Here is a 72,089-nt window from a genome sequence, read left to right as displayed (position 1 = left end):
ATATACACTTATACGTATACTGTATTTTCCGGACTATAAGGCGCACATAAAAACCTACGATTTCCTCAGAAATCGTAAGTGCGCCTTATAGTCTGGTGCGCCTTATATATGGATGGAAGCGGCGGCAAAGTCTGCGTGCCGCTTCCATACATACATAAAAGGCACCGTAAGGGTGCATTCACACTACGGAACGCCAGCGTGTATCACAGCCGTACACGCCGGCGTTACAGCAGGGCTGCCGGACACTTCCCATTCATTTCTATGGGAGCCGGCATGCGAGCGCTCCCCATAGAAATGAATGGAAAAAAGCAGTCCATTCATTTCTATGGGGAGCGCTCGCATGCCGGCTCCCATAGAAATGAATGGGAAGTGTCCGGCAGCCCTGTTGTAATGCTGGCGTGTACGGCTGTGATACACGCTGGCGTTCCGTAGTGTGAATGCACCCTTAAAAGTTATATTAAACTACCCTCCCGTTTTAAAATAAAACCCTGAAACAGAATGTGAAACTTACCGAACGGTGCAGGGTGGGCGGGCATTCAGGCCTCCTCTTCCTCCGATGTCCTGACCACTTCCTCCGGCGCTCGTGAACTGATAATGGCCTGGGCGCATGCGCAATATCATAATGCTTCTACTACGGCTACTGCGCATGCGCCCAGGCCATTATCAGTTCGCGAGCGCCGGAGGAGGAGGACGGAACATCGGAGGAAGAGGAGGCCTGAATGCCCGCCCACCCTGCACCGTTCGGTAAGTTTCACATTCTGTTTCAGGGTTTTATTTTAAAACGTGTGTGTGGGGGGTAGTTTAATATAACTTTTACGGTTGGGCTCTATCAGCATGATTTTGCTGATAGAGCCCCTTTAACTCCTCGCCTGCCGAGCGCTTCCAATAGAAGCGGCTGGCACGCGGGGGGTTAAGCGGCCGCTGGCAAAGTCTGCGTGCCGCCGCTTTCAATAACATATAAGGCGCACCGGACTGCGCCTTATAGTCCGGTGCACCTTATATATGAACCGAGACGGACTATAAGGCGCTCATGGGCAATGCGCCTTATAGTCCAGTGCGCCTTATAGTCCGTAAAATACAGTACATATTTTATGTACACCTGTAATAATTTGACTGTATGCCTATACAGTATTTAGTTGCATGTATATATGCTATTTATGTATGTTTAAGCATTAGGTTGTTGTACACACACTTGTAACTGTTCTCAGATTTACCTACTTGTATAGGCCAAAACAGGTTTTGACAAAGGGAAAGAAACAAACCTTAAGTTCTGCTGGGATTTCATTTACAACTCTAATAACATCACAATATTAAACAATTGCTACTTACCCAATTCCCTAACGTATTCCTGTAGGTTCACCAAAGGTAAAACAGAATTTCTATTATCCAGGAGATTAATGACAGCCGTGGTAATGAGTGTAAGAGATATGCATTTGGGGAGAAGAGCCATGTTCCTTCTGAGAAATAAACATTACATCATAGAATTATCCTACAATTACAGTAAGGTTATGTTTGGCGTAAATGCTGGCATCACATCACATTGCAAGAGATGTCAGGTCCTAAGACAAATGAATACAAAACACAATGTCCTGTTGGATTTCATTCTGAAAATTATATATTGACTAGCTGGTACCCGCGACTTCGTCTGCGGTGATTGTAGAAGTGGGTATATACAGGCGCGGGTAAGGTTTTCGTAGTGTGTATAAGGTATGGGATATGAAATGTAACTTTGTATCTTGTTTTTGCTGTAACTCAGAGAATACGTGAGACTTTTGTGTTGCAGTTACTTTGTATTTGAGCTGTTATACGGTGTTGTGAGAAACTTTATATAGTGACTTTGGGACAGAGGGATTTGAAGTTAACCCTTTCCCGTCGATGGCATTTTTTGATTTTCGTTTTTGACTCCCCTCCTTCTAAACCCCATAACTTTTTTATTTCTCCGCTCCCAGAGCCATATGAGGTCTTAATTCTTGCGGGACAAATTTTTCTTCATGATGCCACCATTAATTATTCTATATAATGTACTGGGAAGCAGGGAAAAAATTCAAAATGGGGTGGATTTCAAGAAAAAATGCATTTCTGCGACTTTGTTACGGGCTTTGGTTTTACGGCGTTCACTGTGCAACCAAAATGACATGTCCCCTGTATTCTGTGTTTCGTTACGATGCCGGGGATACCAAATTTATATGGTTTTAGTTAAATTTTGACCCCTTAAAAACAAATCCAAAACTGTTAAAAATTTTTTTTTTGAAAAGTCGCCATATTCCGACAGCCGTAACTTTTTTATACGTGCATGTACGAGGATGTATATGGCGTCTTTTTTTGCGGGACTGGGTGTACTTTGTAGTTCTACCATTTTCGGGAAATGTTATTGCTTTGATCACTTTTTATTCAAATTTTTATCAGAATCAAAACAGTGAAAAAACGGTTTGGCACTTTTGACCATTTTTCCTGCTACGGCGTTTACCGAACAGGAAAAATATTTGTATAGCTTTGTAGAGCGGGCAATTTTGGACGCGGGGATACCTAACATGTATGTGTTTCATAGTTTTTAACTACTTTTATATGTGTTCTAGGGAAAGGGGGGTGATTTGCATTTTTAATCCTTTTTTTTTTGGTTTTTAATATTTTTTTTAACTTTTTTTAAACTTTTTTTTTGCATTTATTAGACCGCCTAGGGGTATTGACATGGGTGGGCGGTGTCGCGGATTTTCAGAGCGGTGGGGGTTGGCAAACATGGCTGCTCCGGAGCGTTAAAGAGCGCCTCCTGGAGTATCGTTAAGGTGAGGGGCAAAGTGGTAATGTATATGTATATGTGATTGTGTGGGGTTAGGGGCGAGGCTGGAGAGGGCGATATGAATTTTGTGGCTTGCTATGGTCCAAAGTGTGTGAGATTGCAGAGATGGTGATGTGAGTTTGGGGTTTGTGGGGGTCCTGGAAAAAACGTATGTGCGCTATTGTGACGAAAAGTAGCCTATTGCGCAATGGGGTGTATTAACTATGTTTGTGGAAAATTTCAGCCAAATCGGTCAAGCGGGTTTTGCGTGATTGACTAACAAACATCCGAACACACAAACCCACAAACATCCAAACTCACAAACTTTCACATTTATAATATTAATAGGATACTTAATATAAAACATTTATGACTACACTTTCTAATGCTAGAGGATCAAATATAAAACATATATACTGTTGTCCGACAGATAAGTTGATATAGTTCTTCATTGTAAGTCTGGAGCATGGTTGTAACTCGTAGAGTAGCAGACATTAGAGCTTCTGTGGGTCCCAGTAACTAAGGGGTCTTCTAATGAGACCTGATCATTATGGCTGATGGATTAGGGGAAACTGAATGTGCCACCATTAACTTACTGGAACATTATAATATCTGTATATGATATCCTTATAATTCCGTTCTTCATATACTGTGCATAGACAGCGATTCTGTTATGTATGCATTATCTTTGAACTATGTTGCCATAGTGGGCATTATCACTACACTGTGACTTCACTGTGTTCATTATTCCTATACGGTGACATCACTGTATGCATTATCCATGTACTGTGACATCACTGCGTGCATTATCCATGTACTGTGACATCACTGTGTGCATTATCCATATACTGTGACATCATTGTGTGCATTATCCCTGTGCTGTGACATCACTGTGTGCATTATCCATATACTGTGACATCACTGTGTGCATTATCCCTGTACTGTGACATCACTGTATGCATTATCCATATACTGTGACATCACTGTATGCATTATCCATGTACTGTGACATCACTGCATGCATTATCACTACACTGTGACTTCACTGTGTTCATTATTCCTATACGGTGACATCACTGTATGCATTATCTATGTACTGTGACATCACTGCGTGCATTATCCCTGTACTGTGACATCACTGTGTGCATTATCCATATACTGTGACATCACTGTATGCATTATCCATGTACTGTGACATCACTGCATGCATTATCACTACACTGTGACTTCACTGTGTTCATTATTCCTATACGGTGACATCACTGTATGCATTATCCATGTACTGTGACATCACTGCGTGCATTATCCCTGTACTGTGACATCACTGTGTGCATTATCCCTGTGCTGTGACATCACTGTGTGCATTATCCATATACTGTGACATCACTGTGTGCATTATCCATGTACTGTGACATCACTGTGTGCATTATCCATGTACTGTGACATCACTGTGTGCATTATTCCTGTACAGTGACATCACTGTGTTCATTATCCCTGTACTGTGACATCACTGTGTGCATTATCGCTGCATTGTGACATCACTGTGTTTCTGTTTTGTCATATCATTGTGTACAAGATCCCCGTACTATGACATCACTGTGTGAATTATTTGTGATGTACAATCATTATGGGGCAGATTTACTATTAGTGTGTAAGTCTTAGACAAATTAGACTGCTTACATTGCACTAGATTTATGAAAGTGTCTGATGGTGTTTGATAACTCTGGAGTATTGTCAGATTATCTAGCCTAACACTACATCACTTATAAGTTGGCTTTAAAAAAAATTGGCACATTTTTGGAGCACGTTGTAGCAATGTAAGCCACGCCCTTTCCCATGAGGCCACTTTCCTTTAGCGATAGGCCATGTTTAATTTTTTCATACAAACTATAAAAGTATCTACATAACTGTATAAAACACTTGATAAATGCGATGCACAGCATCTTTTTGTGACAGTTTTTTGGCACAAATTATTCCAGAATACTGGCGAATTTTGACTGTGTTTTCTCCTAATGTATATTATACCTATGTGTAAAGTGGGACAAAATAATTATATACTTTTCATGTTCTGAACTTATTTCTTAAGGTGTTATCATAAAGGGGGGGTCTTATTACAAGTTTTGCTAAAGGACTCTATGGACATTTGTTATGCACTTGGTCAAGAACGTACATTATAAAGGGAGTCTATCACCAGGGTGATACATATTAATCCAGCAACATAGTTAGATCAGACTAATCTGAATTTAACACCTTTTTCGTCATGAAAATGTATGCCATTGAAGGGATATTAAGTTATATGACAATATGAGCATTAGCTGTGCAGAGCGTGCATGGCTGTCAGAAACGGCAAGAGGCCAGTAGAAAGAATGAGCTCTTTCTATTGGTCTCTTGCCGCTTCTGACAGCGCTGCACAGCTACTCACCCACTATCAACCATAATTGGCATCTTTATGCAGGCCCACGTATGGGACATCCACAGAGGGTCTGAGGAAGGTCTTGACTATAGACCAAAAAAATATTACAACTAGAGATAATCGAACAATAAAATGTTCGAGGTTCAATATTCGTTTCAAGTAGCTCCTCAATATTCGACTACTCGAATCGAATATCGAACCCTATTATAGTCTATGCGGGGAAAATGCTCGTTTCAGGGGTAGGCAACGTTCGATCAAATTGTACTTACCAAGTCCACGAGTGAGGGTCGTTCTGGATCCTCCGAGCAGTCTTCTCCTTGCAGCATCCCTGCGGCGTCTTCCGGTTCTTCATTCACTCTGTCCAGGCCCGATGCCTGGCAGAGTGAATGAAGAGCCGGAAGACGCCGTGGGGAAGCTGCACGGAGAAGACTTCTAAAGGTAGGAGAAGAACCAGCATTGCTTGGCTGACTGTATAGCATTCGGCCAATCAACGCTGGTTCTGCATTGAACTTTTACATTCGAATAGCGAGTGGTACTCGATCGAGTATGAGTATTTTGAATACCATAGTATTCGATCGAATACCTACTCAATCGAGTACTACTCGCTCATTTCTAATTACAACGATTGTAATGAATAAAGAATAAAACTATTTACACATCCTGGTGTGACATCCATCTTTGTGATATTGATCACGGGTTGGGACCCTATATCTACATGTCCCTGAATCTACAACTGCATCCCTCAAGCACTAGGCTCCCTTTAAAGGCACTTGTCTAGCTTGCATGTCCAGCACCTACTTTAAATAGAATGTAAGGGGTACAAATACTGATATAGGGATATAGCTGAAAAAGTGTCAAATCTCTGTGTATATTATAAAAAGCACAACATACACTATGAGAAAACCCTTGGTATTTTGAATATAAAATTGCATAAGTAGTCGTAGACAGTTTTCACTTTTGCACATTTACCCAAATTTGAAATGCCTGGATATAATGCCATGATCCTAGACTTATTCCCACAATGCAATGGATTGAAATATTCAGTGAGTTCGTGATATGCTTGATCCAACCACATGATTGCACAAAAAAAGAAGAAAACAAAACAAAAAGCTTCTTTCTGTCCAATAGCAATTTAAATATAGGACCCATGTAGTGAAAAACAAATAGACCTACCTCTTTAATTCAACATCTGCGCCAATAACAACTAATCTAATTTTTACCTTACATTTTTATGAGCTGTAATTGCAAAAACAACATTTCTTGCCATGTGGTGAAACTAGCTTATTGAACTCAAGCTGTAGGAGGGATAATTATACCGGTCCATTTTGGTAAGATTTCCATAATGAACTCCTTTGTATTTACTCTTAGATAGGCCTAAGAATATTTCTACAATATTGTAAACATTGCATGTGACAAGTAAATTGAATCATCTGCAAAGGCTTTAGATTACTGGAATGTGCCGGCTTCTGTTTGATTTTGTCATTGCTGGTTATTTTTATCCATTGATATTAGGAAAATGACAATATCATCTAAAAAAATAGACGTTTCCCATAATTTATCTTGGATGCAGAATTATACTTAGCTATAAGAATCTATAGGATGAAGGGGAATTACATGTATAGAATTCTATATCATACTGTGTATTATTAATATTTTATAGCTTTTTGATAGAGATCTTCTCTGGCGCTGTACAATGTGGAATGATACAGAGGTGAGAACACAAATACTATTGCAATTGACAAAATCAAAACAGTGTCCAACATGCATGCCATAACCATTGGAGCTTACAATATGCAATATTTAGTTTATAGATATCATTTAGATTCTGGTACAAGAAATAGCAATGTTAATATAATAAATTCTGTCTTTGAGAATCTCTCAAACTGGCTAGGGCTACATGGTGACTTTCACCGTGACTGCTTTCGCATGACCAAAGACCACCGGGTTGCTTTGGAAATCTTTTTCCAATCTTAGTAAATGGAGTTGTGTTGTAAAAAACATTGCCCAGTTTTCACAGCGACCGTTGATCTTTGGTGAGGCAATGGGAGTTGTGGGAGAGTCGACATGTAACCCTAGTCTTAGACAGAAAAATAAATCAGTTTGCAAAAAGTGACTTTTGCTCTGGTGGCCTTGGCCAAGAGCTACTTACTACATGTTCAGCCATTCTAAAGGATTTAACAAGGTAAGGTCAGATGCAATCTCTTTTGGCAATAGATTGATGGGATGTGATGGGCAGCACGGTAGATCAGTGGTTAGCACTGATGTCTTGAGTTCAAGTCCAGCCAAGGACGACATCTGCCAGGAGTTTGCATATTCTGCATTCATGTTTATGTGGGTTTCCTCTTGGTACTATGGAGGAGTATACACTCCAAAGACATACTGATAGAGAATTTAGATGGTGAGCTGTACTTGGAACAGTTTTTTCAATATATCTGTAAAAGCATTGTGGACTATGATGGTGATATATAAGTAAATAAAATAAATCTGATGCCATTTGTTCATTTACAAAACTTGGACATGGGGGTTCATCAAATTCCCTAAATTCCCCATAAAATTGTTGCAGGGGACATCAAGAAAAATAGTAGTCCATGTACCTTTACCAGTGGAAACACTATAGCACATTGTATATGGTGACGTCTTTGTGGTTATTTATGACCTTTATGGTCTTCCATCAACTTGGAAGACACCATCATAAACAGACAGCGAAATATAGTTATGTCTCCAATGTGTTTAATTTTATTACTGATAGTTCATTTTTGATCATTTATAGGAACCACAAAACATGGGAATTACCAGAATGGCCCTACTGTACTTTTTAAAAGCAAAAATATATTTTTCAGAAAAAGGAAAGGAACAGATATGGTGTCAGTTCTCCCCAATTAGCACCTCGTCTCCCTTTGTTAGTGCATTGTAAGGGCCTTTATTTATTTATTTATTTTTTGCTGTATCCTAATTGATTATATTTAGAAAGTAAAATAAACTAAACACTATTTCAATGAATTTCTCTATTAGAATGAGCTCACAGATACGCAAAACAAATTTCTCATTTCAGTAAATGCAATGCTGTAAAATGTACTAATTTTGTTGATGACTATGTAGAACAATAAAAATAATCTGTTGGAGTATATTTGATGGCAGTTTCAAACTAAATGACATCCATGTCTAATCGTCTCCAAGCAGTTGTTCTTAATGTGTGTCATTGAGTAAATGCAGCTATTTTACGTTCTCCATTCAAATGTGCTGTTGTGACTTTTAAACGACCTTCAGAGAAGGTATCTACATTTTAATATAAAAGAAAACTAAGGCATTGGCTTTGGTTCAAATACAGGTTTAGTTTTTGTTCATTTAAGCATAATACATTACAAATACTTACAAGGAAATAGACATATTCGTAGGAAAAATTGAACAATAAATTCATAATGCATAGATAAAATGTCTGGTTAAATTTTTTATGTTTCAAGGTTTTTATGTTCCCTCTGATTCCCCTCCTAAAATGGTTGTCAGATACACAGAGTATTTATTCGATAGACAATGGGGGGAGTGTATTAAGATTGGCATTGCTTATTGGCATTGCTTAGTCACTAGACCCTCTCAAATTAATAAGAAGCTCTGGCCTCTTAATAATTCTTATGTACACTCACCGGCCACTTTATTAGGTACACCTGTCCAACTGCTCGTTAACACTTAATTTCTAATCAGCAAATCACATGGTGGCAACTCAGTGCATTTAGGCATGTAGACATGGTCAAGACAATCTCCTGCAGTTCAAACCGAGCATCAGTATGGGGAAGAAAGGTGATTTGAGTGCCTTTGAACGTGGCATGGTTGTTGGTGCCAGAAGGGCTGGTCTGAGTATTTCAGAAACTGCTGATCTACTGGGATTTTCACGCACAACCATCTCTAGGGTTTACAGAGAATGGTCCGAAAAAGAAAAAAACATCCAGTGAGCGGCAGTTCTGTGGGCGGAAATGCGTTGTTGATGCCAGAGGTCAGAGGAGAATGGCCAGACTGGTTCGAGCTGATAGAAAGGCAACAGTGACTCAAATAGCCACCCGCTACAACCAAGGTAGCCAGAAGAGCATCTCTGAATGCACAGTATGTCGAACTTTGAGGCAGATGGGCTACAGCAGCAGAAGACCACACCGGGTGCCACTCCTTTCAGCTAAGAACAGGAAACTGAGGCTACAATTTGCACAAGCTCATCGAAATTGGACAATTGAAGATTGGAAAAACGTTGCCTGGTCTGATGAGTCTCGAATTCTGCTGCGACATTCGGATGGTAGGGTCAGAATTTGGCGTCAACAACATGAAAGCATGGATCCATCCTGCCTTGTATCAACGGTTCAGGCTGGTGGTGGTGGTGTCATGGTGTGGGGAATATTTTCTTGGCATTCTTTGGGCCCCTTGGTACCAATTGAGCATCGTTGCAACGCCAAAGCCTACCTGAGTATTGTTGCTGACCATGTCCAACCCTTTATGACCACAATGTACCCAACATCTGATGGCTACTTTCAGCAGGATAATGCGCCATGTCATAAAGCTGGAATCATCTCAGACTGGTTTCTTGAACATGACAATGAGTTCACTGTACTCCAATGGCCTCCACAGTCACCAGATCTCAATCCAATAGAGCGTCTTTGGGATGTGGTGGAACGGGAGATTCGCATCATGGATGTGCAGCCGACAAATCTGCGGCAACTGTGTGATGCCATCATGTCAATATGGACCAAAATCTCTGAGGAATGCTTCCAGCACCTTGTTGAATCTATGCCACGAAGAATTGAGGCAGTTCTGAAGGCAAAAGGGGGTCCAACCCGTTACTAGCATGGTGTACCTAATAAAGTGGCCGGTGAGTGTATGTAGGTGTATTAGAACTCATATCTTTGCCAGATAGGAACTGATGTAGTTTTTTGATATAAATTATACCTCCTCGGCCTGGCTAGCCCAAATATTCAAAAAAGTGGTGAGGGGGTCCAGGAGTTGAGATTGATCATTGTGCACCAAACATGCACCAAGTTGGTGCACATTTATTGCTACTTTCTACGTGTAGTCCAGTTGGTTAGTCTGGGCCATTGTGCCTTGGTGCTCTCATACAGTCATTCCTCTTTGCTATTGGCTTATCGTTCCAAGTGCAAGCAAATATATAACAGACTACCCAGCATGTAGAAGGTAGATCGAGACCCTCCCACTCTCTGATAGTCTAAGACACTCCCCATGGTATCGTCTAACCTACCAGAGTAGTCTGAGACACTGGTGGTCATTTAACAGAGATTAAAAGGGATCTGTGAACTGTAGGTCCAAAACTGGAAAGCTTAATAAAAAGGTCACCAGATATTTTACCTATTTTTTGTGCAGTTTTTATAGCGTATAGTGTCATTTTGAATACGTCAGAACCAAAATGCTTTAGCCATACTACAAAGCTGAAGTAGTATACATATGAAACAAACTATATTATTTAGTCTAAGTAATACCTTTAAAGTACTTTAGTCGAAAGCAGTAAAAGATCAGACAGTATATTCTTGAAGACATACTGACAGACCAGCAATAAATAAAAAATGGCTCCTTCAACTACTACAGTCTTATATGTTAACAGATTGGGTGATATACGCAAAACATCTTAATATTACACAGGAGGACATAGACATGAAATAGTACTTAGATGACTAGAAAATGATCAAAAGCTGGTCTTTCCATTCACATGCACATTCTAATAATCTTAGCGTGCTAGTTTATGTCTACTGAGACGGTAGAGGGGAAGCATATGGACGGCTCCAGTGCCAACTTATTTCATGTCAACCAACATCAGCTAGAAACATCTGACTTGGTCATACAATATTGCTCCCATAGAGACGATTGTCCAATCCTGATAAATGACTAGTTATGGTGGCAACCAGGTAATGTATATGACTTCTCCCAGGTCATTTCATGGAAGAATCCACAACTAGTCATAATCATTCTTCTATAAGAAGGGGCTGTAGACTCCATAGACGTAAAATGTAACAGAAGTAAAATCTGTGTTCATTTAATTCTTGATAAAAGGAATATTAAATACATTCATATGTATAAAGAGTAGTATATTTGTTGGTGTTTTTATCAATAGATTTACTGATGTAATGGCATTTAGCATTTACTAGTAGACAACTGCCCATAATCTAGTTCCAGATCATACCAGAATTTCCCTTATTTTGCCACTCTCCTCTAAAGAAGTCTTCATAGTCTGTTCAATTCCCTGCCTTGGTTTTTTCAAGTTATTATTACTTAAATAATTCTTCTACTGTCTTGCAGGCTGTAAACTCATCTAATCTTCTTCATATCTCAGCATTAATTTCTTGCTATAATCCTTCAGGAGATGAGAGAATCGATTCAAGCATATTTCAATGAATTGCTCAGTTTAGCACGCTGCTTTTTATTTCGTAAAACTAATTCAACTAGACTAAATCATGGAGAGTGGGGCAGTAAGAGAATCCATTCAAAAGTAAGAGTATTAAAAGACACAATTAAAACTATCCAAAACCCCCTGGACATACGAATTACAACCGAGGAAATAAAAGAAAATTATACAAATATATTCAAGAAGGCCAATGAGATAGATGATAGTTCTCCAAAAAATGCTGAGACGCAGATTTACTATCAACTAAACAGCATAGCTCGGAATGTTCAACCTTGAATTCACCGTCGGCTATGTTGCTAAACAATGGCGCCATGGACTTCTAACCCCCAACCACAACAGTGGAGACCTTTTAGATCCATCTAATTAAAGAAGGATCTCTGTCAGTAGTACCCTTGAGGAAATTGCTTGAAAGCATCTTAAACAGCAGAATTCTCACCTCCATAGCAGAACAGAATGCGCAGAGCAAAAAAACAGACAGGCTTCTTGCCAAACCACTGCACTGCTGATCGCTTCCATACCCTGCACAGCTTGGTCAACCAGCATGTCTACAAAACAAAGAAAAAAACATGGTTTATGGGTTTCAAAAGACTTTTGATTTAATCTGACATTTAAAAAAAAAAAGTCTAAAATTGTGCAGAATTAAGCCAGAGTTGTTTTTTTTTTTTTTTTTATTTTATTTTGCAAACAAATATTATTTAATATGAATGTTTTTGTAGGAATATTAACGGCAATATGGCAATAAAATCACTAAATACTTACTATGATATTGAACATTGAAATTTGCAATAAGTCAAGTTCAGTATATCCTAGACTGAATGGCTACCTTGGAAATTAAGCAAGGGTACCTTGGTAATGAAACATTGTGGTAGGAAAGATGTGCTTGTGTACACTAGAAATTGCAGGAACATGACTCACCTATCACTGGTTCTAGGGAATTCTGGCCAGAAACAAGTATCTAACATCTGCTGGGTGGGTAATCATGGAGACATCAGCACAGGCTAGCACATCACTTATAATACAGTTTTTCATTCAAAACCAGTTTTGATCAACGATAAGCAGGACACTGTCATCACTGGTCCTCCATTAACCCTAATATACTTAACATGGAGCTCTATTACAAATACCATAAAGAGAAATTGCTCTCTACGCCATCACACAAGACTCCCCTCTTTCACCTAGGAAAGAAAGGCTACTTCAAAGTTTTGCATTCCTTTTAGCTTGATGTTCACCTTATCCTAAATATACTTAGGGTCTCTCCAGATGGATTTTTTTTTCTCAATTTTTGTAATAGTATTTAAGGAGATGAAAATACATAGACTAAAATCAAGACATTTAATAGAACACAGAGAGATGAGCTAGACTAGCAAAATTCAGTTTGCGAATGTTCTTGAGATTTGGGCAGAAAATTAGTTTTGGTCAAAACCAAATGTGATGGTATTACAGTCACTTCAGGCCCAAAGTATAATAACCAGAGGGCAGAAAAGATGGCCTCCAGTTTCTATACAGCGTTTTCTGGTGTTCTCTTCTGGAGCTGTCCATGTGGGAGGAAGTGACCTTATTTCATGACATAAGGGGCTAAATGATGTGATTGGGCACCAGAGAAAGACCAGAACGCCAGATGATTCCACAGAGGGATAAGGCACTGATATGCAATGTTATATTTTTTAATTTTAAGTAACTTTTCTGCCTGGAAAACAACTATAAAAATGGGCAGCCAGTCATATGAACCAAATCTACAAAATGTTGGATTCATTAGAATCGGACATTTTTTTGGGAAACTCGTACTAAGCCCCATGCATTACGAACAAGCTTGCTCATCGCTAGACACAAATACATGTGGAACTCATAATAAACCCAATAACATTTTAAAGTAGCATTAGAAATAAATAATTGGAACAGTCATTTTTTTCTTTATTTCACACAAATGATGTGTATCAGTGTAAAGTATAGACAGAAGAAATGGCCTGCCATAGAGTATGTACTGCAGGGGAAAAGGAGGGGAAGTCACACACTGCTTGATGGGCCTGATGGGCTGTGGAAGGATAAATCAGTGTAGGAATGAAGGGCCAATACATGAGAGCTAGTGAAGACATCTTCATCCTGAACACACATTCAGCACATATTACTGGGCAAGAGAAGTCTGAAATTAGTGCAACTTTTTAATTCAAGGCAGCCACTACAGTATTTAAAAACAATGTTTCCATATAAAAGGTGCCCATTAAAAATGCTGTGTCCCTGAACAGTTTTGCATTTTTTTATGGCAGCCCATTTTAAAGATATTGTCCCTGTTAGGTTATATAAAAACTAACTCTTGTTCACCAAGTTGGAAAAAATGAAAGATTACAACTCACTTAGTAAAAAAGAGCTATTTCACATATAACCTTCCAGGGGCAACATTAAATGGGCTACTGGATTTAAAAAAAAAAACAAACAAAAAAAACCTGGAGACTTTAAGTCATCTTTAAGTCATGGAAATGAAAGTTCAATTTTCTGTATCGAATGAAGTAGATACAAACTGATCAGCATGGAAACTCAAGGCTATGTAGGTTATTCATGGTAGGAGTAGAGTGGTGGAGATAGTTGGCTGACGTCCACTGTTCAAAGTCAACTTTACCTATACTACAGTCCTGAAAATGTACTGGAATATAGAGGTGACTGGTAATTTATTATGTCTCATATACACTCACCGGCCACTTTATTAGGTACACCATGCTAGTAACGGGTTGGACCCCCTTTTGCCTTCAGAACTGCCTCAATTCTTCGTGGCATAGATTCAACAAGGTGCTGGAAGCATTCCTCAGAGATTTTGGTCCATATTGACATGATGGCATCACACAGCTGCCGCAGATTTGTCGGCTGCACATCCATGATGCGAATCTCCCGTTCCACCACATCCCAAATATGCTCTATTGGATTGAGATCTGGTGACTGTGGAGGCCATTGGAGTACAGTGAACTCATTGTCATGTTCAAGAAACCAGTCTGAGATGATTCCAGCTTTATGACATGGCGCATTATCCTGCTGAAAGTAGCCATCAGATGTTGGGTACATTGTGGTCATAAAGGGATGGACATGGTCAGCAACAATACTCAGGTAGGCTTTGGCGTTGCAACGATGCTCAATTGGTACCAAGGGGCCCAAAGAGTGCCAAGAAAATATTTCCCACACCATGACACCACCACCACCAGCCTGAACCGTTGATACAAGGCAGGATGGATCCATGCTTTCATGTTGTTGACGCCAAATTCTGACCCTACCATCCGAATGTCGCAGCAGAAATCGAGACTCATCAGACCAGGCAACGTTTTTCCAATCTTCAATTGTCCAATTTCGATGAGCTTGTGCAAATTGTAGCCTCAGTTTCCTGTTCTTAGCTGAAAGGAGTGGCACCCGGTGTGGTCTTCTGCTGCTGTAGCCCATCTGCCTCAAAGTTCGACGTACTGTGCGTTCAGAGATGCTCTTCTGGCTACCTTGGTTGTAACGGGTGGCTATTTGAGTCACTGTTGCCTTTCTATCAGCTCGAACCAGTCTGGCCATTCTCCTCTGACCTCTGGCATCAACAACGCATTTCCGCCCACAGAACTGCCGCTCACTGGATGTTTTTTCTTTTTCGGACCATTCTCTGTAAACCCTAGAGATGGTTGTGCGTGAAAATCCCAGTAGATCAGCAGTTTCTGAAATACTCAGACCAGCCCTTCTGGCACCAACAACCATGCCACGTTCAAAGGCACTCAAATCACCTTTCTTCCCCATACTGATGCTCGGTTTGAACTGCAGGAGATTGTCTTGACCATGTCTACATGCCTAAATGCACTGAGTTGCCGCCATGTGATTGGCTGATTAGAAATTAAGTGTTAACGAGCAGTTGGACAGGTGTACCTAATAAAGTGGCCGGTGAGTGTATACCTGTTTTATTATCATATTTGTTTTAGAACACTTTTATTTATTGATTTAGAACAAGAAAAACCCTGTTTTATGATCAATCAACTATAAAACACATTGATCATATTCTTTACTTATTGGCCTAGGCAAGCACCTCTTTCCTCTTATACCAGGTTTTCTAAGCTTATAAAAGGTAGACATCACTTTTTAAAAACTTTGGATGTGCTATAGGGCATGTCAGATGTTATGATCAGTTGGGATCTGGGTACTGAGGGCCAGTGGCATAACTAAAGTCTTGTGCAATCCTTTGTCTGGGGCCTCCTACCTCATCCCTACAGTGAACTCTTAATAGTGCTTGTTATGGGTGCTAAGGATTTTAATCAACCTTAGTGTGGATAGGATATCTCTGGTCTCCTTGGCTTATGGAACAGATGGAAGCTGAAATCTTAATACTAATCCCAGTGCTTATGGGCCCCATAAGGCTCTGGGCCCCGATGCGACTGCACCCTCTGCACCCCCTCAAGTTACACCCCTACTGAGGGACTCACCAATTGCTTAAACAAAGCACTGAAAATTCAGCTGAGCATTGAGCCCCTTCATTCCTGTTTGATTTTGCTCAGATCTCCTCTGAGATACAGATTCATAGAAAGATCCTTTTAGTGCCCCTTTGTTTAGTGATCACCACCTGGACACCTAATGACCACTATGAAATGTCAGAATTTTGGAAAAATTATATGAACCCCTTAAAATAATAAGTAACCATGAAGGAATAGAGATAAACAACAGTTAGAGTTAAGTAAATCAATTAAGTTAAAATTTGTTCAATGCTGGCATCAGATTTGACTCAAATTGAATTTGGTCCAAATACAAAATATTCCAATTATCCTGAAAAGTCACTTATTTACTTTCGATCACCGAAAGTAACCTAAACCATGATATAAAGTTTATATCATGTGGTTTAGGTTATTCTAGTGCATTGAATGTAAAGATAGGACTACCATGGACAGCTGTAACTTACACCTGTCATTGACTGGCTTCTTGCAGTCATTGGCCTATTTTTGAAAGTAGATCAATAACTGTGAATAATAAAATTACCTTAAACCAGCCAATGACTGTTTTAGATCACTATGGAAAGCATTACTTCGGGTCATTGACCTACTTTCAAAAATTAAGGTTAACCATACCCAAACTACAGTATATTTTGGCACATAGATTAACCCAAATTCTGCCACAAAAAAATATTAATACTAGTAGTGCATTTCACATTATCTGTTTGGCAAAAAATGACCATAAGTAACCTGGACCACACATGACCTAAAACAGTCAATCAAAGCTTAAAGCTGACGTATGCTGGTTAAATGTGGTCTGGATTAATGACTGAGAAAAATCCAGATTTTCCACTGTCCAAACCAGCCAATGATATCATACAGTTGGCACTGGTTACTCTCAGTCACCGAAAATAGGTCAGTGACTGAGAGATAAATGGCAGCTGATGATGACTAATAACTTACTAGTTAAATAGCTGGCAGGAATTTGAAGAATTTCATTTCGGATTGGGAAATTTGGCACAAGTCAAAATTGATTCACTCATCTCGAACAGCAATCTTTAACTTAATTTTAAATATTCCTTCTGCATGTACAATAACACATATTTTAAAGTGAACATACCTATAATAAAGATCGTTGTTGTCGAATACATCAATGTTTTTTTACAAATATGGTCATATTCAACATGTAAATGTGAACTAACTTGGGTCAGCTTTATCACAACTGGTATAAGAGGGTTTCTTTTCTAAGATTTATTGGAGATATTTAATATCAAAGTAATAGCTGAGGGGAGATGTTAAGAAAGCAGATAGAAATGGGTAATGTGCAGCAGAAGCACATACAGTACTTTGGTAAGGGCACTTAAAAGGGTATTCCGAACTCGAATGTTCACCACCATACAGGCTGTGTGCTCTGTTCACTTCCTGTTTTTCTCGGTAAATTGGTGGGCGAGGTTTCACTTGCTATCTCACAGACAAAGCCAGCTCTGCTATCTCTCTTCATAGCAGTACATGTTTGCAGTCAGTAATGAGGGATGATTGTAAATAAATTAGCACAGTATCACTGGAAGATGCACAATATGAAGCTGATGTAGTAGAGCTGGGGTTGTTAGGTGATGGGAATTCCAAATATACATGTTACAGGACTGAGTCTACTTGCAATATACTCACTTTTAGGTCTGTGTTTACATACTGTACAGAGGTAACAAACTCCCTGTCTCAGCCCTTATCAGCAAAATTCAATTAGCCGACTGATGACTGGAAGAGGGAGATAAACAGCTCAGAAATACAAGCCCGCTGGAGCACATAGTTCCTCCTCCCTCCTGAAAGCAGGGAGCTACATCAGTTGTCCTGGGCTGAGAGATAAAGAGCTCAGAAATACAAGCACCGAGCACTCAGCTCCCCCTCCCTCCTGAGAGCAGGGAGCTACGTCACTTCCTTGCTCATCCTGGGCAGAGAGATAAGAAAATCCACAGGTCCATGGTTATGGAAATGCAGTATAAACAATGAAGTGAATAATCTCAGATAGCGGCCAAACAAAGCAGTTTTGCTTAAGCAATGTATTTAGGAAAAGTCTTAAATCCACATAAACTAGCAGTATAGATAGGAATCTTGAGATGGGACAACCCCCTTAAAGCTGTTGTACAATAGCTATTGTAAAATTGGCTCTGCGCAGGGGCATAGCTATGGGGGATGAAGAGGTAGCAGCCACTACTGGGCCCTCAGGAGCTGAGAAGGTGCTGCAGCCTACATTGATTGTGGGCATTAATCCTCCCAAAGCCTTGGTCAAACATGACCTACTCATCATTTTCTAGGGAGAGTGCAGACCCCGTTATGTTTGGTTAATCACCAAGCCTCAAAATGAGACCCAAAATTGGCAATCAATTGCCATGACAGCTAGAAACCTATTGATGGCTCCCAGGCTTGTCATTGTACGAGTTCTATTACAGACTTCTCTAAGTAACCTGTAATAAAACCACAGTGATTTTAAATCTATGGTAATGCATTAGCATTGAAGTGCATTGTATTAGTGATCAGACACCCTGGGGTTTAAGACCCATAGGGTGTCTAAAATTAAAATTAAGAAAAAAAAAGTGTAAAAAAATGAAAGAGAACTAAAAATTCAAATAAAGCAAAACACATACTCATTAGGTATTCCTGTGTCTGAAAACACCCAGTATACAAATATAAACAATATTTTTCCAATATGGGGAAAAAAAAGACTGCGCATGCTCAGTATGGTCCGTACAGCCCTCCGACGTGCGAGTAAACTCATCCAGGCGTCGGAGGGCTGTACGAACCTTACTGAGCATGCGCAGTCGGCTCTAACAGGGTCTCAGAGCCGACTGCGCAGGTGTCAGAAATGACGAAGAAAGAAGACGACAGACAAGGGGAGGAGGCAGATGAAGAAGGACGCCCCCATTGCTGCCGAGACCTCATTAGCATACAGATAAGTACTGGTATTTATAAGGAACGGCGTGACGGAGACCACATCTAAAGGTAGGAGACGAATAGCCTTTCTTAAGGCTATTCCGACGTGGTAGTTAGAAAAAAAGTTGCTTTAATGGTAGAATCCCTTTAAATTAAAATGTGAATGACGGCAGAACCCTTTAGACTTCGCTGGTAACTGCAGTTGAGGTCCACAGGCCCCAGAGGGCAGCCGTTTGTCTGAACAAGGCCTTAGTCATGACTGCCAGTTAGCTGCACTGGACTGTCGAGATTTGTACGATTCAGTGTGCCCAGACTGCAACAAAAGTCTCCACCAGTTCAACTGCACTGGGGAATAGTGTCTGTGATACAGTGTGAACAGACTGCAACAAGGTTTCACCAGTTTAATTGCACTGGATAATAGCATCTGTGATGCAGTGTGAACAGACTGCAACAAGGTTTCACCAGTTTAATTGCACTGGATAATAGCATCTGTGATACAGTGTGAACAGACTGCAACAAGGTTTCACCAGTTTAACTGCACTGGATAAACACACCTTTGAGTAGATGCTACAGGTGCTGGCTGCCAGGGGTTAAATGTCACCCCTGGTCAGCAACACAAAGAGGTCAAGGGCTTACAGACCCCTAGTATTTAGAACGGACAGGAATAGAGTGCCACAGGCTAACACAGAGACCAAACCTGCTGACGGCACCATGGGCTGGAACAGTGACCACTGCTCCAAAGCCCTAGTGTAGAGCTGACAGTTCAGGAGGATTACAAGTCTTACTAGCAATACCCAGAACTTCTGTCATTAACAATTTCCAGTCAAAGTGTGAGTGCCGGGCAGCAGCACACTCAAACTATATAAAGGGAAGTCCCCGCCCAGCAGGGCGGTGGCCATGACCTCACTGATCGTGCTCAGTATGGGCAAAATGGGACTTAGCCTCTGAGCGGCTCCAAAAGGTCCGAGCATGCTCAGTAGAGGAAAAAAGGGACTTAGTCTCTAGATGCCTCACTGCACGAGGCCGAGGGCGAGAGTCGGATGGACATGCAGGTGGCGCCGTGCATTGGGACGGAAGCCTGCGGGACCCCATCCTAACAGTAAGATAGAGTAAAAGGAACAGGATCTCCTATTACATCTTCTGACCAAGTTTCATGGAACTCAAAGGACTAATAAAACCCCAGTTTGGAATCATTGGGCTAATAAGACCATTCTAACACATTCAGTAATCTTTATTCTAATTTAGTTATGTATTCAGCTCTTCAAAACCTGACAGAATCCAGCACTTTACCTACAATGCATATGAAAGGCTTATTTTAAACCACATGCAATTTTCTGGAAAATATCAGCATACAATACTGAATGTGCTGCAAATTTTAAGATCCAACTGCATGTTTAATATTACCACTTGCCAACCCATGGCAAAATGTAAGTTTCAGCTGGAGATGGCAAATATGTAAGAATTGACTTGGCTAAAATATTTGTTAAACTAATAAGCATTAATTATTTTTTGGCAGTAAATTGGTAGGATGAATTAGGAAGCAATAGAACAGTTAGTTATTCAAGCTGATATGTAGAAAGCAGGAAGGTGGCCAAATTGTGAGTGTATTGTGACTGGATCATAGCTTCAAAATGGTGAACCTTGTGACATGGTCCCCCTGTACAATGGTCGTGCCTACTAAAATAAGCAAAGAGGAGATACTATCAGTGAACTGATGACTGGCACTAGAGATGAGTGAATATACTCATTCGAATACCTCCGCCGCATAGCTCCCGATGCATAAACACTTCCGTGGCATCAAATTTTTACTGCCCCTCCCACCTTCCCTGGCGCTGGGAGCTATGCGTCGGAGGTATTCGATTGAGTATATTCACTCATCTTTACCAAGCACCAAAGAATCATTAAAATGCATGGTAAACTAAGGCTACTCTTTCACATCTCTTCCCAAGTCACTACTATTTCACAAATAGCTAAAAAAAAAAAAAAAATGTAATCCTCCTTTTTTCTTTTTCCATAGAATCATTTTTTAAAAGAAAGGAAGGAAAGGAAAAAGGAAAGAGAGAAAAAAAAAGGGAAAAAAGAAAAAAAGACTCTCACACAATGAATTATGCCGGCGTGTATTTGTTCTATGTACTTTTAATATCATGGTCTCACAATTTTAACTTTGACAATTTGTGGTTCATATATACCAATATCCATATCAGTTATATATTTTCTTTCAAACATTTTCCAACCGATTGCTTTGAGTCCATTCGATTGTGCCTATATAGGTCATGATGCGTCCTTGGGTTGGTTGCTCAAGCCTTTTTGTTCTTATTATTTTTATTGTTATATATGATTCTGTTTTTCTTTTCTATTGCTGCAGTGATTTGTGCACTTGAAAAAGGGTGTTCTACAACCCGAAATGCGTTGTGCTGTACTGTATTTTATCCCATTAAAGTTGGTCCTATCAACGCAATTGTTTCCTGTTTTTTGCTCTTCCTGCACGACCATTGAGCGCGGATCCTTGCCTCCATCTCTTGTCCTACGGTATGAAAGAAAGGTCAGAATGTTCATACTGTCCCTAGCAATTACAATGGACACCTGACCAAACTGGACTATGGAACATAGAAGGCAATGGCCTGGTCGTATGAATCAGCTTTTCTTGAACGTAAGTTGTATGATCATTTTTGATGTGTTTGTCTTACCTGGAGAAGAGATGATACCTGAACGGAAAGAAGAAAAGTCAACTTGGGCAGTGTGATGGTATATGCACTGTAGTGTCAGGAAGCTTTAGATTATGGTATTTATTAGATGCCATTTTGACATGTACTACTTACCTAATGGCAGTGGCCTTTTCCACTAGAATAAAGAACACTGCCTCATTGCAAAAACTGTTTTCAAGAACATAAGTCCTGATCAGTTTTAGAGTTCAAGATCCTTCAAATTAAAAAATATATCATTTATTGAATATTTTGCAAAACAAACTCCATCTCACGACTTAAAGGATAGCAGTCAGATGCTAAAATCTTGATGCTAGTTAGCACAAGACACTCATTGGTTCCTTGGGGTACATATCTTGATAGCTCAGTGCTATTTAGGTGGATAAAGTAGGAGTCTACACAATAATAAGCAAATAATAAATAATATTAAAACTGGGGTTTGTGAACACTACAAGACCTACTCAATATATACAAAGGTTGGATATTTGTAAACGTATGCATACACAAACCAACCAACCAATGTATAGCAAATTGTACAAGACCATAGAATGTAATTTACAAAATCGTAACCGTGCCAGATCTTTGCAGTAAGTTGGGCTGATTGTATTGATTTGAAAAATACCAGTATACCAGATGAGTATATCTTACGCTAGATATATTCCATACTATAGATTGTGACTTTCCTGTAGTCCTGCTGTGTGTTTATGCATGGCTAGCGCTTGTGCTCCATAATACTATTTGTTAAAAAAAAAAGGAAGGAGCCCTACAAATGTATATCAGAAGCACATTTTCATTACAATATGCATATTACAGACAAGCACATAAATAACCCCTGCACAGGGAATAAAAACATTCAAACTATTAACTAGAAAATATAACGTAAAATGTCTGACTGAAGATTTCTACTATCAGGAGAGGAAGTTGGCAGGAATGAAAGTCTGCGGAGAGCCATTAAAACGTGGATGTAATATTTCTTTAGATTGTGATCCAGACAGGAGCAAAACTCATCTCAGGTTTCTAAATAATGATTCCGGGTAGTCATTTTTTTGTTTTTAATTGTTTGTATATATTGCATGGTATTTTTCCATTCTATTAAGAAACTAAGTTTAGATTTGCATAAACAATATTCTGTGTAGGTTTGTATGCCATGTATGGTATCTATTTGTAAGATGCGCCTGCTATATTTTACGCGTGCGATTTCCAATAGTTTTTTCAGATTTTTTATTTTCTTATTAGACTTTTTGCTTGCCATTTTTTATCATCCCAACTCACTATTGTATTGTAAGTAATGCTTGAGAGTATTTTTGTGTGTTTGTGCTAATGCCCGCAATAGGATTAAGTTGACCGGTGTAAGACAATAATTCGTCCTTTGTCATTTTACTTCGGAAACCGTATGAACGTGTTAATGATCTTCCGTCATCTGGCTATCTGTTTAAATCATTGAATTTTGACAGCTCATCTACCTTCATCCTCCATCAGAGCCAAATAAGAAACCATATGTGAAAGCATCTGTGGAAGCCTTCCCCTTATTTATGACAGCATTAAAGAAAGTGTCCAATGTCAGTTTCTTACAATAATAGACCTTCTCCTGTACCTCGAGTGCACGGTTTCTTGGGTATATCCCTTCAGTGGTATCTTTATACCTACTGCTGCTAGCTTCATTATATACAGATGCACAGCAGTGCAGGCAGTAATAGTCTTCCTTAATTAAATAAAGTTAAATGTTAATTAGTCAGAAAATTTGATTTATTTCCAGAACACGAAACTTTTTTTTTTTTTTCTCGTAGGCTAGATTGCATTTAAAGAACAGGTTGTATAATCATTCAGGAACTTTCCATATTTGAAGTCTTTCGCAGAGACTTGTGGTAGTATCTAATCGCCATAGAGAAATGATAGGTCTACAGATGTTTTCAAGATGTTACTCTGTCAGTAGCAGATTATCCCCTGTAGCAAAATCTCATTAAAGTGCAATTTACAGAGCTCGGCTGATGTTACCATCAACCAAAATTAAACGCATTAATTTTTCAAAGTTCACACAAGTCCTTACATAAATGATGTAGCAGTTTGCTAGAACAATTTACAGAAGTGTTATTTGCAGAATTAACCTACATTAACAGAACAAATGTTTTAAGGGTATAGCAAAGGGTTGGGCAGTGGAAATGCAGCTGTTAGTACTTGCCGTTAGGTGCCGGGCACAAAGAGGTGTCAAAAATATACTACGCCTGCCTGCTGGGAGACGACTCGGGAAGGGAATATTGGAATTTGAGCGTTCGCTTGAAAGAGTTAAGCCTGTAATAAAGCAATCACCAGTTGGGGGCACCTAGTGAGCCCTTAAATCCTGTTTTGGAACATCTGCAGTAAATGCCTTTTAAAGTATTCTCATTTAGGCAATGTGTTTATGTAGCTCATGGTGCGAATATTCTTCTTCAATAAATTGCTAACATTTTTAGTTCTTTATTGTCGTAGAAAGTCAGCACTTGATCCCTTAAATAAAGTACACTGAATGGCACTCACATTTTCATCTGACCCACGGCAATGAACACCCAATAAAACAATTACACTTCATACTGGTGATATATTGGTGTCTGCTTTTTGCAGTACTCTGCCAGTGATTAAGGCAGTCCTATGTTTGTATTTTTATTATTACTATATCGGCACGAGCTGCGCACAGTACAAAGGGGTTATTGTGTAGACTTAGCATAAAGATAATGCTCGCTGTGCTCTGGAAATGTAATTGAGGGATACATTTGTGCACTGTTACCGGTCGTGGGGATTTAAGCCTCCGCTAATAAGTTTTGGTGATGTTAGCACGTTTTCTTAACAATTAATAATTGTTATTCCCTTTCCCATTGGGAGTTATGACATGTAATATGTTGGGCTGTATTTTGACATGCAAATTTCAATTTTAATTTGTGATTCAAATTCTTGCTTACAGACTAAGCGGAATTCCGAAAATTGTAACATGTGTGATTCTAACAAAAGTGCGCAGCTATTATTTTCACTTTACTGAATAGAGCCTATGCTAATAGTGTGGCGATGCTGAATGCCACATATACTAAATGATATATAATGCCGTATATAATAAACTACAGCCGTGTTCACTGAGGTGAAAGGCAAGCCTATGCAGAATGCATTGTCTAGTGAGATTACTGGATGCAGAATCATACCATTTAATTCTGAGATTAGATTTCCGTCTGCTGAGCTAATTATCATTGGCATAGTACCAGCCTGGAGGAATATTCCACATTTGTGTCGTTGAGATTTACTTCATGCTCAGTTGAAATATAAGTTGCTAAATGAGTTTGAAAAGATTACAGATATTAGTTATTCCGTCCACACACTTTAGGTAGCTGAAAGCTTGTTTGGCCGACTCGTATTCTTCAGAATCTGTGCATACACATCCACATCTCAGCTGAGTGTACTTGGATTCTCATTGGAAAGGTAAGTCATTACCTTCTTTGGCAGGTCTTAGAAAAAATGGATTGGACATGTTGGAATTCCTTCACTTTTTGGAGGATCAGAATCCCAGAATCCACATTTCATGGTCAACTGGTCCTGCTGATGTTAATGTTTTCAGCTGACATTCATCTAATGTGTAAAGACTTGACATCTTGTACCTGAAAGTCTCATGGATAATAAGTCTCGGCTTCATACAGGTGACCAAAGTGCAAAATGTCCATTTTTCACAGCCACCTTGTACTCAATGGGGCACTCGTTTTCAAAGGACTCCTGAATGTGAATGTAGCTTCATAATGACGTACCTGTTGGAAGGGGGATTATCTTTCATCTGGATATTTGGGGAACCAATTACAAAAGTGGATAAGAGGAGCATAACATCTAAATAGGTGTATACCTTCTATTTTTAGCTAGTGTCCATTGTGTAATTAACTATAGAAAAATAGTATTAACAGAGATGTATTGTACACCTTTGTGCTCCAGTAATAGTCCCAATCTTTGTGCACCCTTCATGTCGCATATTGTGATGCTACCGATACACATAAATATTACACACCCACAAAATAATTGTGCCCCCCTACATGTATTCTGGTCCCTGTAGTGCCCTTTTACAATAATAATGCTATGTAGAAAGTAGGGATGTCCCATTATCCCTCCTTATACAGTAATAGCAGCTGTTAAGAAAAATGAAATTAATACTGACCAAAGCCAACAAAAGGATCACCAAATAATGCAGCTCTAGATTTTACTGTTTATTGCATTGACCCCTTGACCCCTGCTTTGTGCGAATTTTTGAAATCAGGCATAATAAAGTCTATGTATTATACCAGCATAAGCTGGCATCCTATTCAAACATCTTCTTAGCTACAACTTGACCTACAGATTACAATACTCTGGGGTGGGACCTATGGGCAGGTCAATGACAAACTACCTTTGCTAGGCCACCAATCGAAGGGGTGACAGACTAAATAGTGAATCAGGGAGCCATCAGCCTAGTATACAGCCATATCTATTCTTTAGGATGCTAATACTCTTAAAAGTGGTGTGTCAAGGGATCTGGGCCACTGAGCCAAAATCCAGGGCTTGTGCCATGGATGTGTAATGCTAATAACACAACTGATTTGACACCATTTTATGGTTTGGTTCTAAGTTACTATTTGGTTGAACACTCAAGAGTTGTTGTTTTTTCTTATCCAGAATAATGCTAATGTTATAACTATAAAATATCTATATAATATATGCAATTTGTTCTTCTCTAGTGGAAATAGCATATCAGCAATGCCTTCACTGTAGTGAGTGATCTCTGGCAGACTGGACAAATGATAAGAGACTGATCAGTAGACTCCATTGATAAAACTAGACATACAATTTAGATCAAAGTTAGGTGAACTTGATTATTTCAGATGAATTGGACAATGATCTAATATTGATGTAAGCAATATATTCTCCTGATGGCCAATGCTGCAACAACAAGGATTGGCCATGTTGGAGATTTTAACAAACCCAATCCTTTGCATTACTGGGAGAGAAACCACTGCCTTGTAGCTTGCGTCCCTTTTTTTATTGAACAAACAACAAAAAGCGAATGTGGGTTTTTATGGCTAGGTCTCAGGAGATCGCTGTGTAAGAGGATGACAAAGTCTTGCCAATACAGTCTGCCAATGTTGCTTGTAAGCAGAGTATTACTAAACTGTATCAAGTGTTCTGCTGCTTCTTCTTCTTCTAATCTTCATGTTTCCTTTCAAACTTAATTATGACAAATATTCATAGTAAACAATGGACAATGCAACATATTTTATTATCTTAATTTTCCATCAAATTGACTTTAATAAGAAGTCAATTATTGCCATGTATACAGCAGCATTTTTCTGTTTATGTGCTGTATGCAAAAAACTTTAGAAAGTATATTATATGTTCCTAGGTTTTCCAATTATGCTAATGAGAAATAATAATTAATTTTTACTGTAGCATGTTTTATTATGCTGTAATGTCAGTCTTATCTGCTACAACTACTTCTATTGCTTCCAAGTCAATTTAAGCTACATTGTATACAACATTTAATCTAACTTTTATAGCTAGACCCATGGGGTTAAGAGAAAGCACTTTATTAGACAGAAATTAAGAGTAGTAGATGCAAGTAATGTAACATTATTGAAACCATTGTTAATGTGGTTTGTAAAGTCAGTGTCACTTTATCTAGACCCATATTTCATTATTTGAATCTGAACGTTCTTGGACATGTTTTGTGTAAAAGGTTTTTTTTGCCATTGCTATATAATTGGTTGGAACTTGACCTATAGGACGCATGACAGTAGAATGCAGCACTGGTATAACACTGCATAGCACTGTATTGCACTGCATAGTGGTCCCAGCCACCCTGTAATGGGCTCATTCTCTTTGCTGCAATTCCCTGTACAGTTTTATGGTTTGGGCCACTGTGAATGGAAAATCTAAGCAGTTTCCCTTGTTTTCAAGCAACCTATGTACTACATGCTAATTTCAGAAGAATCAACCAACTATTTTAAGAATATGGAAGGGTTTCAACCCTCCTCTTTTGGCAACTAATGGGAAAGAGGAATTTGTCATATTGGATTTCAAAATGCCCATTATTTGGTTCCCATTAGAGATGAGTGAGCAGTATTCGATACTACGGTATTCGATCAAATACTACGGTATTCGAAATACTTGTACTTAGTCGAATACCACGCGATAAACGCAGTAAAAATTCACACTATAAATATAGACTGTATACGTTTTTGTTTTTCAATGCCTACATTGTCCTAGTTCCTGTCCCACCTCCCCTGTATAGTTATTGGTGTAAAAAAGCACCAGGAAGGTGGGAGGGGAATCAAATTTTTACGCATGGTATTCAACCGAGTACGAGTATTTCGAATACCGTAGTATTCGATCGAATATCTACTCAATCGAATACTACTCGCTCATCTCTAGTTCCTATGTTTAGTCCCATCTCCCTATTGAAAGAAAATATATGTGTGAATTGAATGTGTGTGAATATGATGGATTGGGATGAATAGCTGATAATGGTATATGGACACCATAGTGTATTCTTAACAAGAATATTACAGTTTGTAGAGTTTTTCTCAACTTAAAAAATACCACAACACAGCGGAGCAGAATCTTCTAAAACCAGTAGGATCATTGGGATTTGCCTGTCTTGGATGCTATGATGATCATGCGATAGATCTTTAAAGTTCTTTGGTCTAGAGTTCTCTGGTCACAGCGTAGAGTATAGAGGAAAGCTTGCTAGAGGAAAGCTCAGTGAGGGTCCAAGACTATGAGAAGGGGGGGTGCTTTGCACCTTAGTTTTGAATGGAGTGGCCGGTCGTAGAATGTATAAATCTCCTTTCTTTTCAATGGGGAGGCTATTGCTAGCCAAGTGCAGTGTTCTGGCTATCTCCAGGCTTTCCATTGAAATGAATAGAGCAGGGCACACTGTCCAACCAGCCACTCAATTCCAAACTGGAGTGTCCAGCGATTAGCTGTGAACAGACAACCCCAATAATCTGACCGCCATTGAAATGTCTCTGTTAAAATTTTACTATGTGGTATACTACATTGAACTTAATGTAATATATGGCTTCAGTCTGCTCTAAAATATAATTTATGCAATATTTTTCTCAAAATAATAGAAAATGAAGTATTTCTGTAAAACCCTCTTTGTAGCTAATCACACATTAATTAAATGAATCTTTCCGTGTTGATTTAAACATATCAATGTGCTCCTATCACTTAGTGAATTATTAGCCAAATCACATTCGTAGTCCTACTACTTTGCATATCCACTTGTCTTATTCCCACCTGCTGTCTTATGTTATATTTTTAAAGTGCTATCTATTTATGAAAAAAAAGAGAAAGAAAATGGTATCATCTAGCGTTGTTTCATCCTTAAAGTGAAACCATTTGCGAGAAAATTATAGGTCCCAAGTGTTAAACTTCTTTGCATATTAATTTTGTTAGCCTTACCTCCCGCGGTCCATAGCTGTACAAGGCCTGTTGGATAATGCACAAGCCAAATTCCCTCCCTGCACATTAATGTTAACTGGCACATATCTGTAGTGTGTATATTATTTAAAAATGAAAGCCGCTTTGATCTTCAAGACTTAATGTCATTGTCATACAAAGCATTCACCAGTCTTTTCATTTTGTATGAGCACATCATTTTTAGATTCTAATTCATTTCATCAACATATATTTTGCAAATACACTTGAGAACACTCAAGATTTTCCAGTGTAGAAGACCAAGTCTTTTCTATGTAACTGCAGAAGGATATCTGTATATTTTGAAGTTGATGTGATATAGATAGAAATACACATGATAGATAGATAGATAGATAGATAGATAGATAGATAGATAGACAGACAGATAGATAGATAGATAGATAGTAGAGATGAGAGAACAGTAAAATGTCCGAGGTTCGATATTCGTTTCGAGCAGCCCCTCAATATTCGACTACTCGAATCGAATATCGAACCCCATTATAGTCTATGGGGGAAAAATGCTCGTTTCAGGGGTAGGCAACGTTCGATCAAATTATACTTACCAAGTCCACGAGTGAGGGTCGGGCTGGATCCTCTGTGCAGTCTTCTTCTTGCAGCGTTCCCGCGGCGTCTTCCGGCTCTTCATTCACTCTGCCAGGCATCGGGCCTGGGCAGAGCCGACTGCGCATGCCCGCACTACAAGCGGACATACGCAGTCGGCTCTGCCCAGGCCCGATGCCTGGCAGTTTGAATGAAGAGCCGGAAGACGCAGCAGGGAAGCTGCATAGAGAAGACTTCTAAAGGTAGGAGAAGAACCAGCATTGATTGGCCGATTGTATAGCATTCGGCCAATCAATGCTGGTTCTGCATCGAACTTTTACATTCGAACAGCAAGTGGTACTCGATTGAGTATGAGTATTTCGAATACCGTAGTATTCTATCGAATACCTACTCGATCAAGTATTACTCGCTCATCTCTAATAGATAGATAGATAGATAGATAGATAGATAGATAGATAGATAGATAGATACCGTATTTTTCGGACTATAAGACACACTTTTTTCCCCCAAATATGAGAAGAAAATGGGGGTGCTTCTTATAGTTCGAATGTAGTGTAAATGTAGTGTAGGAAGTAGGGTATAGGCGGCGCAAGTGCGTAAGCCTACAGCGTATGTACCTGTCTGCTTCCTAGTTTGTCCCTTCAGTGCAAAGAAAAGGAGGTACGGTAATAGAAGACAAAGGAGAGACAGTGAGATGGAGTGGTACAGGTGGGGCAGGCAAGTTAGAAGAAAGCCTGCAGCGCCTGTACTTAATTATCATGTCCCTACACTCCAGACCCTTCCTGACATCTGCCGTTTCAATACGGTAGATGCCGGGTCTTAAAGATGGCGTCTGCTCCTTCAGAGCGGTTGCCATAGCTATTGTGTCTCCACTGTACAGGAGACCCGATAGCTATCGCAATCGCTCTGCAAGAGTGGCCTCAAGTCTTAACAGCTAATGCCCTCCATCACTCATTACTACCTTTGTTAACCCCCTCCCTTCCCCCCAGAAATTTAAGAAGCCACCCCTGGTACCTGTACTGCAGCAGGCCAGCTCCCGCAGTGCGAGCTTGCGGGAGCTGACCTGTTTCTGTGCCACGCGGGAGCCTTGGATTGTCATAGGAATATTAGTATTGAGGCTGGTTTATCACCAGCCCCAATAGTAATATAGAGCATCTCCCATAGACTGCAATACAGTTGTATTGCAGTCTATGGGACTTGCAATCAAATGAAAAAGTTTTTTTACCTATTTTCTTCCTCTAAAACCATAGTGCATCTTATAGTCCGAAAAATACGGTAGATAGATAGATAGATAGATAGATCAGATAGATAGAAGGATAGATAGATAGATAGATAGATAGATAGTGATAATGTACACTACAGTTAAACTATATTTATTTCATATCAGATAGGTTTTAACCTTTTCTGTATTCAGTACATTTCTATACTTAGATAACATATTGTACTTTATTCATCTTTAGTCTATGCTAATTCATTGCTTGCTGTGTACCTGTTGTTTCAAGTGACTTTTATGAATGGGTTTCCAGGTGGGTGTATACGAGGAACTATTTATGACCATTGCATTCTGTAACTTGTTTCTCCCCTGCAAATTCGGTCCCTAATTCTCAGTTTTCCTTCAACTAGTGGGTGCACAAAAAAGCATCAGCACTGAAGACATTATAAAGAAATAGACTGAGTAATTTTAATGTGAATAAAGCTTTGGCGTGAAATAGAAAACTTACTAATAGTCACAGCACTATGTATGTGTCTCTGCTTCTCTCTCATTCTACCACTTATCTTATCCCCTTTCCCCATAGATCTTTATCAGCAGCATGTGATGTGATCCCTTATGGATCTGTAGTCATTCTGTCTCCCAAGATGGATTTGTGAAAAAATTCAGAGTAAGCAGAGTTTGAGGTTAGTGGGAGGAAGGAGGAAAGGAGGCTAAAGATCAGAGCACTTTTACTGTCACCATACTACTCTTTTCCCTTTCTCCTTCATAGACTTCTATGGGCAATGTGTAACCTGATCACTCAGAATTAATAAGCAGCTTAGGAAGCAGGAGATAAAATACTTACAAGTGGAAAAAGAGGATTTTTTTTCCTGTGATTTTGACTTTTACTAATGATTTACGTAAACACTATTAAAATGACAATGACCTATGATCTAATGATCTCTATCTATCTATCTATCTATCTATCTAGAAGAAAAAGTGAACAGGTGCAAGCTACCGTGGCAAAATACTTAAAAACAAAAAAATCTAGTAGCACTCTGACACAGCACAAAGGAAATATGGAACAAAGAAAAAACTGCATTACAGCTATAAACATACTATAAACTAAATATATAAATAGATTTGAGGTTCTTCGTTGTACATATTTGATCAAACAGTAGGAAGTCCACCGGCCCCGACAAGGCGACCTCATTAAGGTAGGACCCTACACTAATATCTCTCTTGGACCCAAGTATGGGTCTGCAGTGTGAACACAGGGCAATGACATACATCTCGTGGACCAGAATAGGTCTACAGTGTGAACACAAGGGAAGTAAGGTCCAGAGAATACTAAACTTAAATGGCCTTGGGGGCCTTGTTCCAAATAAATAGGTCTGTGAAATTGAATGGGGCCAGGAGAGGTATAAGTGTAGGGTCCTACCTTAATGAGGTAGGAGGAATTCAGGTGCTTACTGTATACTGTCATACATTAAGGTTAAAAATAGTATATTAGTAACAGTATATATAGTACACTCCTAAGCTCCCCCAAGTGGTGGGTGTAGATAGCCAGAATTTTATCGTTCCCACACCAAAGTATTAACACAACACCACTTATAATGTGGATATTGAGTTGTGGAAAGTCAAAAAAGACATCAAATTGTGTTTTTGTTCTGTATTTCTTTGCATAATTGCTGTGGGTTTGCCTATGCATGTAAATGCTAAAATCTACTGTGAAAATCTACTGCATCAATTGATATTTTGCAGACACCACAGGTCAATTTCCACTACACTTCTTCTCTGCAGATTTTTCTTTGCTGACAAATGATGTGGATTTTTTGACTGAACATACCCTTAATCCTTTAAAAGTGAAAGTCAGCTGTTCTAGGGAAGTACCTTGGAGTAGCACAGCAGCCGACTCATGTTCCCCAATCGGCATTGGGAGTTATGAATCATTCCACACTGTAATAGAATATTTTCTTAGTAAATATACCTCATCATATCCCTCTGGTCTGTACAGTCTGCTACTTTAGTTGTAATGTGAATGGAGTCTATAAAGGTGTCCATGAAACAGGATAGCATTTCAATAAATATAGTCCCATTGAGAGCTCCAGTTTCATTTTTTAAACTGTTCTTAAAAACTTAAATCTGCATTTAATGTTACAGGTTGTCGTGGTCAATGTTATCCTTTAGAGAGTTTTGAGAAATGAAGCCTCCTAGTGATGTGTCCTCCTCTTTCTAACTTAAAATGTAACATTAGGTCTCCTCTTATCCTACCCTTGACTATTTACATATATTTATATATGTATTATATTTGTATATTTACATAGATTTTTAAAAAGAATAGAAAAAGAAGAATCCCAAAAAGATAAAGATAAATATTTCACTTCAAATATAAGGAAAGCCTACAAACTTCCTCCCAGTTATAACCACGAACAACAAGGTACGGTTACACTAGCATTGTGTGACTGTTCGGGGACTCCAAGCAGGATGTTTCCAAGCAGGATTTTGGGGGGAAATCTGGTGGACCCCATTATAACCTAAGGGGTTCGCATGCTTCTGCGGATAACTGCTTTTTAAGTGGATAGGGTTTCCTTTTTTCGGGTCCTGAAGTGGAACCTGACGTAAAAATGTCTTTGTACCCTTCTGGAGGTCTGTTTTGTGGAACTAAACGTAACTATTAGAGATGAGCGAACACTAAAATGTTCGAGGTTCAAAATCCAATTCGAACAACCGCACACTGTTCGACTGTTCGAACGGGTTTCGAACTCCATTATAGTCTATGGGGGGAAATGCTCGTTTCAGGGGTACGCAACATTCAATCAAATTCTACTTACCAAGTCCATGAGTGAGGGTCGAGCTAGATTCTTCTCCCTGCGCAGCGTCCCCGTGTCCTCTTCCAGCCTTGATTTCACTCTGCTAGGCAGAGTGTAAGCGGCCATTTTCTTGTAGCGCGGACATGCGCAGTCAGCTCTGCCCAGGCCCGATGCCTAAGCAGAGTGAATGCAGAGCTGGAAGAGGACGCAGGAACGCTGCGCAGGGAGAAGACTTCTAAAGGTAAGAGAAGAACCAGCGTTGATTGGCAATGTATAGCATTCTGCCAATCAACGCTGGTTCTGCATCGAATCTTAACTTCAAACAGCTAGTAGTATTTGATCGAGTACGAGTATTTCGAATACCGTAGTATTCGATCGAATACCTACTCGATCAAATACTACTCTCTCATCTCTAGTAACTATCACAGTAGAGATTTAATTTTTTTCTATTTTTTTCAGTTTAGAATAAAAAATACTAAGTTAGGAATGGTTGCTATTCATTCATTTGCTTCATTGAAGTGGAATATATTCTTACATTATGAATAACTGAGGTTTTTGAGATTTGTCTGGGGGGCTTTGAATTCAATTCTCCATCGATAAACGCTAAACATTTAGCATAGATATCAGCATGGATGGAAAGTTTACATTAAATACTAAATTCTGTACTTTTCTTTGGACCTTTGGTGTTTCGCTTGATTCAAACTGAGCTTTGGGTCGGTACCAAGAGCGATATACACAAAGTACATTATCTTCCAAACCACAATCTTGAGATCTAATCACGTCAGTGCTGCTTAAAATGATTGACCATCTTATATTCTGCAAATTCTAATTATACCTGCAAGAATCTACCCATCTGGTTCCGAAATAATAAAATTAAGACTAAATAAAATTGAAAAATTGATCAAAACAGCAGGTTACCTTGAGATGGGATAAGCAATGGACAGCATCTTATTTCTTTTATTGAGGACCCCCTGCGTAGTGTAGCTGCATTTTTTATCTTGACACTATATAAAATTGTTAGAATACCCATTAGCACTAACCTAATCAATATAACACGAAGATGCATTTAATCAACCCCCACACTTTCCATTGTACCTATACTAATGCAGAGTAATAAAATACTATAGTAAGAAGAAACCCATTATTTTTGAAAACTAGTATAATGGTAATGTACATATATACAGTAGATGTAGAAATCTGAGAATAAGATTTATTTATATGTGTGCATTTTTGACACACGCTGTGATTCCAGCTAAATTTTCACATATACAATATACCTAATCCTTTTCTAGAAGGTAAATGGGAGTTCAAAATGAAATAGGTTTCTACTACTCCACCAGAATACAAGGGTGGGTGTTGTGATGAGGGCAATATTTCAAGTCAAAATAGAAGAAAAAATAGGAAGGGCACTCACCCACCTGCAGGTGTATGCATTGGAGGCTTGAAAAAGCACTCAGAGGAGCGCGGAACGGCTGTTGCCTTTTTTTGACACCACACATGCTGTTCCTTCCCTCTCAGATGGTTGTTTTTTAACTAATGTTTTACCTAATAAAGGACGCTTTTTAGAAGAAATTCGTCTATGGGTGAGTGCCCTTCCTATTTTTTCTTCTATTTTGTTCATTTTCATATGCTATCATTTGGATGTTGAGCACCCCCTGACTTCTAAACTATAATTGGTCGTCTCCTCGTGGATCTGCTTACTAAATTTGGATTTTATCCGTATATGTGTTGAATCAGCAGTGCCATCCTTACTCCTTAAATATTTCAAGTCAGTTTTTCCAGATTTCATGCATGTATTTTTCAAATTTGCTGAGGTGTCCCGGCCTTGCCCTTGATCTCCAACCTTCTCCACCCACTTTACTCAAAAGTCATGAGCAGGAAGGAAAATGGACGCTATGGCACATTTTTGGCACTTTTTTTGCCGCAAATGGGCATGAGCAATGTTATAACTCCCCCCCTCCCCCCAAGTCATAGTTCAATTTCAATTTTATGAACTTCTCCTGGTCCTGCCAATGGTGTTAGATTACTTTATTGGAAAGGCAAATCCTAGACTCTCAGAATAAGAAGTGTTATTGGTGCAGAATAAAACAATAATAATAATAATAATAATAATAATAATAATAATAATAATAATAATAATACATAGGATATATTAAAAATAACAAAAATAAAAAAAATATAAAAAATACAAAAAATACAAAAATCTGAAAATTATTATGTATCAGTTCATCAGAATTATTATGTATCAGTTTTCTATCACTGTTACTATTATACTGAATTATACTTTCAAAGTAAAGCTGGTTTTCTGCGATTGTTTAGTTTAGCTGAACCATGGGAGGTCAGGGTGTTGTTATCTCAGGTCACTTTCACTAAATCAGTATTTTGGCAGCATTTTACACCAATATTTGGGAGCAAAACAAGAAGTGGATCCTATACAAAAATAAAACATACTGGAAAGATGTATATGTCTCTTTGTTTTGGCTTACAAACAGTAATGAAAAATACTGATGAATTACTGACTAGAGATGAGCGAGTAGTACCACTCGCTATTCAAATGTAAAAGTTTGATGCAGAACCAGCATTGATTGGCCGAATTCTATACAGTCGGCCAATCAACGCTGGTTCTTCTCCTACCTTTAGAAGTCTTTAGAAGGCTTGTAGTGCGGGCATGCGCAGTCGGCTCTGCCCAGGCCCGATGCCTGGCAGAGTGAATTCAGAACCGGAAGACGCCACGGCGACGCTGCACGGAGAAGACTTCTCGGAGGATCCAGCCCGGCCCTCACTCGTGGACTTGGTAAGTGTAATTTGATCGAATGTTGCCTACCCCTGAAACGAGCATTTTCCCCCCATAGACTATAATAGGGTTCGATATTCGATTCGAGTAGTCGAATATTGAGGGGCTACTCGAAACGAATATTGAACCTCGAACATTTTACTGTTCGCTCATCTCTATTACTGACCAGTCTCATTTGGGTGTAGTAGGTCAGGGGTACTAGCAGTTCCTCACTCCCTGCAGGGATACTGTCCCTTACAGTAATCACATGTCAGTATGTCACAGTAGCCCCCCCAAAGGGGTAGAGACTCCTGGCATCATCAATGTCTATGTTGTTTGGCGTCTGGGTCCCAGCTCAATGCTGCTCAATCAAATATTTTACGAACTGAATAAGTTGTGTGAATACAGTCTAATCTTCGTATCTGGTATTTTTCTTCAGTGTTGTTAAGCTATACCAGGAGAGATGATGTGTTCATCTTTTGTTTTTTGGATCTACTCTTGTTTTTTGTTCAAAAATATAGATGTAAAATACTGGCCAAAATATAGCCGTGAAAAATGCTTAAGTGTACATTCACATGTGCTGCAGAAATTTCTGTGTCTGAAAATGAGTTTGATTCATTAGAATGATTTCTTTTTCTGCATCTACATATGCATCAGTAATCCATTCAGGGGAGACTGCATGGGGAACCCCTGCACAGTCTCCGCATGGAACATGCGGACAGAAAAGTGTTTCACGGTCTACTTTCCTGTCCGCATGACTTGTGTGTAGACTGTGCAGCAAGCACAGGGACTCCATTATAGTCTATGTGGTCTGTGTGCTTTCACTGCACACCGCTTGCCAATACGTTTGGTAGTCCGTTTGGGGGGTCCCCATGTGGACTCCCCTGATTACCGACGCAGATGTGAATGAGGCCTAATTCTTATTGTGATCAAAAAATCATCGTGTGTGGACAAGAAGCCAATATCTCTTTTTATTCCTATGAGACTCACATTGAGGCTCTCAAAAGAATGAACATGAATGAACATGAACAACAATGAAATGACTTCCTGTCAGAGAGTCTGACTTCCTGTCACATGACAAAAAATTATATTCCTGAGATTTCTTATTTAAGACTAAAAAAACCTCTGTCTTTTCCAAGCAACACCCTCCAAAGTCTTCTAATGTTATTAATAGAGATCTTTACAATATGCATTTCAGCCTTTGCTCAGTAAAGTAACATCTGGTAGGTAGTGATGGATGGCACATCTGGAGGGGCATCATGCAAAGCGATGCATAATATTAGCTTTAATATAGGATTTGACAGCTTAGCTGCCTCCTGCACCTTGTGATGCTTGTCAATATTTATCACAACTAAGAATTTTACAACATCATCAGCTGCTCTGCCTCCGGTAGGCAAAACCTATGTGGCCCAAAACCCCACCAAACAACAAAGCAATCATTCTAATTCAACAGCTCATGTTATTGTTAGGTGTTCGCCTATTGTCTCGAAACACTGCTATAGCCATCCATACAACACAGCCGAGATGTCTTATGGGACAACCTACCAGTGTCTAAAAACTAATCTCAACAACACATTGGGTGTCTGGACAATAATATTTATAGTAAAATGCAAAGCGACATTAGTGAATTTAGTTAGTATTTTATTTTCTACAATCTTCCTGCAGCTTTTCTTTTTTTTACAAGTTTATATAAGTCACTATGACCATCTGACAACCCACAAAATAATCCGCCATTTGTCATGACCCTTTAATTCTTGGTTAAAGGGCAGCTTCAGTTTAATGTCAGCCATCCACATCAGAATACGGACGACCATCATGCGGCCAGCCAATCACAGATGGGATTATTTGCACGAACAATCGCTATGGCATTTTCATGGCTAATGTAGCGTATATGGCCGGATTTAGGGTATGGACGCCCATTTAGATTTTGTTGATGCAGTTTTTGAAGCCAATATCAGATGTGTCATTTATTCATTCTCGTTCTTTATCATCACACGTGGTTTTGGTTTCAAGATCTGCAACAACTACAACATGCCTGTCATCAAATTGCAAAATCAAAAATAAAATGTTAAACCCCCCCAAATTTCTTCCAGTTCTTCAGATCAAAGCTGGCTGGATCCTGTTAATACCTTATAGGCTGACCTAATGTGGGTCTTCAGGACCAAGGTTTTGTTGTTATTTCTCTATCAGTGCATATTCAGAACTCAGCATAAAATCCCAAACCCACAGATAGATAAGGTCACCAAGATCAAATGGCAGTGAATTCGGAAATTCTGCTTCATTTTTTGCCATGGCTTTCTGCTGTGGATTAGTTATGGATGGGGGGGGGGGTAATCACAGAACTCCTCAGGCCATAGACTTCCATGGAATCTGGAGTACGATCGAGCAGGAGGCTTGTGCTTTCCCAATGGTGCTGGCTCGTACACGAATCAGTAGTTTGGTGCAAAAACTTATACTGATCCGTGCTGCGAGTTGACTGCAAAATTGCCTAATACAAAGATTTTGAAAAATTATTTTAGTGAACTATAGTTATTTTTCTTATAAAAATGGAAGGATGTTTCAACTTTATTGCAAAACCCAATGTACCGTGTTTTTCAGCCCATAAGACAAAAGATGACTGAGGAGGATGATGAAGAGAGCCGTATGGAGCGATGATGTCGAGGAGAGGTGAGGTAAGATTAGTATAAGTACAGGGTGGCCATACTATAACCTCAGGTGTTTGGAGTCGTGTGCAGGCTGACCCAATGGACGGAATTGCCTGAAAATTTGTATGTGTGTTAATCAAGGCATGGGAAACGGACGGCATGATTTTCCATCAACTCTCCTGGGTCTCAAATTATTATTCATTGGGGTCAACACTGATCACATGAGAAAAGTAGCAGTGCCTGTGTGTTAGTGAGTATACATGAAAAGTGTAACTGTCAAGCTGTTGCAGGGAACCTTTCAGGTTCAATTGGGACATTAAACTACCCACAGGTTCCAGTGGTTCAGTAAGAGCCCTGCCCTAACTCTGTTTATTGCCACACTGAAAAATAGTTTTATTGGACCCATCTCTGGCACTCTCGGCAGTTCCCTGAAGCCATGCAAAGTAGACCTTGGCTTGGCTGGACATGGTCGACTCTGTGTACTGCTCTGGTTTCAGTTAAGAACTCTACAAGGGATGCAGGAGCTTTTTAACTGTGGGGATGGGCAGGGCTAGAATAGGACCATTTGAAACACTGGCCCATAAGTATACATGGGTGGTTTATTGACCTACATTGACAGAACAGGCTCCCTTTAAGGCTATGTTTTCACAGGCAATAGTGGTACAGTTAAGAACGGCTCCACCACTAAAAAAATAAGCACTTTATTAACCTTAGCCATTTTTATTCAAGAAAACATTACTATAAAATACGACATTTTTAGTACTATGAAACTGTAGGAAACTATATGATTTTTAATGTTTTCTATATTTTTGTTTTTTTCCCTTTGATTTCATTTTTTAACAGTAATAAGACTGAAAAATGTTTACTTGTTACACAAACAACACAGGCAAATATAAGTGGAACAGCAGGTGTGTAGACCAAGAAGGAAACCGATATGCTAAATTCAAGCATTTATTAAAACCTGTGCACACCTGAAGATCATTAGTAAACATTCCTCCAATAATCTCAGGGAAAAAAAAACAAAAAACACAGCAAAAACTATTTCCATCTTTACTTCACTAAATGATTCATATACTTTACATTATATTATATACAGAATACCCAAGGGTCATTGAAATATACATAGGATATATTGTCAAAACTGCACTATCTCTATAGAAAGGAAAGACCAGTGGGACAAACAATGGGACAGGCAATATTATACAACTATGATAAAGAAAATGTATGGTGCAGGCATATTTGGACAGCATTTTTGTTTAGCTCTTTCAGGATGGAGTCCCCATGTTGATTTGTCTTCGACGGAAACGCCACAGCAAAAACCGCAGCGTTTTACTGCAAAGTGAATAGGAATCTGGTTAATCCCGTCCACAGATTGCAGAAAATAATCCGAAGAACAAATGCTGCGACTTCAAATATGTTTACGTTTTAACAACTTGCAACATGTCAATTGTACCTACGAAAATACTGGCAGTTTCTGTATAGGTATAATGGAAGCAGAAAGTCAGCAGAGGAAGGGTGCATTCACACGGAGTAAAATGGAGTGTAATTTGGAGTGTAATTTTTACACGTGTAAAAAAAGTACACGTGTATTTTGGAGCGTTTTTTTTTACATGTGGCGTTCACGGAACGTTTTTTGGAGCGTTTACGCGTGTAGAAAAACACGCTCCGTAAACGCTCCAAAAAATGCTCCGTAAACGCTCCGTAAACGCCACGTGTAAAAAACCGCTCCAAAATACGCGCGTAAATTTTTTACACGTGTAAAAATTACACTCCAAATTACACTCCATTTTACTCCGTGTGAATGCACCCGAAGACTCTGCAGAATTTCTGTGAAAAGCACTGCAGGAAAACCACAATGTGTTTCTGCCTGTTGGCTGTGGCCTGCTACATGGGGTTTTAGTCTTAGGTATAAGACCATAACTTGCTTCAATTCATGGTTAAAGTTGAACAGAGCTTTATGAGGTTTAGTTCACAGGTGGAAACCTTATGTGCCATGTGGCTTTTTCGCGCAGCTAGCCGTGACGGGATGCCGATGTCGTGGCATCCAATTCCTGATTAGGCCGGGACGAATGGGCCTAATCATGAGGGAGTTTTGAGCCGTGGACGCTGCGGGTGACTCAGCTGCGCAATTTGTGTGAAAATAGGACGGAGACATTTTTTTTCTGCTAAATGCGAGTGACTCCCATTGAAATGAATGGGAGGCATTTTTGCAGGCAAATTTTGAGGCGGATTCCACGTCAAAATCCACCTGCAAAAAACTCTGTGTGAACATACCCTTAAAGCACCCATAGCAGTCCATAGCCCTATAAGATTCTTAAGCCTCCATCACATGATTGAAGAAGAAATAATGCAGTATTGCTGTTTTTTTTATCCCATCACCTGAAAAAAAAAAAAAGCAATAAAAAGGGAATAAAAATTTGTCTATACCCAAAAGTTGGTGCAAATGACTGATTATCCTACAAAAATTAAAAAATAAACCAGCCCACAGAATACAGGTGACATCTAATTTTGGCTGCACAGTGAATACCGTAAAAAACAGACCCCATAAGCAATGTATTCTTTTTCTCTAATTCCACATTCCACACCATTGTGAACTTTTCCAGTACGTTATACAAAATATTAAATTGCACCATTACAAAGTACAACTTGTCCCACAAAAATTAAGCCTTCACACAGCTCTGCTATACTGTATTATTGTGATATCTATGTTGAAAATGGGGTCCCCATCCCCCGATCCATCTGGTGAGGTAGGAGGCTATAGCTGCATTGTAAAATAACTTCCCATTAACATGTGATTTTTTCCAATCATATCTATGAAAGTTATGGAAACAAGCAGATTTATCAGACTTTTATGGCGTAACCTGGGGATATGCCATATAGATCTGACATTAGAATATCCCTTTAAGTCTTACAAAATGGACTCCTGAAGAATAAAAGGAGGAACAACAGCTCTGTAAGCCTTGTGCACTTTGAACCATATGTTAGACTATATGCAGAGCAGTTAGCAGAATGTGTGCCAGCCAACTCCAGTATACACGTCAATGTAATGCAAAGAATGTGTTTCATGTCAAGACTCTTTAACCATAGGGAAGTCGGTGCCCTTTAACCATAGTAGTGCTGATCGTGCCTGGTTTACAACATGCGGCGTGTTTACGAGCTGCTAGACAAGCCCGTCATTACCAATACAATATTTCAGATTGCTCCAGTCATCACTTTACTGAATGTTGGTAACTACTTGCAAAATTTAAAGCATGTACACAAGCAACAAAATATGGGACTTGTTGATGTCTCCACAAATCCCCCCAGCATGAAAAATTCTATCCTCCTGTTTTATCTCATGCCCAGAGCTACTCTCACAATTATGCTGATTTCTGAGATAAAATCTCCCAGTAACAATGTCCTGTGACCTCAGAATGTTTATTATTTCTGTACTGTGACATCACTGTGTTTATTATCCCTGCACTATGATGTCACTAGGCTTATTGTCCCTCTCTTTGAAACCCCTGTACTTTGTTATACCTGGACTGTGATATTACTGAGTTTATTATCTCTGTATTATGACATCACTGGTTATTATATCATTGTTGATATTCACTGTACTGTGACATCACTGTGTGTATAATCCCTTAACTGTGACATCACTGTCTTTATTATCCTTATAACGTGAAATCACTATATTTACTGTCTCTGAACTGTGACATCACTGGTTAATATACCATTGTTGATTTCCCTGTACTGTGACATCACTGTGTGTATAATCCCTTAACTGTGACTTTACTGTCTCTGAACTGTGACATCACATTTTATTATCTCTGTATTGTGACATCACTGTGTGTATAATCCCTTTACTGTGACATCACTGTGTTGTCTCTGCACTATTTTTATTGCCTCAGTGTGTTTATTGTATCTGTACTGTTAGAACACTGAATTTATTAGTCCTGTGACATCATTATATATTGCATTATTCCTCTATTATTTCCTAAATTTCTGTATTATCTCTGTGCATGAAAGAGACCAAGCTAGTCAGAAGCTTTCCATGCTATGATTGCATTGATGAAGGTGGCCATAGTAAACTAGGGCTCCATTCCAAGTTTTGCTGTGTCGCCACATGGTTGCATGTTACACACCGCTTAAGATACATTTTGAATGAAACGTTCTGCTTTATGACGATAATAGTCTATTGACTAAATACATAACATTTACATTGCTCAGTTTTCCTTTTAGACATATTCTCTATCTGAATCTGCCAAATCTTTACATTTAGATCTTTGTTTTCGTATAATTGCTGCAATTTGATGACTGAAATGTCAGATTTAATTACAGTATCATCAATTAGTTCTTCACTTGGTGTGGCTGCTTTGAAGCTGTCACGTTTTTTTTATAATCCTAAATAATACCTAAGTATATGTTTTTGACAATTATTTACAGTCGGATTCACAAATCAAATATTTTATTGAAGAAACAGAAAGGTTAAAGCAAAGGTGGAGCCTTCATTGTAAATGTCAGGGTGTCAGTGCATGGGTGGAGATTCTGGGCTGGCAGTCGGCTATGTCTGTCTAGACATACCTTCACTTTGCATAATCAAACCTCATTTAGGATTAGATTGTATTTTCAAGATGTTTTAAGCAATAAAATATTATGATAAAGCTTTAAGTAATTGTAAATGTGAGCTAAATAAAGAGTGACATCTGCTGGCATTATTAGCAAAATGCTCAAATTCTTTTATTTCAGAGAGATAAATGTTCAGAATTCACATACGGGGAATGTTATTCCACAGCAAATTCCAGTCTAGGCACACACTTTGTGTTTTACCAATGTTAATACAAGTATGGATACATTGTATCGTAAATATAAGAGGCCATAAGTAAAATAAGCTACTGATGCAATGACAATATTATAAATGATTATCGTGTGGATTTATTTTAATGAGCAAAATCTTAACTTCTATTTCAGAGAGAAAAAAGTTCACGGACCCCAAAGCAGTGCCGGATATTACTATGTGCCATTCATGATACTGGGGTCTCCTTTTGCTTTAGGGGGTCCTTCTATGCTATCCGAATATGTTTTCTGAGAAGGAGATTTTGGCAGCCTGTGCCTGCAGAGTGCAGAATAAAGAATGTTGTAAGCAGTGATCTGTATCCGACTGGTACAAAAGTAAGGCTGGGTTCACACTACCGCTGATTTCTGTAGTGAAGGTGTCTGTTCAAAAAACCCATCATGACAGACATTAATGGACACTAACTGATGTTAATATTTCCGTTTTTTAGCTGATCCATTTAATGGATCAATTAAAAAAATGAACACACTAGCATCATTAGTGTCGGCTACTGTCACTTAGTGCCGTTTTTTTATACTGTCCATTTTTTTTTTTTTTGTTTCTTCTTTATGAGCATGCACAGAAACAACAGACACAATATAACAGACAGTAACTCATGGATATCAGTTATTGTCCGTTGTAAGTCTGTTGTCCATAGACTTCAATGTTAAAAAAATAACAGACACTTGCTGTCCATTTTTTCTAACAGACAGAAAAGTCCTGCATGTAGAATTTTTGTCCACTGGAAAAAATGGACACGGATGTTAACGGACAATAAAGGACACAAGATAAAATCTCATTGAAATGAATGGAAATTCTCAGATAGTATCTGTTGTTAAAATCTTTTAACGGACAATAGCTACGGACACTGCTCACAGAATCCAACGCAGTGTCCATAGGAATTTGATTTCCTCACCAACGTCCTGAGTTTGGAGTTTCCCTATTTTTCTAATCCTTTGGTGGCAGGAGTGTAAATAGAAATGGGAAGGGGGAGGGGGATATGGCAATAAATCAAAAGGGGCTCGCTTTACAAGTATATGCCATCAAACTGGAACATTTATATAGAGCACTTTCTTTTTTTCTTTCTTTTGTAGATTGTGAATCCCATATAGGGATCACAATGTACATTTTTTCCTAGCAGTATGTCTTTGTAGAATGGGAGGAAATCCACGCAAAAACGAGGAGAACATACAAACTCCTTGCAGATGTTGTTCTTGGCAGGATTTGAACACAGGACTTCAGCACTGCAAGGCTGCAATGCTAACCACTGAGCCACCATGTTACCCCCAGAGCACTTTCTTGAGAAGAAAGGAACATCATTGTTTTGGGGTAATTTCCACCTTCTACTAAAAGGTAACGTGTCAAACGTTTTTTCCACCCTAAACTGGTTCCAGCATGTGTAGTGTCAACTAATAATTTTTCCCATGGTCTCCCTCACTAAGTTTCTGTAGCTCAAAAGTCAAGTTATCATCTTTTACAGTCTTAGACTGGCATATGCAAATTTACCTTGACTAGTCACAGGGTCATGGAGCAGCTTCATCTAGTCATACAGTCATTGTGCTAAATCACAACCTGTGCTCATGACGGACATGTAGAGATGAGCGAACACTAAAATGTTCGAGGTTCGAAATCCGATTCGAACAGCCGCACACTGTTCGAATGGGTTTCGAACCCCATTATAGTCTATGGGGGGAAATGCTCGTTTCAGGGGTACGCAACATTCGATTAAATTCTACTTACCAAGTCCATGAGTGAGGGTCGGTCTGGATTCTTCTCCCTGCGCAGCATCCCCACGTCCTCTTCCGGCCTTGAATTCACTCTGCTAGGCATCGGGCCTGGGCAGAGCCGACTGCGCATGCCCGCACTACAAGCAGACATGCGCAGTCGGCTCTGCCCAGGCCCGATGCCTGGCAGAGTGAATGCTGAGCCGGAAGAGGACGCGGGAGCGCTGCGCAGGGAGAAGACTTCTAAAGGTAAGAGAAGAACCAGCGTTGATTGGCAATGTATAGCATTCTGCCAATCAATGCTGGTTCTGCATCGAATCTTAACTTTGAACAGCTAGTAGTATTCGATTGAGTACAAGTATTTAAAATACCCTAGTATTCGATCGAACACCTACTCGATCGAGTACTACTCGCTCATCTCTACTGACATGTCCTTCATTATCAGACATCAGCTCAAGTCCCTACTTAACATGGTGTGATTTAGAGCAATGACTGTATGACTAGATAAAGCTGCTCCCGCCCCTGTGACTAACTAAGGTTAAATAGTAAATTAATCATAAGGTTTTAAAATCTTAGAACTTGACTTTTAAGCAACCAAAAATTTTGTGAAGGACATCACAGGAATGGTCATTACTTGACCCTAGGCCAGTATAGGATGGAAATACCACCTGACAGGTTCTCTTTAATAGTATAGTGGACCTTTTCCAGAAGTTAGGACTTATACCGGTCAATACTTTCCATGGGGTAAAGAGAAAATTCAAACCTTGTGCCCCATGGGAAATGGGGTTAGGAATGTGGGCTGTCTTTTTTTCATCTAGCATCTGTTTGTATGTATTAATTTCTAATAAAGAATTATTATATTTTTGATAATAAAGGTGTCTTCATAGTTTTTGTTAGATAATGTCAATATGTTATGTCTATTCTTGGCTGGTGGTCAAAAATAGAAAAAAAATACGACGATTTTCCATCAAACAGCTATCCTACTAAAGTCTAGAGACATATAATAAGCAAAGGCTATATTGCAAAATGTCTCCCAAGGTCACAGGGCAACATCTACATATACACCAGACAATTAATGTATCAAGCACTGATGCACAAATATTAAAACTTAGGTTTTAATATAACACCCCTAAAAAATGTAACCAGGGAAAGTTTTTAACCTGAGAACATAAATAAATGGCCGATTTTATATACCACCAAAATCAAACATAGTGATCCCACAGGTGCAGATGGGAAAATAACACAGCATGTGACCAAAATAGATATTAACAGTAGATAAATGGTTGGATCTTACCAAATCTATGATCATGGACACCAGGTGGAAAGAGGAATAGTCCAAGTGATAAGAGGGCTACTACTGTCCCTATTAGGTCCTTTACACAATATCCCTCTATTCACCAATGACTCCTGCCCTAACAAGGGCAGTCCCAAACTGTCCCTGGTAAAAAAAAGTTTTGTCCCTAAGCAGTCCCTACGCTGCGTTTCAGGGTGCATTCCACACCCGTCATCAGGGGACCTAACTAAAATGGTACAAAAAGGTTTTGCTCATACCAAAGTTCATGGGAAGAGCAGATGCCTAGGCACAGTGGTGCTTGGCAAAACTAAACCGGGATCACAGAAAAAATGTCCTTTCCTCTCTAGACATTTAAATGGGTACGGTAGTGATGCCAACAATTGCTGACTTCACTACTGTTAAAAGATAGACTGTGGAGGAGGCAGCTCCTCTCTTACTCCAGCAGGTAACGGCCTATAAAAAAAAAAAAATTACAACGGTAGCGGCTGCAATCGGGCCTCCTAGTGTCCTAGCTGCTACCCCTGTTACCCCAGTACTTACGCCCCTGCTTCCAGAGAGTACCACACTTTGTACTTGAAGCTGTCATACAATTGTTGGCTAATATGTACAGGTTTTATTTTTATGAATGGACCCCATGATTGGAAGAACCACCTTGTGAGCTTACCTTTATGTAAGGTTGCGTTCAGCCAATCCATACAAAACAAATGGGCCACTTTTATAATAATCAATGCAAGTGACACAGGGCTAATACTTGCCCAATGCTGTCAAATACTTTTCTGAGTAGCATTAGCCCATATTACTGTAATATATTTTTCAGTTATACAATAGGAACCAGTGTCCATGTCTGCAATGATATTAAAGATCACCCACCCAGGTGTCAAAATTACACTTATATTAAAGTTAGTAGCCAGAAAGTTACAAACCGAAGTCTATATATATCTTGTGAGTAGGTACAATCCCGAAAGTTGAGATAGATATCGGTATTCAACTGGTGAGTTAAGTGACATTCTTGACGGTGTGATATACGCTCTATGATAGGTCAGTAGAACTAAATCTTGATAAGGGCTGACAGTAACATTTCTTTAAATTAATTGTACATTCTTTGTTATATGGGGTGATAACTGTAGTGACCGTCAACATATTAGAACAATTAACACAATTTCTAATGATGCTATATATAAAACTCACAGAGGTCTCCTCAAAGAAATTTTTATTTAGGTTCTAGGGAAGAGATATGGACCTGAGTATGTATGTGAACTATATAGTGTTGGATTTGCAAATAGATAAACAGCTGTCCCATTGAACACTGACATTTCTCACATGATCGCATATACGACAATATCTTTCCTTGGAAGTTGAACATGTCTGATAACATGTGACATTATACATGCCACAACTCACCTGTGTTAAAAGACTATATATATTTTGTTTGGTCATCTCTCCAGAAAAGAAGCATTACCTGTAAAGGGAAGCCAAACAGAGTATGAAGAAGACAATTTTTATGGTGTTTTCTTGACTGATGTCATGCTTGAAATACCGACCTTAATAGAAGATTTTCACGGATTATATCTGGGACATGGTCAGTACTATGGTATAGTCTATCTTCACATTCTAGATTATTATTTTTTAGGTTAGATTATATTGTTATATTATTATAGTTGAAATTATTACCTTAAAGAAATAAAGAAAACAGCTTTTTTTTTTTTTTTTTTTTTTTTACATATAAGTTCTATAAGAAATCCATACTTACCACAAGAAACATAACATAAAAAAATCAGGGGCAGCACAGTGGCTCAGCGGTTAGTACTGCAGCCTTGCAGTGCTGGAGTCCTGGGTTCAAATCCCTCCAGGAACAACTCTGCTAGGAGTTTGTATGTTCTCTCCGTGTTTGCCTGGATTTCCTCCCTCTCTACAAAGACATACTGACAGGAAAAAAATGTACATTGTGTTCCCTATATGGGACTCACAATCTACATTAAAAAAAAAAAATATATATATATATATATATATATATATATATATATATTTCAATAAAAACTATACTCTTTCATCTATATTATATTTTTGATAGCCAATTTTTATACATGACCTTGGACATTTCATCCTATTAGATGTACATTTCTAGACATAGATTTCCTTTTTATAATTTATTATAGTTTCATCATGGTGGCATATATTGTAAATGGAGTATAATTTGTCACCGATTACTATGTACATCAATGCAATTAATGAAGCTGATTACCATGTTATGATTGATTTCACAGCACATAAATTCTGGATTGTCTTGCCTTATAGCCTATATGTGTTACATATACATATGCTTAATCATCTGTGCATTAGAAATGATGGGTTGCAACAAACAACTTTATGACAACATCTTTATAGAGTTGCTAATAAAATGCCCATGTGCACTCAGGCATATGCATGTATTTATAATCCTAATCCATATATTTTTAAAATGATATATGCCCACCAAGTACAAGTCTGACTGGTCACAGGCAGGAGAGATCTGATGTGCGAGGACAGGTCTATTGCTGCTCGCCCGCTAACTAGTGCAACTAGTCATAGAGGTCCTTCTTTATGTCCTTCTGGCTAAACCCTGACTGGATGGATTAAAACACACTAGAAGCATTGAGACATGGAAATTGGAAAAATTCAGCACCACTTGGGCTCTACCCATCAACCACAAGAAACCGAAATCGTGGTACTCCAGAAGTAGGGCCACAACAAAGCCCCCACCCCACAATTCACACTGAACAGCTCCACACTGGAGAAAACCAACAGCTACACCTACCTGAGGCTGGAGCTCAACCAATCAGGAAGCTTCAAAACAGCAATAGAAACCCTAAAAGTAAAAGCCTGCAGAACCTTCTATGCCATTAGAAGACAACTGTACCACCTCAAACCACCGGTGAGGGTCTGGCTGAAGATATTTGATGCAGTCACCACTCTGATCCTTCTCTATGGCAGTGAGGTTTGGGGCCCAGCCACCTACCCAGACCAGCCAAAAAGGGATTCTAGCCCAACAGAGACCTTCCACCTGGAGTTCTGCAGATACCTGCTCCATGTCCACTGCAACACCTCCAAAAAAGCCTGCAGGGCAGAGCTAGGCAGGCTCCCCCTATGGCTCACCATACAGAAGAGAGCGCTAGCTTTCCAGGTACTCATTCAGAGGAGCAACCCCGACTCCTACCACCACCAAGCATGGCTAAGCCACAGAGACCTGAGAAAACCCGACACCCCCCAACCAAACAACAGCCAACCTCCAAACCAAAAACACCAACAGATGATGACCAAGGCCGAAATAAAGGCGACCACAGAGGCAAATAGAAAGCGGTACATCGAAGAATGGAGAAACAAAATAAATAACTCCAAAAAACTCACTGTGTACCAGTCACTGCAAAGGGACTACACCATGGCCACCTACCTGGAGAGAATACGCCACCCCAAACACAGACATACCCTGAGCTGGTACAGACTGTGCGCCCACAACTTAGAGATCGAAACAGGGTGGCACAGGCAGTCCTACAAACCACGGGAGAACAGACTGTGCCAACACTGCGACCAAGGGGCCCTAGAAGACGAGACCCATTTCCTGCTATACTGCACCAAATACTCAGCTGTGAGTGCCGTCTACTACCAAAGACTCTCTGCCCACATCCCAGACTTCACATTTGCAGACGAGAAGAGGAAACTCTACATCCTACTGAGAGAAGAGGAGTCCCATGTGGAGATCGCTGCCCAATACTTGTCCAGCTGTCACCAAACAAGAGGAAGATGAGACGCATGGATTATCTAATCCCACACCACCCATGGACTATTAAACCCCACACCCACCACCCAAAAGACCACTAAGCCCCCCCATCACCTGCCTACACCATACTCACTGATTGTTAGGATTGGGTCCCGCAGGGTCCACTCTCAGCGCACAGTGCCACCTGCAGGTCAATCTAACCCTCGCTCTCGGTCTCATGTAGTGAGGTGTCTGGAGTGTAAGTCCAGATTTCGGCCCACTTAGCATGCTCAGGCCTATTGGAGTCGCTCACAGGCTAAGTGCCACTTCTTGCCTACTGAGCATGAGCAGTGAGGTCATAGCCACCGCCCTGTTGGGTGGGGACTCCCCTTTAAAAAGTGTGAGCCGACACCCGCCCGGCGCTCACACTTTGTATCTGAAAGACTGAATGACAGTTGTTGCAGGGAAAGGCTCCAGTGTCCAGGCAGGATTCCAGACTAGGCCTCGGTGTGGGGTTCCTCTGCTGTTATCTGGGTACTGGGTAGTTAGGACTGGTAAATCCTGAATTTCTGTCAGCTCTACACCAAGGCTAGGAGCAGTAGAGACTGTTCCAGCCTGTAGAGTTGCAGCAGGTTGGTCTCAGGAGATAGCCTTACTGCACTGTCACAGTTCAGTGTTTAAACTCCTAGCTGTTGCAGGAACATTTGTGTTGCTGACCAGGGGTGGCGTTAACCCTTGGCGGCCTTGTTACTTCTGCAGTACAGGTGCACCTGGCCAGTGAGTTTAACTGGCAGGTTTTAGTTGCACCCTGTACACATTCGGAGCTGCACCGTCGCTTCCGCTCAGTGAACTTAACTGGCGTTTGTGTGTTGCTCCTTGTGCACACTGTGCTGTACTGCCATATTGTTGCGCTCAGGCAGACGGCCGCCCATCATAGGGCCTGTGGACCTCGCTGCAGTGCCTTGCAGCCCAGAGGTTCTGTTTAAAATTATTATTTTATTCATATACACAGAACCGCAACATAAGTGTGAGCCAAGGTCTTGCTGTCATGTCTGAACAGGCGCAGTTACAGCGCTATGTGCAGCAGTTGGAGGCGCACCTGCTATCGCTGGAGCAGCGACCACCACCTACTGGGGACGCCTCCCTCACTGCACAGGTGATAGCGCAAGCCCTAGCCCTTACACCATCAGCTAATGGGCAAAACCCCCGTCTGGCTCTCCCCAATAAATTTTCTGGAGAATCAAGGGAGTGTAGGGGGTTTATAAATCAATGTTTTATTCACTTTGAGGTGCAAGCAGCTTCATTCCCCACTGAAAGGAGTAAGGTGGGGTTTGTCATATCCCTCTTAGCAGACCGGGCATTAGAATGGGCTACGCCTTTATGGGAACGTGGCGATCCTGTCACCACTCGCGCCACAGCCTTCCTAGGGGCCCTGAAACAAGCATTCTTAGGTCCACGGGTCACCTTTGATTCATCCCTGCAGCTACTAGACCTAAGCCAGGGTTCAGGCACTGTTAGCACATATGCAGTGCAGTTCAGGACACTGGCATCCGAAATTGACTGGCCGGATAAGGCCTTAGTGCCAGTGTTTTGGAGAGGTTTAGCTCCTCACGTCAAGGATGCTTTGGCAACCCGTGAAGTTCCTAGCACCCTAGAAGCTCTAATTGCCCTAGCTACTCGCATAGATGTGCGGCATGGTGCACGAGAGCTGGAGATAGCGGCTAGCCGGTCCCGTATCCGATTGGCTCCCATGTTCCCTTCCTCCAGTTCCGCTGCATTGCCAGTAGAGGTCGCACCGGAGCCAATGGACATTTCTCGCGCCGGAGTTACTTCCCGGCGTCCAAAGCGAGAGTCCGTATGTTTCTCCTGTCAGTTGCCAGGGCATCTCTCCGCTCACTGCCCTATGAAGCAGGAGGAGGCTGGGAAACATCAGCCGTTAGTAACCATTGGCAGGGCAGCATTAACTATGCCACCTCTCTCCCAAGTACGGGGGCCACCGAATAAAATTTTTGTACCACCCAATGGGCGCCGGGAGATGCTCGCCCGGGCACACGCCTCATGCATTGGGGAACACTTTAGTGGCAGGAGAACGCAAAAACTCCTTAGTAAATCGTATTTCTGGCCTGGTATGGGTCGTGATGTCAGAGAGTTTGTGCGGGAATGTGGGTCATGCGCCTGTGATAACCCTGCGGTAAGGGAATGGCCCGCGACTGACACTCACCGCCGTCCTGGCTCCACTTCCCAGCCCAAGAATCGGTCTAGGGTGCACACTGTAAATATTGTTGCACCAGACCTTGTGGGGGCTTTTGAAGGGGGGGGCCCTAAGAGGGGGGGTAATGTTAGGATTGGGTCCCGCAGGGTCCACTCTCAGCGCACAGTGCCACCTGCGGGTCAATCTAACCTTTGCCCTCGGTCTCATGTAGTGAGGTGTCTGGAGTGTAAGTCCAGATTTCGGCCCACTGAGCATGCTCAGGCCCATTGGAGTCGCTCACAGGCTAAGTGCCACTTCTTGCCTACTGAGCATGAGCAGTGAGGTCATAGCCACCGCCCTGTTGGGCGGGGACTCCCCTTTAAAAAGTGTGAGCCGACGCCCGCCTGGCGCTCACACTTTGTATCTGAAAGACTGAATGACAGTTGTTGCAGGGAAAGGCTCCAGTGTCCAGGCAGGATTCCAGACTAGGCCTCGGTGTGGGGTTCCTCTGCTGTTATCTGGGTACTGGGTAGTTAGGACTGGTAAATCCTGAATTTCTGTCAGCTCTACACCAAGGCTAGGAGCAGTAGAGACTGTTCCAGCCTGTAGAGTTGCAGCAGGTTGGTCTCAGGAGATAGCCTTACTGCACTGTCACAGTTCAGTGTTTAAACTCCTAGCTGTTGCAGGAACATTTGTGTTGCTGACCAGGGGTGGCGTTAACCCTTGGCGGCCTTGTTACTTCTGCAGTACAGGTGCACCTGGCCAGTGAGTTTAACTGGCAGGTTTTAGTTGCACCCTGTACACATTCGGAACTGCACTGTCGCTTCCGCTCAGTGAACTTAACTGGCGTTTGTGTGTTGCTCCTTGTGCACACTGTGCTGTACTGCCATATTGTTGCGCTCAGGCAGACGGCCGCCCATCATAGGGCCTGTGGACCTCGCTGCAGTGCCTTGCAGCCCAGAGGTTCTGTTGTTTAAAATTATTATTTTATTCATATACACAGAACCGTAACACTGATACACAGACACCCCGAACAAGAACGACGAGACCCTAAGGACACTCAATCCCCAACCTACGGACCCCGTAACCAACCGCCCTCCACCACCCCAATCTCCTTTTTGCTTTGGCAACACCAAATGTCTTATTCTTTGGTAATGCTAATAAAGCTCATTTGTATTTGTATTAAGACAGTAGAGGAACATCATTGCTTATTATTGTCAGAGGTGGAACTTGAAGCTTTTGGTCCCCAATGCAAAATCCATAATGGCCCTCCTACTTACCATGTATCATCTATAATACTAATGTGTTGTTGTAAAAAAATAATTTGGGTACCTTCAAGCTTCAGGGCCAAGTAGCAATTGCTACCTCTGTCTTCGCTATAGCTACACCTATGTCTATAGACTCATGTGCAGCTACACAGACCACACCTATGGAATATATACCCTAGTGTATGTCAATAATCGGCATGCCTTTAGTAACTTTATATTCTCCTTATTCACATACTTCTATCTTGATCTTTCTTGATACTTTCTAGAATTATTTTGGTAGATAAGTGTAAAACACATAACCTTTAGTTTGGGGTCCCACGTCACAGTTTTGGAAAACCGCATGTTTTCCATCCCTGTAGCAGCTTAAAAAATGCGTAGAGAAAATTTCCACAAGTTTTGCATTTTTCTGCCATTTTCAGGCGGAAACCTGGCAGACCCTAATGTAGTCTATAGGGTCCGTGGGTTTCTACAGGTAATCATTTTTTTAGTTAGCTAGGTTTCCATTCGTTGGGTCCCCTAGCGGACCTGGTGAATGGAAACCTGAACGCAGGTGTGAACCTAACGTAACACTCTTCTATGGGAGAAACAATGTAGCACAGCCAGCTCAGCTATTTTTGTAATCCCAGTCACCTCTGGGTGTTATATGCGATTGATCTGCCATAAATTGAATATCTTTGGAACATAGCACCCACCCATGCACATACCTGTTCAGTAAAACATACCTGTAGAGGCTCCATGTAGAGCCTGTATAATATGTATGAGGCTTTACTCTGCTTTATCTGTAGCAGTCAGCACAGGTGATGTAGCTACTTATACTTCCCACTCATATATCATTTTAATTTGTTATCACCGTTGAACTGGTTGAAGCAGAGGGCATGGGGGTATAATGTCTTTCTAATTTCTAATTTAAGTACAATCACTAATAAGATTGCGGATATCATTAGGGGTGAGATAAAAGATGTCTTGAGAACATGTGTTTCACAAGGGATATTTCAGGATCATGTATTTATTATCTTACTGGTTATAGGTTAAGCTATAATTAAGGTCATCAACTTAAAAAGCTCATTAGAGTCATCCTTTCTGCTACAAGGATGACCACTAAACATAAAAGCACACATAGTTCAATCTCCCAAAATACTGCTCGCTATCAGCTAGCTTTTTTAAAAAATTCTTTCAGAAATTAGCAATTTTATTGCCTTATAGGAATTAATGCCAAACTAAGTTTTGTAAAGTAGCTTTGTTTGCCATATAGATCTTAGAGAAAAAATGGTTTCGGCCCATCAGTCTGGAAAGGGTTATAAGGCTATTTCCAAACAAATTGAAGTCCATCATTCTAAGGAGGATTCACAAGTGGAAAACATTCAAGACAGTTGATAAACTTCCCAGAAAATTCACTCCAAGGTCAAACTACACAATGTTCAAATAAATTAGAAAAACAAAAACAAACAAGATGTACATCTAAGGCTCAACAGGTCTTAGCATGATCAGTGCTCAAGTTTAGGCTGTAAAACTAGAAAAATATGGCTTGATTGGAAAGGTCACCAAGCCATAGTCTCTTCTTTATAAGATAAGCTAAGATAAGATAATCCTTTAATATGCCCAACATGGGGAAATTCAGTGTGTTAAAGCAGCATGGATAATACAGTAATATATTACAAGAAAGAACACATACAAGCTCAGAATACCAGATAGAAAAGATACTAGGAGTCATAGCAACTAAAAGAAAAAGAGACTCAGGATCATTTAGTTGTCTGTGCAGAGTAATCTTCGCCTGATGTTCACTATACAGCCTGACTGTGTTTGGGAGGAAGGATCTCCCATAGCGCTCCTTCTCACACTTGGGGTGAAGTAGTCGATCACTGACAGTACTGCCAAGTGCTGTCACGGTCTCATACATGGGATGGGAGTTGTTCTCCAACATGGAACTCACCATGGACAGTATCCTTGTGTTACCCACCACCTATACTGGGTCAAGGGGGCGCCCCAGGACAGAGCTCACACTTCTAACCAGCCTGTCAAGTCTATTTATGTCCCTGGCTGGTATGCTACTTCCCCAGCAGGCCACTCCGAAGAAGGTGGTTGATACTACCACAGAGTTTAAAAAGGCCCTAAGAAGTGGCCCCCTGGACTCCAAAGGCCCTCACCCTCCTGAGCAAGTGGAACCTGCTGTGACCCTTTCTGTGCAGCACGTCCAGGTGATCAGCCCAGTCCAGCTTATTATTGAGGAGCACATGCAGGTACTTATACGTCTTGACTATTTCAGTGCCCATCCACTGGATGTCCATCGGAATCAGAGCACTTCTCTACTTACTAAGGTCCACAATAGAGATGAGCGAACACTAAAATGTTCGAGGTTCGAAATTCGATTCGAACAGCCGCTCACTGTTCGAGTGTTCAAATGGGTTTCGAACCCCATTATAGTCTATGGGGAACATATACTCGTTAAGGGGAAACCCAAATCCGTGTCTGGAGGGTCACCAAGTCCACTATGACACCCCAGGAAATGATACCAACACCATGGAATGACACTGGGACAGCAGGGGAAGCATGTCTTTGGGCATAAAAGTCACTTTATTTCATGGAAATCCCTGTCAGTTTGCGATTTTCGCAAGCTAACTTTTCCCCATAGAAATGCATTGGCCAGTGCTGATTGGCCAGAGTACGGAACTCGACCAATCAGCGCTGGCTCTGCTGGAGGAGGCGGAGTCTAAGATCGCTCCACACCAGTCTCCATTCAGGTCCGACCTTAGACTCCGCCTCCTCCGGCAGAGCCAGCGCTGATTGGCCGAAGGCTGGCCAATGCATTCCTATGCGAATGCAGAGACTTAGCAGTGCTGAGCCAGTTCTGCTCAACTACACATCTGATGCACACTCGGCACTGCTACATCAGATGTAGCAATCTGATGTAGCAGAGCCGAGGGTGCACTAGAACCCCTGTGCAAACTCAGTTCACGCTAATAGAATGCATTGGCCAGCGCTGATTGGCCAATGCATTCTATTAGCCCGATGAAGTAGAGCTGAATGTGTGTGCTAAGCACACACATTCAGCTCTACTTCATCGGGCTAATAGAATGCATTGGCCAGCGCTGATTGGCCAGAGTACGGAACTCGACCAATCAGCGCTGGCTCTGCTGGAGGAGGCGGAGTCTAAGATCGCTCCACACCAGTCTCCATTCTGGTCCGACCTTAGACTCCGCCTCCTCCAGCAGAGCCAGCACTGATTGGCCGAATTCCGTACTCTGGCCAATCAGTGCTGGCCAATGCATTCTATTGGCGTGATGAAGCAGTGCTGAATGTGTGTGTTTAGCTCAACTACACCGGTGGAGTAGTTGAGCTAAGCACACAGATTCAGCTCTGCTTCAATCAGCGCTGGCCAATGCATTCTATTAGCTTGATGAAGCAGAGTGTGCACAAGGGTTCAAGCGCACCCTCGGCTCTGATGTAGCAGAGCCGAGGCTGCACAAGGGTTCAAGCACACCCTCGGTTCTGATGTAGCAGAGCCGAGGGTGCGCTTGAACCCTTGTGCACCCTCGGCTCTGCTACATCAGAGCTGAGGGTGCGCTTGAACCCTTGTGCAGCCTCGGCTCTGCTACATCAGAGCCGAGGGTGCGCTTGAACCCTTGTGCACACTCTGCTTCATCAAGCTAATAGAATGCATTGGCCAGCGCTGATTGAAGCAGAGCTGAATCTGTGTGCTTAGCTCAACTACTCCACCGGTGTAGTTGAGCTAAACACACACATTCAGCACTGCTTCATCACGCCAATACAATGCATTAGCCAGTGCTGATTGGCCAGAGTACGGAATTCGGCCAATCAGCGCTGGCTCGGCTGGAGGAGGCGGAGTCTAAGGTTGGACCAGAATGGAGACTGGTGTGGAGCAATCTTAGACTCTGCCTCCTCCAGCAGAGCCAGCGCTGATTGGCCAAAGTACGGAATTCGGCCAATCAGCGCTGGCCAATGCATCCCTATGGGAAAAAGTTTATCTCACAAAAATCACAATTACATACCCGATAGAGCCCCAAAAAGTTATTTTTAATAACATTCCCCCCTAAATAAAGGTTATCCCTAGCTATCCCTGCCTGTACAGCTATCCCTGTCTCATAGTCACAAAGTTCACATTCTCATATGACCCGGATTTGAAATCCACTATTCGTCTAAAATGGAGGTCACCTGATTTCGGCAGCCAATGACTTTTTCCAATTTTTTTCAATGCCCCCGGTGTCGTAGTTCCTGTCCCACCTCCCCTGCGCTGTTATTGGTGCAAAAAAGGCGCCAGGGAAGGTGGGAGGGGAATCGAATTTTGGCGCACTTTACCACGCGGTGTTCGATTCGATTCGAACATGGCGAACACCCTGATATCCGATCGAACATGTGTTCGATAGAACACTGTTCGCTCATCTCTAGTCCACAACCATCTCCTTGGTCTTCCCAGCATTAATCCTGAGGTGGTTCCACTGACACCATTCCACAAAATTCTGGTTTAGGTCTCTGTATTACCTGTCGTCTCTGGCTGTGATGAGGCCTACTATTGCAGAGTGATTGGAGTACTTCTATAAGTAACAGCTGGATGAGTTGCACCTAAAGTCAGCAGTGTATAGTGTGAAGAGGAAAGGGGCAAGAACTGTACCTTGTGGTACCTCCATACTACAGATCACAGTGTCAGACACACAGCTCCGGGTTCTCACATACTGTGGTCAGTTTGTGAGATAGTCTAGGATCCAGTTGGACTGGTGATGGTCCACTCTAACAAGGTCCAGCATGTCTCTCAGTAGCCCTAGCTGAATGGTGTTGAAAGCACTGGAGAAATCAAAGAACATTATTCAAAGAACATAAATGAGCATGAACATTATAAAAAGAACATCTCAACCCATCTTAAGTTTGCAAAGTTGCCTCTGAACAAGATACAAGATCTCTGAAACAGTGTTTTTTTTCAGATGATACCAAAGAGGTATCTGGTCATAATTCACAGCAATGCCAAAAAACATACACAGCATATCATCTGCAACATCACTGCCTTTTCATATCACTGCGCCACCCTTTACTTGCTTGTGGCGGTGCAGGAGGCGTGTGCAATATAGTTCCTTGCTTAGAGTTTTTGGTTGCACTGTGTGAACACGGCTCTAGTTCTTTAATTGAATTTGCACCACACCCGTCTTCTGCCCTTGTCTGCCTCTGTCCATGAAGTAGTTAAATTTGGTCTTGCCCTGTGATTGACAGCCTGCTTTCCTGTCAGTTCTAGGGCAGGTTCAGCCTCACCTATTTAGTCTTGGCTCACATTCACACTGGTGCCTGTTATTGCCTCGTGCTTGCTGGCTTCTCTTGCTATTAATTTACTTGTATTCTTATCCTTGATCTCTGGCTTTCCCTATTGACTATTCTTTTGGACTTCGATTTGGCACTACATTGCTCGACTGTTACCGAACCCTGGCTAGCTGACCTCCCTTTGTTGGTGTTTGTCTTGTCTGCGTTTTGTGTATCACTTATATAGGAAGGGATTGTCTCCAAGTTGCTGCCTATTACATAGGATAGGGCCTGGCAAGAGGAAGGGACAGTGGGGGGCTTCAGCTTAGGGCTCACTGTCTCTTGTGCCCCTTCCTCCAGGGTTCTCCAGCAGCTACTGTGGAATTGTCATCTACGAAATTCCCTAACATCAGCACAAATATCATATGCCATCTATAAAGCATGGTGGTAGGGAAGTGCTTATTTGAGTTTGTTTTGTAGCCGCAGAACCCGGGCACCTTGGAGTAATTGAGTGGAACATGAACTACTCTGCATACCAAAACATCATTCTAGAGTCAAAAGTGAGACCATCTATCAAACAGCCAAAGCTTGGCAGAAACTGCAGCAGGACAATGATCCCAAGCAAACCAGTGAATCTACAACAGAATGCCTAAATAAGAAAAGAATCAAGGAATTGCAAGTGTCCAGTCACAGTCCAGACCTCAACCCAATTAATATGTTGTGGGGCATTCAGAAATCTGTGTATAAACAAATGTCAACAAACCTCAATGAACTGAAGTACCATTGCAAAGAAGAGTGGGCCAAAATTCCTCCAGAACAATGTGAAAGACTGATAAAGTCATACAAAAAATTATCGCTTCAAATTATTGCTGCTAAAGATGCTTCTCCAAGCTACTGAACTTAGTTTTGCACACATGACTTTTCCATTTCAGCTTTATTTTTGTTAAATAATAAAATGTTGGGATCTGTTGTGTCTTTCTGTTTCAGTGAGGTTGGAAATACCTAACTTTAACACCAGATATTTTTTTCATTATGTCCTGATACATAAAAGCATCGAATTCCAAGACGGTGTACTTTGTTTTTCTCACAACTGTATATCAAGGCTTTTCAGTGTTATGATTTTTATTCAGTGTTTTTGTGAGTTTTTAATGTTTTTAACTGCAGCATGTTCTAGGTTTTTGTGGTAACTCTCAGATCTCAATATCAATCCCCTAGAAAATAGGATACCTGTTTTGGTTACACAGATCCAAATTTTACATATCAGTTTGTAGTTCCTTATGCCTCTATACAGGGCTTCCATTTTCTGTTTGCATGAGCCCTGAGGACATTTGTACACTTGCACCTTCTATAATCATATCAGCTAGATAGTAGGTGCACTAAATATGGACTGATCCATAGTGTTGAACTTCAGTGTTACCCTTCGTTCACATCTGCGTTTGGTATTCCGTTCGGGAAGTCCTCATGGGGACCCCCCGAACAGAATACCGAACGCAACTGCAAGCGGTGTGCCAGGGAAAGCACACGGACCCCATAGACTATAATAGGGTCCATGTGCTTGCTGCACACTGCCCGCATGAATCATGCGGACAGGAAAGTAGATTGTGAACTACTTTCCTGTCTGCATGATCCCTGCGGAGATCTGGTGGCAAGCACACGGACCCCATTATAGTTTATGGGGTTCATGTGCTTTCACTGGCACACCGCTTGCAGTTGCGTTTGGTATTCCATTTGGGGGGGGGGGTCCTCATGCGGACTCCCTCGGACGGAATTATTATATTATTAAATACAGATTACGGAATTATTATATTATTAAATACAGAATACGGAATTATTATATTATTAAATACAGATATAACCAAGTTTAACATGACTTTTAACATGTCAAGTAAACAGTTGCTACTCACTTTAACTTGACTTTTTCCCTTAAATTTCAATGGCTTTTGTTGCGAGTTACCATGGTGCAGCTAGTTATCAGATTCAAGTTGAAGATGGCTACATCTCTATTTTCCTAGTTACATTTTTTCACACACTGTATATAAACAAACATAAATGGAAGCAAATGCTAATATAAATGTGACCTTATACTGTAGGTATCTAACGCTAAACAGCAAAAAATAAGAGGACATTAGCCGCTCATTCAGTTCATTGCAATATTCACGTTGCTGACGAACCACCGCTTCACCCATACCAATGCCAACTTTTTAACTAAAATATTTCGATTTTAATGTTATAATTTTTGTTAACATGAATCCATATCTATAATACAGATGAGCATCTTTAATATATAGAATAAAGTAATAGGTTTAAGAACAACTGAAAGATTCATTTAGTGCAGCTTATCCTTTCTATTGCCCTTTCTCTCTCCTTTTGCCTTGTTGTTAGTAGATGATTTGTCTCATCTTTTGTCATTCGGTATGTTTATTACTTCCCCCCGTGTACAGCGATGCACAGTACGTTGAGGCTATAATAGAAATATTGTCATGTTACTATTATTCAGAATGTGAAAATTGAAAGGAAACAAACACCATAGTCTGAAGATCTCAATTTCCTGCACAATCCATCCTCCCTCGCAGTGAGACAGGTAGTAGAGCGCTCGAGGATTTCCTTTTAACTCTAGTAAACAGATGAGGAATGATCAGTAAGTGGATGTGATAGACTTAGCTTCATGGCAGAGGAATTGTTTATGTTGGGGTCATATAGAACCGCTTTCGTCTTGTTACCATCACACTGAGGACAGACTGTGATCTAACCCGAGAACAATACAGTAAATTCACAACATCAGCTGAAAATTACAAAGATGCCACTTGACTAGAGTTTGCTATGGTTTTTGTTTCACACCAATATGGCATGTGCCAATTCTTGGTGAAAGCGAGGATCCGTACGGGACTTATTTTAAAGTGAATGTTGTGTATATGTATTATTTCTGCCTATGGTATATACGAGTATACTATATATTAATTTACTTTTACACTTTATTTTTATAATATAATTTAATAGTATCTGCATATGTTTATCTACTGTATCCACCTACCTATATACATAGAAATTCTGTTTGTTTGTATATATACTGTACATACTCAGTCTTCATCCTGCTATAGTCGGTTGTGACTGGTGTCACATATTTTTATTTAATATAAGATCACTCAAAAAAAGACAAAGGAATAAGAGATAAAATGTGACACGAGAAGTATGACAGTTCTAGATCGAGAACAAGCACAATTATGAATATAAATGAGAATCAGATAATGTATTTCTTTACTTTATCATTTATTATCAAGCTCGTACAGTATAGCAAATGTTCCATCTGATGGATATTTTAGTCAGGCATTATATTATTAATTAGGCAATTTGGGTTCATCTCATATTTTTTGCTACACCTTATGGACTCCTCCACTTGGACACCATATTCTTCATGTATAACATGAATTTGCATGCAAAGTGCTCTTTTTTATTGCTTTTGACAATTTATTCCCTGTGATTTGCAAAAAAACCCTGCAAATTATAATTTACATGTAAATGTGACTGCGAGCGGATGTCATGAATTGTGAAAAGAAATGGGTGTGTTTCTGTAATCGCCAATAAACACAATAAATATATTAACCGAATAACCTTGTACAGAAAATGAGATATAAGAAATCAGTCAGGTTATAGTGATGTCAATGCTGTGTGCTTGCTAGATATGCATCCCTAATGGTTTTAATTGGTTTCCGAATATGGCACTCAGGTGTTAAAGAGGACCTGTCAACTCTCCCGACATGTCTACTTTAGTACAAACATGTATCCTTCATGAAGGAATTCTGGAGCATCCTTACCTATAACTCTACTTTGTGCCGTTCCTGTTATTCCTCTTTAGGAATTCATTGAAATTTGGATATTAATATCTCTCTTGGGGCATGATTTGGATATTATTATTCTTTTTGGGTTATGATTTGGATATCTCTGATCCTCTTGTTGTGTGTCCATGTGGATTCCGCCATTAACTGCATTTGGACAATGTGAGTGTGTACTAGGAAATACCCCTACCTAACTGGCGTAACTACCGCCATAGCAGCAGAGGCAGCTGCCACAGGGCCCAGGACATTAGGAGCCCAGGACATTAGGAGCCCGGTGACAGCTGCTACTGGTGCTATCATTATACTCAGGGGTCTTTTCGGACCCCCAAGTATAATGATTGGAGGACTGGAGAGGTAAGAAACATAAAAAACACTGTTACTTACCTCTCCACGATCCTGCCAGGCCTCCTTCCTTATTGTCTGACGTCTCTGATGTGACATGAACCCGGCCTGCGTCTCGGGTCATGTGAAGTCCAACGTCATTGCAGAAGGACGGCAGCAGAGGCCGACAGCGTAGGAGCTAGGGGACAGGTAAGAAATAGTAGATTTTTATGTTTTTATTCCCCCGGGTTTCCGATTATTATACTCTGGGGTCTGAAAAGACCCCAAAGTATAATAGTTCTTTTAGGTTTGTCCACATCTAGACATAATACTGGGTGCAGGAGCCACTATGGGGTACAATACTGTGTGCAGGGGCCACTATTGGGGATAATACTGTGTACAGGAGTCACTATTGGGGATAATACTGTTTGCAGGGGCCACTATTGGGGATAATACTGTGTACAGGGGCCACTATTGGGGATAATACTGTTTGCAGGGGCCACTATGGGGGATAATACTGTGTGCAGGGGCCACTATGGGGGATAATACTGTGTGCAGGGGCCACTATGGGGGATAATACTGTGTGCAGGGGCCACTGTGGGGGATAATACTGTGTGCAGGGGCCACTATGGAGGATAATACTGTGTGCAGGGGCCACTATGGGGGATAATACTGTGTGCAGAGCCCACTATGGAGGATAATAGAACGTGCAGGAATGCGTAGGAGGGGGTCGGTCGAGGTCTTCGGCGTCGGTGTCGGTCGGGGGGGGCCCCATGTCAAAAGTTCGCCACAGGGCCCCGCCATTCCTAGTTACGCCACTGCCCTAAATGTATTCATGAACCTCTAGTAATGGCACAACCTAGTTATAAATAAAGGTGCTCCAGATTTTTTTTTTTTTTTGTATATTTGGGAAATATGAAATAAAAATAACAAAAAACAGGTTCTTGTTCCATGTTGTAGAAATACAGTGGTAAAAAGCACTGCACATTACAGTACCAGCAAAGTGAATGAAAATCTTTTAAGCTCATCTCAAAAATGTAGAAAAGCATGTTACTTTTAGGTGCAGATTTACAAGTGTTTTCTATATATATTAGGTGAAGAAAACCCTATGAAAAACACTGTGGAAAAAATACAATGCGTGTCCAATATCCAGTTCATGTGAATGTGATGGATCTGACTTACACGCATCAAACGCAAGAAGGTTTCTTTACTGACTAAAAAAATCTTGAATATGAGACCGGAGGAGTAAGAGATTCTAATTGAAGTGTAAAACCAAGACTATTAACTTGCTTCTTCTCAAATGCTGCACTTGTCAGTTTCTTGACTGCATTTGAGTACTAAGTTTGTTGAGACTGTTTGAAAACTTGTGTTGGATGTATGCCGTCTGTGCATGACTAGAGATAATGAGAACAGAACCCATGAAGGGGTCTTCCTACAGAAAAACAAAAGTTATGGAAAACACAAGGAACTTCCCCCAAGTTGATCTGATCTTTCCAGTTTTTTTTTTTAATCTTGACACACCTCCTGATGTTAGTAAGGGAAAAAAGAAGACATAGTGTGGCTGTTATGGCAGAGTCCCTGGAGCAAATATCAGAAAATAGTAGGATCAGGCTGATAACAAAGAACAGTAAAACTAGCTGTTCAAATCTTATACAGTGCTGAGAGATGTGCCCAAGACACCCAAACACCTTCACCAGTGCCAGATGGCTGAATTTGGGTTCCAAGTTATCACCTCAGAAACTGTACAAATAATAAATCAGAAAGCAAAACCAGAACCCAAGATTAACTTAAAAGGCCAAACAGAATCAGAAGGATAAATCAGGATAGTAAATGTCCGGGCCAGTTGCCACTTCCAGAAGAAACATCTGAGCCAGAGTCAGGAAACAAGCATTTTTCCGGTAACAATCCAAGGGCCGGATTTCTATAGATTACGTCAGAATCAGAATCGGAATCAAGAGACAAGTGTTTTTCTGGGTTCAAAACAAGAGTTGATTCCTAGAGATCAGTATGAAGCTGTCTAATGCAAAGAGTCAGGTGTGAAAGCCAAACAAGATAAAATAACTACAGGCACCTGGCTGAGGAGGATGGGAGTTTAAATATGCCTCCTCATGTGCTAATTGGATAAAACCAGAGAACTCTGATACTGCAGAAGCTTCACAGGTCAGCACAGTAACCTTAAAGAAATAGTGGGAGAACTGAGATTCCTTACAGTGGCACCTCTTCAACTGGTTAAAAAGAATGGTTTCAGCTGTATTATACTAACCAACACACTTTCAGTTCAAGCATAACAAATAGAGTAAAAACCAGAGTTAAAATCCATGTGGAGAAGGTTTTAGTCTTCAGCCCAACTTGAGTTTTATTTGTAGGCTTTCTCTGTATATGTCTGTCACTGGCTGCCACTGAAACCATGGTGTCGACATGTTCTTGGTTTACTCATTAGCATACTTGAGGAGGAATAAGAATGATGTCATAGGCGACCTTAAGGATATTGGAGTTTCCATGTGTCTCTGATCAAGGACATGGATTTGAGGAGCTCTGAGAGTGAGTTGGGGCCAACTTCTCAATCTCCATCCATTTTGGATAAGCTGGTAAAGTAGTATATGCGGGAATTCTTTTTAATTTAGCTACACTGTAGTAGAATATAAAATGGGATAGAATCAGCCGTGGGAGCCATAAGTACTGATCTAGAGAGCCGGTGTCTTTTATTGGCTTAAATAAAACACAGCAAGGAACTCAATTAGTTTCAACAGGGCCTCAAATAAATACATTAATTTAGGCAGAATTTGCATTATGACGGCAAAAAATGGAGAGAGAATTCACTTTATGAGAAGTGATCTGATGTGCCAATACAATGGGGAAAAGTTATGTTTATATAGGGAAAAAAATAATTTTTAAGTATACAAAGTGTCTATGAACCACTCTTTAACCAGCAAATTGTCCCAAGCTCTTAGAATTAAGTTCACCCAAACCCCATGGCTCTGCTAATAATTCATGGCTGTAGCCCCCCCCCCCCCCATAGCATTAGGTTACTGCTACAGCTGACACTCAGGAATAGAGGGGAAAGGTTTGAGTAGGATTATTGCTTAAAGTTTAGGACAATTCATTGGTTAAGATGTACCCAGCAGACACTTGGAGTCCTTGTGCATATACTTCTCAAATCTGGTGCTCACAGGATTTTGATAGGGCAGTTTTTAAATGCTCACAGGTTCCTTTTAAATTTTCTCCTGCACCATTCTGTCCACTTTTATCCTTTATACAGTCCTCTTGGTCATAATCCCATGTCCTCTTAACCCATTGTTCTATGTGATCTGAGTTAAATTCTGCAATGTTTTTTAGCTGTGATTCCTTAAGTGTAGCCTTAGCCTAATATTTATGGCAGTCCATTTATGCATTTTTAGCTTGTAGTCTCATAGTACTAGTCTATCGTCTTATAATACTATAGAGTACTATATTAAATTCTACACGTCGCGCTGAGAATTTAGTTTCTTTCATATCCCTGTTTGTAGTATTTTATTCCATGATTTCTTTTTCTAAAAAGTCAGTTGCAAGCACTGTAAACATATAATTAGAAAGATCCATATAAAACAACAGCCTACTTTCATCTTGCCATACTATGAAGTAGATGTAGAACATATTGTACCTCCTGCGTCTCATGCATTTGTAATTGGGCAATAATATCATTGTTTAATCCTTTTTTCATCTTCACAGATGTGAATGCAAAATATCCAATCAGACAATCATTACAGAAAAAAAAAATCCCAGGCCTGGGATGACTGCGTAGATGTCTCCAAAGTATCATTATAAACCTTTCTCAAATAAAGATCTGGTATTATTCTCCATAGTTTTCTGTGGAAACAAAACAAATGGAGACTATAGGTCCCATGTACCTACTCAATCTGCAGGAATTCCCTTTAAAGTAAATGAGCTCTCTTTGTTATATACTGCAATGCACACCACATGTCATTTATCTTCAGGAAACATATACTTTGCACTAAGAAAGTGGTGTTAGAAAATGTCAAACCATATTAATCTATGCTAAACAAGTATTAAGATAAATTATTATCAGTATAAATGTATTTTGGAAGTATTGCTCTGTAATAAGAGGATTACCGATCTTCTAAAAATGCTTTGCATAAACCTGAAACTATAAAGCGCTGCCATATTATAAATTTGGCTCCTAGATAAATAAAATATGTAATAAATCAGACAGATGGAAGCTAACCAGAGGCAAAAACATACTACACATATCCTTGCATCTAGAGTCTTTAAAAGGTTCTTCGACATGCTGAGTTCCATAGCTGTAGCCTCAAAGGGATGTTTGCGACTAGAAAAAAGGTGTTTCTATTTTCATAAATGCCATTTCTGTCCATGGGCTGTGGCTGATGTTGCAAATTAGCCTCATTTTCTTGATTGTCACACAGCTGCAATACCAGATATAGTCTATGGACAAAGGGGGTGCTGTTTGAGATCCATATGTAGATGATCAGAGGGCCAAGGGAGGTGAGAAAGATAAAATACAGTGTTACTTACCTCTCCTGTGCTCCGGTAGTCTTTGGTCCTATTTGGTGATGTCCCAGATGTCACATGGGCCACGCTCACATCATGCGTGGCAATACTGATCTGGCTCACAGGACGTCTGATCCAACATTGAAGAGGACTGTAAGTAGCGGTGGCTGCACCGGAACTAGGGAAGGTAAGTAACAGTGTTCTTTTATGTTTTTATCCTCCTCTGGGTCTCCGATCATTTTACTCTAAGGCTTGAAAAGACCCCAGAGTATAATAATTGTTCATGGTTGGTCCACTATGGGTCATAATACTGTGTGCAAGGGCCACTATGGGGCATAATATTGTGTGCAGGGGTCACAGTGGGACATTACACTGTTTGGAGGAGCCACTACAGGTAATTATACTGTCTGGAGGCCACTTTGAAACATTATAGTGTGTGTATAATTGGGGTGTTATACTGTGTGGGGGCCAGGAAAGGGGGCACTATACCGTACAGGGGTCCCAAGTCAAAAGTTTTTGGGGTGGCCCAGTCTGCTAGTTACGCCACTGCCATATAGCATTATTTCTCCATCATCATCACACATAATACACACATAAGTGTTTGGGGTTCCTATTCAAATGTTTTTACTCTTTTACATACATTATTGTTCTGTAGGCCAGTGTGTAGATATTGATCTGCAGACAGAGCACAGACTGCTGTAATGTCAATCCTAAATCGGTTGATGGATTCTCAGATTGATTGAAGGAATCTGAAATAGCTGAAAATGACCCTGCAAGAATGGCTATGATCATGCTACATAATTTCAAAATATTAGAAAATTGCAAGGTATTTAATATTGACTCAAAACCAAGAACATATATGTCATTACTACTAAATGTATCATGCTACCTTCATACTAGCATTTGGGCGTCTGTTGTCTGGGTCTGCATAGGGACTTGAAACACAGAGACCCTGTCCACCCAGTTTCCACCAGTTTTATACTGAAACCAGTGGAGAGAAAAGTTCTCTATGCAGGACTTTTCTCTCTGCTGATTATAGGTGGAATCTTTGGCAGAGGCTCCTATAGATGTCAATCCAGCCTTACACAGGACTAGAGAATATATGCTGGTAAAGGCCATATTAGTAGCATCTGGAAAATCTGATGGACAAGAGGTGATCTGAGAGGGGACAGTGGAGCAAATCTACTCTAATGTGGCTTAAAAACTGGACAAAAAGATTCCAAAAAAATGTTTCTAGAGACTTGTGTCATATTGTTGAAAAAAATAATATGCTTTTAAGACAAAAGATTCACTTATCAATTTTAAAAATGGCCATGACATAGATGTTGAAGGACACGGACTTGGATGTGGCATCAAAACTAGAGTGCTGTATACACAGTGATCGAGATGGCAGGGGAGGTAATAAATCTTCCCTGCCATCTCTGTGGGAGCTCCGGCTGAAGTTACAGCCGACTCCCAGCTTCAGTAGCTGCACGATCTCTGTGCAGCTACTGTGTTCTGACTGGATGTACCGGTACGTCCTGTCAGAACTAGGCAACCACTTCCCGGACGTATATAGTCTATGGGTGGTCCGGAAGTGGTTAAGAATTTCCCTTTGTCCCCATTTTGTATCGTAAATAGCTATGACCAGCTGACAATTGAAGACATATGTATTGTTTTAAGCCCTTGAATGTAAGCAGGAGTTTTTCCATCCAGTCACAGTAAACTGAGATTGTGAGGAACAGAAATGTCAACTTTATAATAAATGGAGTTGTAACTTTTCTACCTGCTGGATTTCACATTTTTCAACATTTTTTCCACTTGTAGCAGCTGGGGAGTTTGAAGAAAGTTGCAGATATGTTATAACAATCTAATTTTAGTCCAGAGTCTTCCCATTGTCCATCGACCTTTGGGTTGATATGATCATTGGCGCCATTGGATGCCACCTGCCACGTGAACTAAAGATTAGAAACTGACAACATCCATTCATATGCTCTACTAGAACACTGTATTTAGCAAAGTGGGTTCCTCACTTGTGATCCCCTTCCATCCGCAAAAGCCAGCTGTGCTCTCAGCACTAAAGGTCTGCAGGAAGTTGATAGAATACAATAGATGCCATAGGGGTCCATTGTTTACAATGGATGCCCTGTCATGCACTGAGGTTGAGATTACCGTTTGACTATTACTTGAATTTGGTAGCTGTGAACAATGGTTTTCTCCAAGAATCAGGTTCTGGCAGGTGAAAAGACAATGTATAAAGCAGTTTTACAGTGTAAACACCTAGTTTAACCTTTACTGCAAAATAACATAATGTCTCAGACAAAATCTTATTGTTTGTGATGATATAATACAAATATTTAGTTGTAAATATGTCAAAAATATGTTTTTTATGCTTTTATTCCTTCTGTTTATATTTGTTTGTCATTTTTTATTATCTCCATATTTATTATTTGATATATATTTTTATAAAATACACAAAGTCAAATCTCAAAAAAATGTTATCAACATCAGCTTCCGAAAAAGGGAACTTTAAGAATAATTTATCTAAAACTTTTTTTTTAATAGTTTAATCTATAGAGTAGATGTTAGAAACATGAAACACATATAAAGAAATCTTTCTGTGTGAGTCCATTCCCCAGAAGTGATAAAAGAAAACTTCCATATCCCATTAAGAACAACTTAAGATCTTTGTCAAAAAATACCAATCTGTGTTCTGAAGTTATCCAAGAAAATTTCCCTCCCCTACAGAGAGGTGAACTTTTTCAAGGAGGACCCCTGAGTCATGTCAGTCCTTTGAAGAAGCAAATCTAACAAGCTGACGTCTTTGAACATTGAAACATATGGACATAGACTTGTTGTTATTTAGCTATATGGAAGACATATATTATAGAAGACTGTAGATATGTGCCTCGCTGCTTTAGTATCTGCTAGATTGTTAGAGTGATCTAAAATTAAAAAGAAGTTCAAAAAGAAAGCTATAAAATAAGAGAATCTTCTTTCTAAACATCTATCTATCTATCTATCTATCTATCTATCTATCTATCTATCTATCTATCTATCCATCCATCCATCCATCCATCCATCCATCCATCCATCCATCCATCCATCCATCCATCCATCCATCCATCCATCCATCCATCCATCCATCCATCCATCTATCTATCTATCTATCTATATCTATTTGTCTGTCTATCACTAATCTCTATTATCTATGTAAATAAAAACCGCAGTGATGAGGCAGCTCCCTAAGGGTAAGTTCATTCGTTTTGGGGTTTTTTTTGACTGGATTGACTTCGATGGGAGCCGTTCACTTCTTTTTTCTGGTTTTGTGTCGTTTGCGGAAAGAAGAAGCGACCTGACCTTTCTTGCCGTGGATTCCACGGCAAAATCCACCACACCGTCTGTGGCACAAACACTCCCTCCTGATCATGCCCATTCATTTGGGTCTAATCCAGAGCAGAATGCTACGACTTGATGGCAGTGCACTGCATCCAGTCCCGTCTAGCTGTTTTTTGGACTGGATTCTGATGCGGCCTCCCTTATAAGGCAGCAAAAACTATAGCGGATCCTTTTATTCACCCAGGTGAATTTCGGTTCTGCTTAGCAAAGCCTTTGTCAAAAATTGGTGGCAGATTTACTAATGCTGTCTAAGGGAGGGTTCACACGGAGTTACGTGCCGGCCGTGATTTTGCGGCCACATCACTGCGGCATGTAACTCTGTGTGAACCCTCCCTAAGAGTAAGGCCCCATAAAGCGAAATGCAGCAAAAAAAAAAAAAAAAAAATGCAGCAGAAAAAACATGGCAGAAACACTTCACAATTTTTTTCATTGCATTTTTGCAGCATTTTCCTCGGAAGACTTTCTACCTATTTCGCATCTGTACAGAAAACGCCAGAATTTCCTCAGGTATAATTGACATGCTGCGATTTGCAAAAACACTGCATTTTCGCAACATAGGGCTTCAGCCTAAGACTGTATTCACATGATTGTGGCTATTTAGCATAGGTATATGATGGGCATTTTTCACTTTTGTGTGAAAAGTGTCCCACACAGATGCAATATATCCATCAAAAATGGATTGAATGATCCAGTGTTGACGTTTGC

Source organism: Leptodactylus fuscus, chromosome 3, assembly GCF_031893055.1.
Source record: "Leptodactylus fuscus isolate aLepFus1 chromosome 3, aLepFus1.hap2, whole genome shotgun sequence".
Classification (NCBI taxonomy): domain Eukaryota; kingdom Metazoa; phylum Chordata; class Amphibia; order Anura; family Leptodactylidae; genus Leptodactylus; species Leptodactylus fuscus.
The sequence above is the reverse complement of the archived record's forward strand: the minus strand, read 5'-3'. Positions refer to the sequence as shown.